Source organism: Dromaius novaehollandiae, unplaced genomic scaffold (assembly GCF_036370855.1).
Source record: "Dromaius novaehollandiae isolate bDroNov1 unplaced genomic scaffold, bDroNov1.hap1 HAP1_SCAFFOLD_40, whole genome shotgun sequence".
NCBI lineage: Eukaryota > Metazoa > Chordata > Aves > Casuariiformes > Dromaiidae > Dromaius > Dromaius novaehollandiae.
This window is the reverse complement of record NW_026991474.1, coordinates 391432-463520: the sequence shown is the minus strand read 5'-3', so window position 1 is coordinate 463520 and position 72089 is coordinate 391432. Positions and strand designations below refer to the sequence as shown.

Below are 72089 nucleotides of genomic sequence, written 5' to 3'. Positions count from 1 at the left end.
CGGGGCGAGGGACCAGGTGGTGGTGGCGCTCCAAGTACTCACCGCTCTGTGGTGGACTGGAGCTGCCCCAGTCGCAGGTGGCAAAGCTCCTCCTGTCCCATGTTTGAGCAGGCACTTACTTTAGTGGGGGTGAAAGCGCTCCTGCGGCTCTGCCTCTGCCTAGTCTGGGCTCAACTTGCCGAGGAGGCAAACCACAAGCAGCAGGGCGGAGGTGAGGGCAAGCGTGTGAGCCTCGGCCATGCCAGGGCGGCGGGCAGCGCACTGCCGGGGGCCTCGGAGGAGAGGGGCCGTGAGGGCAGGGCTGGGGGGCTGCGGGGGCAGGGCTGGAGGCGTGGAGCTCCGCGCGCCAGGACAACAGGGACATCGGTGCCGCGCAGAAAGGCTTCCCCGGGGGACTCGGTACCTAGCAGAAAGGCTTCCCCCCGGGGACTCGGTGCCGCGCAGAAAGGCTTCCCCCGGGGTCTCGGTACCTAGCAGAAAGGCTTCCCCCCGGGGCACTCGGTGCAAGCAGAAAGGCTTCCCCCCGGGGGACTCGGTGCCGCGCAGAAAGGCTTCCCCCTGGGACTGGGTACCAAGCAGAAAGGCTTCCCCCGGGGCACTCGGGAGCTCACACAAAGGCTTCCCCCGGGGCACTCGGGAGCTCACACAAAGGCTTCCCAGGAAGGCTTCCCCTGGGCACCTCGGAATGCCACAGCAGAATTCCCCCCGGGGACCTGGCAGCGCTCAGACTCCTGAATGCTCAGAAAGCATTCACCCCAGGACAGCCTGTGCTTCGGAAAAGTGTGACCTCCCGTAAAAGACCCCGTCCTTCTGCGCATGCTGCCTCTGGCCAGGCCGCTTCCACCTGCTTGCTGTCCTGTGCCTGCGTGTGCTCGGACAAGGCCCGGCAGGTCTGGCCCTGCTGGTACCAGCTGCTGGAGAATGCACTGCCCGCCAGTCTGAACAGCCTCTAGCACTGATGGCTGTGTTGCAGTCCAGCACATTCAAGGCGCATGTCACTGCGGTTAGGCTTTGCCAACCCATGAAGGCTAGCCCACCCGCAAAGCTCCACTGAAGCTGAGGGATTTGTTCTGGCTTCAGGTTTGATAGCAGAGGAACAGTGTTGGGAAGCTACACGTTCAGTGTCACGACCTACAGCGGGAATGACCAGGGAGCACAGTGTCTGTATTAGCCCCGCTGCTCCGACCCCTCTCAAGGATATGCTACTTTTGAAGCCTGGGCACAGCACTGCCCGTTACAAGGAGCCCCTACATTCCCACAGAAGATGCGATTGCAGCTGGGACTATCCTGACTTATTGAAGTGGAGGCTCGTGGGTGTCTCAAGAGAGACATCAGCTGATACCAGGGGAAGATATCCACTATGTATCCAGCTGATGGGAATGGCTCTCCAGAAATACCCAGCTCTCTCCCCTGACTACAGGCTTTGACAGAGAAAGCGACCTTTTAGAGGCTGGCCCTTTCTCTGGCCAGATGCCTACAAGGAGCTGAAATGAAGGCCCCAATTAAACACGAGTGGTGCAAGATGCGTCTTTCATCCCTGCACATAGTCCTCAGAGCTCACCCACCTCCTGCTGCAGTGCCATCCCGATCTTTCCCTCCTCCAAGCAGAGCACCCCCTGGGACTGATGGCAAAAGGCAATCTCACCACAGTTGTCCTGTTCCCCCTTTGGGGATTTACAGACCACCCAAAGAGGCAGGTTATCCTCCTAATGTCTTTGTGTGCACCTGTGCCTCCCTCTCAACAGCTGCCAGCATTTTCTATGCACTGCTGTTTTCATGTCTTTACGGCCCAATTCACAGCACTCCATGTGCTGTCCGAAAAGCAGATTCGCTGCCCGATGTGCAATAAGCCAAGAATTACACACATTTACGTACAATTATAATATTGCTTGCACACCATTTTACTACTATGCATGCTGAGGGGAGGGGTCGTCACCCGAGCGCGGGTCTTTTTGGCCTATGGGTATGATTTTTTTGTGTTATAATGAGGACAGTTCAGTTAGGCATACATGGACCTTGAATTCTTTTGCCAAATTGGCAATACACACCTAGAAAGAAAACATTTTGATTTAATGTTTCGTTAGGACTTTAGCAGTTCTAGGATGTCCTTGATTAAAGAATGCTTCTTCTCAGAAAATAGAGTTAGAGGTTACCGTGAACTTCCTACCGCAGGCTTTGGGATATCCAGTGCACCGTGACAGTGGGAGGCCGGGTCCATCGTGGGGAAAGGCGGTGCCCCAGCGGGGTGAGAGGGTCAGAGCGGGGAAGCACCGAAACAGCGCGGTACTGCTGGAGCTCTGGTTTGGTGGCCGCTTCTGCCCCAGGACTCACACAAACAGTGTCCATCAGGCAGCTGCACTCAAGGTGCCCACTGTCCATGTTGCCACTTTCTCCTCTGGTGAGCAAACAAGCCTGCCACACCGCTTAGCAGGCTAGTGCCAGCGCTTGGCTGAGCACACTGCCTATGCACGCTGCAGAGTGCCGAGTGCTCTAGAGCTGCCGAGGACGCTTGCTGTGGCCTGCTGCCAGATTGGAGATAGGGAGGCGCACGTTCTCAGCTCTGAGGTGTAATTCCCATGTTCAAACCATTCCCCAAGTTCCCCGGGTATCTCAAGGGAGTCTCATCCAAGACGCCGTTCCCAGATTTCAGCACCTCCGTTCACAGGTACGTGATTATGCCAAGATGACTGTCTACAAAGTCCTTGCAATCATACGGAAGCAGTTAGAAGAAGAAAATAATCAAAAGGCAGATGCTTTGTGGGGCAGGCCAGAGGAAGACGACACAGGATCGTAGATTCCATCTTAGGTCGGTGCTGTCAGCGTCTGACTGCCTTGCCTTCAGACCCACATTTTGCAAGGTGTGTGGCAGAAAAGTGGACACCGTCTGGAAAGGAGGCCTCTCCTGCTCGGGGCACACTCAGGCCACAGGGAAGGAAAATACCTGTGAGAAAGTTAGAAAAGATTCAGCCAAGAACCATCTTGCCACCTATCAACATCCCTGGAATGGCCATGTATTCTGAGGAAGAAACAGAAAGCGAAGAGGAAATGCTTTGTGATCTCCCCTCTGTCCTCCAAGACTGTGTGCCAGGGGCCCAGACCACACAATGGGGGATTCACAAGTCCACGTACTGGACCGCTGCATCCACAGCAAGTTCTCCAAAGCCAGTGCTGCATTCCCTACCTAAACTGAGGCCCGGGAGCACCAGCGAGACCCTGCCCATCATAGGCCAGGAGTTTCCAAGAAAGCCCTTCCCTCCTCCGTGTGCAAAGCCCCCTTCCCAGAGGGCAAGGCTGCGGAGACCAGTGCGCGAGGCGCCTGTGCCAAGCGAGCCAGAGCAAGCCCAGTGGGAAGAGGGAGCACTAGCCAGCAAGCTGGTGGAAGGAGGGTGCTGGGGAGCACGGCCCCTCCTTTATACCGCAAGTCCCAGAGGAAAACGTTGTTTGTGTAAATACACATTAAAGGGCCAGATAAGTATCATCTAATTGCCATCAGTCCTCCCCCTCTACAAAAGATACCGTTCACACATTGCCACAGCTCGAGGAGGCTCGGCTCCGCCGTGTCTGCCCCTGGAGGAGTTCACTCCGCCGTCAGTCATTTACAGCACTTGTTACATCCTATCTCCATGCAAATGGCGTTTATAGCGCTGAGCGGCCTCAAACGGCGCTGGGGAATGCATCCCGGGGGGGCGCACAGGGACCGCCTTCCCCCCGGCGCTGGCGGGACCGGGGTCGCCGGCGGCTCCCAGTCCCCGTTCCCCGAGACACTTCTCGATTCCCCCTTCAAGCACAAGTTCCACTTTCTGAAGGGATCTTCCCAAACCTGCTGCTTTCTGGGCTGAGCACCGTGCTGCCGAGACAGCCGGAGGCACGCAGGCAGACCGACCCACTCAGCACCTTCTCCCGGGTCTGCTGCGCCAGGTTATTAGCACCAAACACAGGGAGAAGAGTTTGGAGGAGAAGGCTGTGAAACAAAAAAAGGTAAAGGTCAAGTCTTGAGTCGTACCAATCAGCTGGCTCTCGGTTGCTTACATAAAGTGTATTTTCTGAACTAAAGAATCAGGAAAATACAATGACGCCCCTAAAATTAACCTTCTGCTGAGGCTGCAAGATTTGTGTCATATCTTCCCTCCCAGATCTTTCCAACTGCACAGGTTACACAGGTTTCCCTGATATCCTGCTCTCCCTGCCTTTCCTCTTACTTTCTTTAAAATGTTTTTCAGGAACTTCCCCATCCATGTTTGGGGTTTGTGTGCACTACCAACACTTGGCTGCTGCAGTAATGCCTTTGCAGTATACTGAGAAAAGGTTTCTAGTGGCCCTGCTGTTTTACTGACCGTTGTGCTTTTCACCAAACAGTAACCATCAATTCTTTTCCACTTTCCCCCTCCCTTCCTGCACAAGGACAGACTGGGACCTTCTGCCAGCACCTGTGATAACTCCTATCACAGCCCTGCCTGGCATTACTCTGCCTCCAGAAATCACAACTGCATGTCTGATCTGTCTGTCCTTGGTCCTGCTTTCCTCTTTAGACTCATCCTCTGCCATCTGCACACAAACCCGATGCTCCATTGCTTATTTATCCTGTTATTCTGCCTCTCCTGCTGGATTTCTCAGCATTCACTTTGTCTGTGATCACAGTCAGTTTAACCATGGCTGTATTTCTTGGTCTGTCAGAGATAGAAGGCTTGAGGACCGAACCCCTCCTACTTATTTGTTTAGTTTATGTCTAAACCCTTTCAATTTATTTTGTTTTAAGCTTAGATGAATCTTTTCTGTTATAGCCATACAGTAAAAGGTTTTTCTCAAACCCTTTTCATCTGTCCTAAAACCTACATTTCAACCTACCTCCTGTCCAATCAAAACATAGTTGCTATATCCAGCCATCAGGAATTCCTACCATTTTCTGCTCACTAGCAGATTGTTGCCTTGTATGAAGTTCAGTTTGACTTCTGAGCCTAGTCTAAGCTCAGGCTCTCCCTGCTTGTCCATTCTCGTGGCACAGTCTGAGTGCTCTGTCCTACCAGTGATGCCACTGTTCGAGCGTTTGTCTATTTGATCAACAAGAATATAGACCTGGCTGTTGCCTTTATTTAAAAGTGGCTAATAAGCAATCCAGAATCTGTGGATACTACCACAACCAGGCATGACCATAGTCCTCCTGGAGCCCTTTGTTTCTGGCCTACATAGGGATCGAGACACAGGCCGAACACTTAATTTGAACATACATTTCTCATAAAAATCACCACTAACACACACAACAACAACCATACCCTTGAGCCTGCTAAATGAGCTTCCTGGAGGAAGTTAAGGGAACTGGTGTTAAAATATCTAAACAGAGATGCAAGTATTAATGTACATCTGTTGCATACCTAAACAAGCCCACAAATGCCTCTTGCATTAGTTTTTTTCAGCTGTGTGAAAGACTCTGATCTATAGCTGATGACTTAAAACTCATTCATTTATCCATCCCAAGCATTTTCTGATTAACATTGCAAAATTGAGAAAGTTCACTTGTCCAAGCTATACAAGATTAGTTTTAAATTTCCTGCATTTCATACCCTTCCTCCCTCCTCTCCCCTCCCGCCCCCACCCAAGAAGTCTTCAAGCACAGGTTCTTAACTACCCTTTTCAGTAGGTAAATGTGAAGATTCCCGCTCCCAAAGCCTGAGGAAATATTTTAAAACATCAGCATTTCTAAGCATTTAAGTATCAGCCAGTTCTAGTGCCAACATATCGCATAGACCTGACCAAAGAGGTAGGAGATATACAGAGAGGAGTCTCAGAGGAATCTGCTCTGTTAACCGAGTTAACGGAGCTGAATGATGAGTCCCTTGAGTTAGCTGTATTTAACATGTGGCCTGGAAACAGCATCTCCGTTGAGGGATGGGAATACTAGTGCCATTTTGCTTGCCCAGAAAATCCAGCCAAGCCTCTTTTGCAAAAGTAAGAGCAAAAATAAGCAAGGTGCCTTTCTCAAGGACTAAATTCTCATGACCATTAAAAAAAGGCAGCGTTATTTTTCTGCAGGATTCGTTCTCAGTTTAAATCTGTGATTAATGCAACTGCATTCTGCATCTATGGATAGGGCCAAATAGGAAATAATTTGGTCCCTTGTGCCCAGGCAGAGGATTATTTCCATTCCTAGTCTCTGTACAATATAATGTGTATGTATATATATTAAAATATATATTCACACATAACATTATATATTATATGTAAAACATTATATATAATGCATAATGCAATATATAACATATTATGTAAATAATCTATACACACATATACACACAATATATACATGTAGTCTGTCTGCAAGACTCTCTTTTATGTCAGAGTACAAAGGCACTGGCAAGCTGTTGAGCAGGACACAGAATACATGACATATGATGGTGATCTAAAAATTAGAAAGTCTCAGGTTTTAGCATCCACTGATACATCTGTCACATAATTTCTTTACAGATTTTAAGCCATTTTCACCATCTGAGCTGCAAATTACATCTTTATACACTGCTGGCTTATTAATTGCATTTTATTGAGGCAAATGTCACAGCCAAAATATGGTGTCAAATGTTGAGCTCTCAGAGACTCAAACCAATCCCATTCCAACAAGGTTAAACCAAATGTCATTTCCATTCTACATAAAATGTGAGCTTAAATATTCCATTTAGATGGCAGATGACTTCTAGATGTAATGACTGCTACAATATTTAATAGCTGCTGGTTTAACTTTATCTACATTTCTTAAAATGCCTTCTTTCTGTTTCTATGTTATTCGTGAGGTGTTTGTTTGAAAACCTACTGCTAAACTGTGAGTCAGAAAATACTATCTTTAAAATCAACTGATATTTCTGATAGGATGAGAACCTGCTCATTCTGAAGTCCTTGGGGATTTTGCCAAAGACTGAAAGAGGAACGGAGAGCTCCTTCTAGCTCTGTTGCTACAAAGAAGTAGAGATGAAGAGCTCAGACATACCGACATGGCTGCCATAGCAGAAGTCTTAAGATCTATTTGCTGAAGATGACGACAATATTTCATGCAGATGTTTGTTCAATAGACAGTTGCTCTCTCTGGGGAGACAGAACCTTCTCCATGAAAATAAAGACCACCAGCTTCCTGATGATAAAGGAGATCGAGGCTCATAATGCCAAACGCCAGTCCAGGTCAGGCTGTTCTGTGGGAGGTAGAAGGGAACATTTTAGCATTCTGGAGAATTAAACTGAACTGAGATTTGTTACTTGACACAGACTCCCTATGTTTCTTGTGAGCAGGAGCTGCATTCGAAGAGGCCGAGAAGAAAGATCGGCTTTATAGATGTCTTTGGCTGGGACAGGTAGGATGGGATCAAGACAACAGTGCTTATGCAAGGCAGCTCTGCTGAAATGTATGCACACAAGGCTGGGCTCAGGCTGAGGAGGTTCTGCAGAACTGGCTATTCCTGCTTGGACCCCTATTAAGCAGTTGATAACAGACATATTTCAGGATAACAGCCCCAGCCTTTGAGAACTAATTACTGCGCCACATCTTGCAGAGCAAAGGCCAGTCCTGCTCCAACGGGCCGGGTCACAGCCCTGCAGAGGGGCAGGACTGTGCTATTCCCTTTCCCACTGAAACTTTGAAATAACTGAAGAGACAGAGTACCTCCGGGCTGCCAAGCAACCCCCCACTACAGCTACACTGAAGAAAGCTGCCACCCACTTGGCCTTGCTGCAGTGGGGCACACAAGACCAAAGGTGGGCACTGTCCTTTGGTAACAGCAAGTCGTCCCTTCCTGTAAGAGTCCTGTGAGACCAGAGCAGAGCGAGTGTGCGCTCCTGGGAGCAGCTGGGTGGCAATGCAATGAAAGGAGCAAAAAAGTTGGCTTAGGACATGCAGGGGGACGCGTGTTCATCTGCGGAAATGCAGTACTTTTATTATGGGAGGTCCGTGAAGCAAGGGCTGCTGGCATCTGTCATACAATTTTTATGGGCTTTGCCCTGGCACTTTTATCCTATCATTGTAGTTTCTGAGGAATCACTCTGTAGGACTTAAAAGCATTACAAGTGGCCTTTCACCAAGCTCTCTGTTATCAATTATTATAATCTCTCCTCCTTGACAGAATAACAGCTATTTTTCCAGGAGAAATAAAGAGACCATATGTGCAGAAATACCAGGAGGGCCTGGAATAAACACAGTGGCAATGCCTAGATGAAAATTAAATGCTTCATCATGCTCGGAACTGATCTAAATCAACACAGCACTCAAAATGCCAAGAGCTGCCATGGCCCCTTACCATAAGGTTGTTACTAGCAGCTTAGCAGAGCCCGTGAAATGTTTTAAAAAGATATATTCTGCAGAGAGATGCTGCAAATACTAAGGAGAGAAAGACTCATATGGGTTGTGTTTTTAACAGTTCCTTGACAGAATTTAAGCATATCAAAAAAGAAGTCAAAGTAGATATGTCAGGACCACATTCAAACATGTATTACTGCTGTTACAGAAGCAAGGTTCACCAGCACATGATTCGTTTTTAAATTATTATTAGACCAACTAATATAACTGGAAAAACAGCCAAGTTTCAGGCATTCAGATCCTTCTTCATCACTCATTGCTGTCATCTTCTAATGGAGAGGCATCTCTACGGACAGTGCTTAAGAATTTAGAGATAGTTTAATTCTGTCTAGACTAGCAATCAGAGTTTTTAAACTGCTGGTTTAAACAGTTAGGATGATAAAGGACATTTAGAAATGGCTTTATTTTCCTAAAGTAGACAGGGATTAATTGTGAGGCACACAAATATGCTTTAGAATCCATGTTGTGTTAAGAAGGAGAACTATCTACGGATAGGAGATGCACCTAGAGAGAGTGATTTGCATAACACATACACACACAAATTGCACTGGTTTTAGCAATAGTTCAGATCACTTGGACTACAAATCTGATCAAAACTACGAGTCATACCCAGATATCCTGAAATCTTTTCAAAAGCTAACAAAGAGACTTTCTTCAGGAATCTCAGATCAAGGCCTTTTTCTTTGTTAGTCTTTGCTGAAGAATAAACGTTCCCATGATGGTTACTTCTGAAATCACATTTAACAACCTAAATAACATAAATCTGATAATGGCTTAAATAAGAAGTGTTCCATTATTTTTACTATTTGTTTCCCACAAATGCCTTTTTAGAGAACTATAGCTGTACACCACTAAAGCATATATCACCCCTGAAAGTAACTTTTCACCTTCAGCTATTAAAAAAAATGAATCATTTTTCTTGGTTTTAGAGCCAGCATTTGAACATCGTGAGGTCAGCCGCAGAATGTGCCACCGCAGCGGGTAGCCCTGGGTCATCTATCACACTCTGCTCCCATCCTGGTCTGTGCCAGACAGCGCTGCTTTGAAATGCATTGGTCCCAGCAGTGGAAACAGTTTATCGACTCTTCCTGCTCTTAACTCATCTAATATAAATCATGTGTTTGTAGTCCCCCAAAACCTGTCCATTCCAATTAAAAGGAAATCAATGATACTTTTCTTTTTCTGACTTCAAGGCTCTTCTCCATTTCATGTCTCTAGTGATTTCTTGCCCTCTTCTGTCTTCCTCACTATATGTTGTTTCTTCCTATTTTCTTTCTTCCACTCATTTCCATCAAATATCCTGCAAATGTTGGTATTAGTTAAGGAACAGAACAAGTTTGAGGGGATGTAGAACTGCAGCAACAGAGCTCAGATGACTCCCCCCATCCACCGACTTCGCGGCACTCAAAACCAGGGAGCAGAGACACAACCTCCTGCCATTCCCACTCAGTTTAACAGTAAGGGAAGAGCTGGGCTGTAGAGTGGGTGAGGGCAGGAATATAGTCATATACAACGCCTAACAGTACACCTGCAGCAGTGTCTGTGTTCCCTGCAAGCCACACAGTGTACTTCCTTACATTGGCAGGTTTTACACAAAAGAACTGGCACATTTGGAAATGAGTGCATTATGAAGTTGTGTGTTGCATTTCTCTAAAACATTACAGGGAGCAGCTGAATACACACATATATTTGTTTAAAACATAGAATACCGAAAAGCCTCTGCTATTTTGCGTTTGCCTGTTTCTAGTGGACAGATTTTAGGCAGACATCTGGAAGGCTGAACATTTCTCATGCTACCTTTGCTCCTAGTGCAGCATGAGCACCTGAAAGGCTGCAAGGGTCTCTTGTGTCATCTCCTGGTTGCATTAAGGCTTCAGAGCATCCAGGAAATTGCTACACAAAGGAAGTAAAAAAGCTGCAGAAGTTTAGCTGAAGCGATGATGTTCTTGGCAACTTTGAGAGATGCCTTCCACTCTCCTACAACAGCAAAATGTAAGAGGAGGGCTTTCTCCCCCTCCTGTTTCTAGAACTAAAGTGCTTTTCCACTGCATTAATATATGTATGTTATGTAAATCCAGTATTCTTCAATCACATCTTTTACATGTGTTCAAGTAATGCAGACCCTGGCCACATCTACTCCTTTGCTTTGCATCAATGGAAAAATGCAAATAAAATCTTGAAAATGAAAGTGACTGGAATACAATGAAGTTAATAAATCATTGAACAGCATATCCTGGGTGCAGGTGAGTATTTGAATTTGGGTTCCCTCTACTTTAAAAAGAGTGCAGAGGAGACTGAAGATCACTGCCGAGTCCCTCTGCCTCCTCAAGGACAGGACCAATAGCCCTGGGCACTCATGACAGCTTTATCTGGTCTGTTCTCACAAATCTACAGGAAAGGGGGTCCTACAGGTGTGTTACAGGTGAGTAACCTATTCCAGTATTTACAAGAAGCTCTCCAATTCAAAAATTGAAACAGAATCACCCTTACTTCAAAATTCGTACTGTCTCCCTTACCCTTCACAGAGCACGGAGAAAACACTCCTGTGTCTAGCTATAAGAACTCTTTTTCCAGCAACATTTCACACACATGGTACTGCACAATCTAATCTTTTCTAAATAAGTCTAATTCTTTCAGTCTTTATTTGTGTTTTCTAAATATATTTTCATTATTGTCTTCTAGACTTTTTCCACATTGTTTGTGTGTTTCTTAAGTGCAGTGCCTAAACAGCAAAATATTCCTGCTAATGCTTCATTAGTAGCAAATAGAGCAAAATAAATACCTTCTGTCACGTATGGCTCTCATATATTGTATCTCAGGTCTTCCTTTTTCTTTTTGCCCTCTTATCTGAAAACTGTACACATAAACTCATATTCAGTTTGGAATCCATTATAATACCCAGAGTTTTTTCCTCAAGTTCTGCAGTTATTTTTCATTTTATATTCATCCTTCAAAAATGTAGGGCTTCAAGAGGTTGATTAGCTTAAATTCAAACCATTACCATACTTTTTGTGAATTCTTATACTGTATGTTATGTAAGTGTACTTTCCATCCCATCCTCCATGTCAGTAGTAAAAATACCAGATACAGCTGGGTCCTGGCCCTACTCCAGCTATCAAGGGTACCCTTACCCCTACTACATCCCACTCTTTTTCTCTTTATTTACTGTAGAACAGATTTTATGAGGTTTTAATGATCTAATACATCTAAAAACAGCCTTCAGCTTACTAATCTCCTATTCAGACCAGCATGCCTGTTTCTTGGTTAGCTTTCATCATGATAAGCATCATCTATCTTACCTTTTGTTTGGAGTGAGGGTAGGGAGTGAAATGGCAAACACTCCAGGCTTTTTCACCATCTGATATTTATTCACCTTTCCTGGTAAGCAAAGAAAGAACTTTATATGATAGAAAAAGTATTTAAGATCCCATTTTTATGACTTCTTTTTCCCTGCTGGCCATAACATTTTGTCTGTCCATTTTTATTCCTAACATGCTGTGTTATTCTTTTATACTTGTTCTTGCTGATGCACCCTTCTTGTTTCTACTTTTTCAGCATTCTTTTTTAATTTTTCAGGTCATTGACAAGGCTCTACTGCAGCCACACAGCTCTATCAATTTTCTTTCCTTTGCATGAGGATAGACTGTTGTTATACTTAAAACATGGCCTGTTTTAGGAACCGCTCTTTAGAAGCCCTCTGCTTTCCTGAACTTCTGTTTGCCTTAGAATTCCTTCCCTTGTGACCTTGTGTACCCATTTCTTGAGCTTACTGAAGTTTGCTTTTTTGAATCCCGTTGTTATTATTCTGCTGCTCTCATTCCTTTCTTTCCTTAGAATCATGAATTCTGTTGTTTCACAGTAACTTTCATCCTAATTGCTTTCCACCTTCAGATTTTCAACCAGTTTCTCTCTATTAATCACACTAAATCTAAAAAAGCAGCCCTCCTACTTATATCCACCATCTTTTGAAAGGAAAAGTTTTTCTCAACCTATTTCACAAGCTTATTAGACTGCCTATGTCCTATTATGTTTTGGAAGATCTGGAATAATTAAAGTTTTCTCTTCCCTGTACTGAGATGAATCATTTTTGTACAAATGAAGTCTCTGCCCTCTCTTCCTGCTTGTTATATTGGCTATAGACACTACTATGGCACTTTTCCCCTTCTGATTTTCACGGAGAAAGTCCAGTAGGCCTGTCTTTGAATTCTAAAACAAGTATATACATTTATGACAGTATTTGAACATACTGTATCCTTTCATCTCATCTTTCCTTCCTGTGTGGGCTTGCTCTCTCCAATACTTTGCAATTGTGTGCACTACAGTCTAGCTTCTTCCCATTATTTCCCACGGTCCCAGCACTGGTTTAGACATCCAAGGCTACATATAAACTATCCCCATGTTGGGTTCAGACTAAAGCATGTCCTAGCCATCATTAGGAGGATACGTAGCTGTATGGGTAGAGATGCAAAACACTGCAGCATGTCCCTTGGCCTGGACATTCAAAGAATGAGACTGTTGGCAATATTTCTGAATATACCATTCTTGCAATTTTAGTTGCAGCCTAAGATGTCTAGTAAATTGCTAAGTATCTTATCTCAGGTGTTCGATGACATACTGCAGTTCCCCACATCTTCTTTCTTTAGGTTTCAACCTCTTGGTCAAATTATCTTTTATTTAAATAAACTAATTTAGAGGATGGTGCATTTCCTACAGTGATCTTCAACAGATGGAGCCCATTTTTGTCCTGCAATTTACCTTCGGGGAGCAAAGTTACTTTGCTGACATCTTCTGTGGATCTGTACACTCATCTCAGGAGTTGTCTGCTCTTTTTTGGCATTTTATCTTCAAGCTCTTTGCTCTTTCAGTTCCCTGCATTAAGAAATACAGAATTATGAAAACTGAAAAGTCCTTCAAACTTTTGTGATGCAGGAAATTCTAAATAGAGATCAGCAAGGTGGAACTGTTCATTCTCGCATATTTTTCAGAGAGTCAGAGTATGAAATCACAGCAAAACTCAATGGAATCTTCCACCATAAATATAGTCTTCATTGTTACTTAAAAAAAAATTACAAGATCACTTCGGAAAACCCTATTAATAGAAGTTATAGTGGCGGGAGTTAAGATGACTAGCAGAAAATGTTTTAGATTTATATTTACATCTTAATGATAACTAAATGAAGATAAAAAAATTATTTATAGGTCAGAAAATCTGTTAGTAATGCAGAGATGACCCAAAGATGACCACTCAGCTAATTACTGAGTTTGATTTATGGGGCGTAGTCTTTAAAATACTGCTCAAACCAGCATTTCCAAAGCTTAGAGATCCCTTCTAAAGGTCAACATAGATTTTAAAATAACTGTTTGTAAAGCATGCTTTGAGAAAGAAGCTTTGCCAAAAAAGGAGAAAAGCTCTTAAGAAAACACAGTATGTAATTTCAAGGAATTTATGCTTTGGATTGCATTTAAGCAAGTATGAGAAAGGAAAAAAAAAAAAAAACCCTTCACTTCATTTCACTTCATTTTAATATGAGCGATTGAAACAATCACAATCATATCTTTACCACTGAAAAAACGTTGCCAGCTTCCCTCCCTTCAGACTATAGCTTATTTGTTTGTTATTTAGAAATGGCTTTCCTAAAATTTGGATCCTTTGCAAATCACATACAATACTCGGAAGAGTTATAAAAGAGTCCCAGGAATGCTTAAAAAAACCCCAATCTAATACACAAAGAATGCAGAATAGAGAAAAATAAAATGCAAAGTTCAGAACTGGTTGAAAAGTTTCCAGGGAAAGAGATTTGTCAGAACACCATGAATCTGTGTTGATTCATGAAATATTTTCCAGTTTCCTGGGTTGGGCTTCTATGAAATAACTCATAGGATCCAACAGAATTCAGTCATGTTTCCTGGCTTCTAGAGGTGTTGGAGCTGTGCGTCCTGGAAACTCAAATATAAAGCTTTCAAATGCACGTAGTGTAGCTAGGACTTGGTACCCAGGTCTCTACCTAGCAGAAGGCCTAAAAACCCCAGGGATTCTGGGGACAGACACCCGCGAAGGGAAGCAGGAAGAACACCAGCGTCACCGAGCAACTGCAAAGCAAGGAGCACATTTCATTTCAGAAACTCCATGGGTCACTGTTTGAAAAATAATCAACATAAAAACAAGATGAGGGATGAGAGTGGAAAATGGAGAAGAAATAGGAGAGCTAGTGGCAGTTCCAGGTTATAGAACCACCTCATTTTTTCCAAACATTCTCATTTGATATTGGAACGGGAACATGGGGTAGACTGCATGCTCCTTCAATTATGCATTACTGACACCAAGAAACTTTTGTCAACTAAATCACACTGAACTTGTTTCTTTGACAAATTTTGTCCTTCATTTTGTTTTAAAAGGACATTCCCGACAAGGAAAGGAAACTTTATCCCCATCCCTCCTACAAGTTACTCATAAACAAACAATACAGTTAGATGCTAGACATAACTTTATTCAGAAATCTGTGTCATGTAAGAGGTGCATACATCAGTGTTCATGGACAAAAGCAGACCAGTTTTCTTGTAAAAGTGCGATTTTTTCAATAGCTATTTACATTATTTTTTATTGTGGGGTGGTATCTAAATAGAAAATCTTAAATATCTGATTGATGAGAACACCCCAAAGTAGTACCATAATGCAATCATATGCATTTACAGCAATACCAAGTCTGATACACTGAAGCATTACACAGAAGGTAAGAAATGATTTTTAAATGCTTGAATAGCACCAGTTATTGTCATAGAATAAACATAATATTTTCTAGATGTAGTAATTGTTTTAAATCCTGATCAAAAAGTAGTAATTGTTTTAAATCCTGATCAAAACTGTAACAAATATATGAGCTAAATATCATGGGTGCAAAATGTAAATGCTAAGTAAAACCAGAAAAGCAATTTCAACAGTCTGACTGACAACTGTATCCAATGCATTTACTAAAATCATGTAATTAGAAAGTTTTGTGGAGTTCTTTGCATTAGTTAAGATTATGCTACTTTAAATTTTACTGTCTTTCAAAGGCAAGCCGTGGCTTTAAGTGAGTGGTAAACTTTCGTTTGAGAAAGCAAAGCAAATAATTAAAAATAAAAAAAATTAGAATAAATGCATATAGATCAAATATTATGTGAAATTTATGCCTGATGATAGCATTATCATTGACCTTCTTGCATCACTGTATTACACAAAGATAGGAGGTAATCATGAAGTGTTTTTACAGTTAAGAATTTTAGAGAAATATTATTAAAATAACAACACATTCTACTTCCTAGGGGTAAGTCAGGATACTACAATTAATGACAAGATAAACTTACATATATGTATCAAAATAATTCATCTTAAAAGTAGAACAAATGTAAGAAAATCCTGCTGGGGACTGAGTTCTACAATTGTTTAAACTAGTAAGACAGCACAAAAGTTAGTCTGGTGTTAATATATTAGCATGAAAAAGTTACTGAGGTATTTAACGGAAAGAACTGGCACAAATTGTGTTTGACTGAGAAAGAGCAGAAGCAAAAGGCTTGTGTTCATATATATTGCCATTACTGATAAGAGAAAAGGAGAAGCTTTCCTCTTCAACACTGAACAAGCTACAATTTAACGCGCACATGCATTTCTGTCAAACGCAATACTACAGTTTGCAAAACACAAAGATGTGCACATTCCCATTTCTTATTTCATTATCTTTCCCCTCAAAAAAATATTACAGTGCAGTTAGTTCACATTGCTCTTTCCAAAATATCTTTTTTCTTCATTTCTCTAAGAAACTACCTTCAGGATAGAGCTTATTTTAGCTGTTTCTTGCCCTTCCCTATCTCTCTTTGAGTACTACTAGTCTTCACTCTGATAGAAATACTTGTATTTGTAAGCAACTTGCAGGCTTAAAGTCTTGGCCTTGCATAAACCTTGGTAGCTCAACAAACTTTCTAGCAATATCGTCCAATTTCATTGGCATTTAGATGGCCTTGTAAGCATAAGCTCTATAAATATGTTAGCACCAAAGTTTCACAAGATGCAGATCCAAATTTCACACACAGTTATCTTTATTTAGTGCTGTTGGAGCACTACAGTCTAGTAAAGTAATGTCAGGAGCAAAAGCTATAATCAAATGTGTGCACATACGTACACAAATCAGCAAAGTGACTCTTGCACCAAGTACAGACAGAAACAAGCAATTTCACATCTGCCACGAAGGCAGAACCAGAGCAACAAAGTGGTAATATTTAGATTCAGGTCTTACTTTTATTTGGAAACAGGTTAGTTCAATGGCATTAAAAGCAAACCAAAATGTTTCAGCATGGCATTCCTCTCCTTCTTTAGTATGTTTGAAGAAAAAGATGGCCAATTATTTAAATCAAGTATAGTTTTCATGAAACACGCCATAACAGAAAAAACCACCAACAGTTAGAGGATAGCAGAGGACTTGTGCCCCTGAATTATATGCACACTGTGACAGGGTACAAATGCACTATGTTTTTATAAAAATATATTCAACATCTAATGAACTACACTCTGAACTCTCCTAGGCCAACTTTGCAACAGAAACCGTGATTTTAAGTTCTTTCCGCAGTATTTCTTCCACATTTGTTTGTGGACTAATTATTTTTCTGATAAAGAACAGTGACAGAATGAGTTATCCTTTTCATCTATACCCTCTCTTTACTTTTCTCTTTATTTTTATCCTTTTGATAAGTCATCCAGGAAATCCAATCTCATTAGACAGTGTTTTACAATTCCATGTTAAGAAATACATCCATTTCAACTTGAGATAGTATGTTGAAATTCACTTCACTTAACTATTTGCTTGGGAATTGGTCCAGGAGACGTAGTCAACTTAATGCAGTTTTACACTTGGCATAGAACAGATAAAATGCAAATAATTACTGAAATGTTGCCTTCATCCTGCGCAGTGTGTCTTGAATTTTTCGAGAATGCTTTTCTGCTGGTATCTGATGGAAGTTGGCACAGTTGTCAGCTGCCAAGGCAGAAATGTCTGCATCTTTAAAACGAGTTATTCTTTGTCTGAGGTAAGACTGCAGCTTGAAATCTGGTGTAAATGTATAGGGATTCTCTTGAAATGCATGAACTTGGCTCACAACTTTTGCAATATTTCTTGAAAGAAAATATGGGGAAAAAAGATTATTTTGTTTTGCTGCTGATAATAAAACTTTACATTCAAAGGCACAGAGCGTTCACTTCTATATCTGTCCCTTTAGTTAGATGTCAAAATGACTGCAATGATTTAAACCGCTAATGTGAAATGCTGTGTTTCCTCTTATTACCTCATTAGACCATATTCTGTTCTAAAAATTTAGGTGATATACATATAATTAAAATAGTTACCTAAGTTTAGTCCACTTGTGAGCTCCATTTGTCATCGTGAATCCTCCAGTTTCAAGCTGTTGGACACGCATAGCCAAAACATGGGCTGATGGAATTGTTGGATGTGTTTTGAACCTTTCTCCTTCCATCAAACATAAGCTGTCACTTTTTTAAAAACACCTGGTTTAAAAATGTACACAAACAAATCTCAGGTTTAGTGTCACAGCAGGCTTTATAAGAAGGTCTCCATTTTATGTGTTCAGCACTACATATTTATTTGTAATGAATTTTAACTTTTGGCATTGCAGTTGAAGAAAACACTTTAAATTAATCTGGTGGCAGACATTTTAAAATACGGAACTAAAGAAAGTAACTTCAATCAAAAGATACCCCAAAAGAGAATTTTTGATGTTTCTAATTCACAGACAAAATTATATCTTAGAATTTTACTCTAGGTTTCAAAATCAGATAGATCAATGAGGGAATGCCTGTGATAAGAACAAACATTTAAGGTTGTTCAAAACAGATTAGAGCCACAAAACTCCTGCAGAAATCAAAAGAAAAAGTGTATCTCCTAAATTGCTTTGAAATGTCTTTTTTTTTTTTAGCCACATAGGATACATTTTTAAGAAAAATACTGAGATGAAAATTAATGTGAACTCTGGACTAATCAAGAGCTAACAGTCTTAAATCAAATTAAAATCTCCTTAGTAGCACAAAATAATCATTTTGGCTTTTATCCTGCAGAGGCACCCATGTAGGCAGATCTCATATCTTCTCCAACCCCCAAGGAGTATTTTACATTAAAGACTTTATACTATACCTCAACAGCCTTGAGTTCTTCCATTATTTCAGCTACTTTTGCAGGTAAAATTTTCCATGCCTTCCAATAAAACAAAATACAGTTTTGTTATTCACATTACTCTCCGTATCAGAACAAGATTATGTTTAAACAAAATAGTTACAGGAAAGAGTCCCAAAATGTATCACTTACTGGTAACTGTCGAACAATAAGATTTTCCAAGCCTGCTAAGATTTGCATCGCAGTGGCAAAATTTCTTTGTTCATAGCAGGATTTTGCTATAAGAAGAAATTTTGATAACAAGCTCACCTGCAGCTGGAAAAAATATTAAGATACACAATTTTTTTTAGAGCTCATGTGTGTTTGGAAGCTATCAAATTCAGTCAGTTGCTAGTAAAAAGCTTAATCCGGGTACCACTTTATTTTGGAATTAGAAAGTAGTTCTACTGATTTCGTGGGGATAAAGTACCCTTGCAAGTAGCGAGTGGTGCTAAGACTCACACCCAGTGCTTATCACCAGTAATTTCTTGATTCTATTGCTCTTGCAAGGCTGGAAAGAAGCACTAGAAGAAAACAGCAGAGAGAAAGCAAGGGACTAACACGACACTACTCACTGAAAATCATTCATATATAGTGTCTACTGAGTACCTTGAAAGGTTAGCAAAACATGCAGACTTTATATGACCAACCAGTGCTGTACTGCCTGTCAGAAATATAAACTGTGAGCTATATATTGTAATTCTAGCAGATTATTTCTTCTCCCAGGATTTGTTAAAAACTATTTGAATTGTTCATTTCACATATATGTTTCTGAGAAATACTATAAATTGGGAAGCCAAATAAAAACCCAGAAGATAACCCAACAGAAAGAGTGATAAGGGAATTCAGAGGTTTGGTCTCTGATCCCTTGAATCCACAGAAACAACTGTGGATAGATGTAGACTCAGATTTTTCATAGTGATTAGAAAGGAATCATCTGGTAGCAGCCTAGTAGCCATTGAAACACAGATTTACTAAGATATTACTCCAGTAGTCAGTTCAGAAGTCAAAGCATAAATCAAGTTTAAGGAGTGACTTTCCGTTAAACTTTCTGTTAAACAAGAAGGTAGATAAGCGATGCACGCAGTTCTGAAATTTCAGTTAATCACAACAGTCAACAGCTGCTTGGTTTTGACAGAAATAGTAACTGGCCAGACAGAAATCTAATTACTCCTCGAATGTGCTACTACATAAATCTACAAAGTGACTGGAAATAAGAAAATTAGATGAGGAGGAGGAAAAAAGAGATGCACCTTCTTTCAGAATTTGTCATCAAAATTGTTGACTGTAGTAATATATCCCTCTGTCACTATTTTTTCTGTCACTGAGGTTTCCCTGTTAAAGTCTGACTTCTCTTATCCTTAGGCAACTAATTTCTTATATTCTATTAAGTTTTCAAACCTGCTACTACAAAACATCAAGCAGACCCTCCTAGTGACAATAAACCAAACTGCTGACAGTCCACTGACAGGGACAGAAAATAGGTAACAGTTTCATAATTAATAATATAATAAAACTATGACAAACCTTTGAAGTGTGACACGTTACAATTTCAGCAGCAACCCAGGTACTGATACTGTCTGCATTTCTTAATAACTGTAGAAGATACTGGTCTTGTACACACTTTGACAGAAACAAATTACAGACTTTAAGTGAAACTGCCTCAGTCGAAACAGCTCTATGAAAAGGGTGGGGAGAAAAAAAAAGGCAAAAATAAGTAATGCAGATACTGGATTTGTAAGGAAAAATGTCAATTTCTAACCATTTAAAATAACTTTGCAGTGTTTTCAATCTTGATTTTTAAAACTTTTTAAAAAGTACATGGTGAGATATGTTACTTATCTTAAACCTTAAAATTACTTATTAATAAATAAATAAATATCTTAAAATTACAAGATAAGCATATGTAATTACAAGATAAGCATGTGCAGCATACACTTCTGTATAAAAAGACACCTTCACACTTGTTCCTGAAAAAACAAATTTGTTCAAGCGGAAAAACAGCTAACACACAAAATAACAGCGAGAATCCAAATTCAATAAAACCTGAAACCACATAAGAAACCGAGCCTGAAAGGGCATAAGGCTACATCTATGCTATTCAACAATGGGCCAGTGGCTGTTCTCTGGTCCCGACACCCAGCGGCACCACAAGTTCCTTTCCCCATGCCTCCACCCCAAATCAGTGTAAACCAGCTGATCTTGCCTCTGACATTCAACAACTTATACAAGAAGATCTGATTTACATGGACCTTCCCCATTGTTAGCCTGAAAATTCTACTACATTTAGTATAATTAAGAAGTACTAATCAGAAGCTAGCAGAATCCATTGGGTATGTAAGAACTAGACCTCAATCAATTATAATTAAGAGCCCATGTGGCTGGATGAAAATAATAATTACAGTTGAACAAATAATTTAAAATTTGTAATCACTCTATAGGAACTATAAGAAAATTCTTACGTATCTGTGAACATCAGCAGCTGTAACAGCACAAAATGAATAGTCACGGAGATTATACATGGATATAGTTGCCAAGTAGCCTGCTTCAGAAACCATTACAATTTTCTCCCCACAAAATAAATCCTCCACAAGGCCCACAACATAAATTTTCCCTAATACTTTGGCGTGACTTACTTTAGATTTCAAGGAAATCACTTTGCATATGTGAGCTACCACACATATGTACACACATATGTAGCTACACACATATACATATATATAAAATCTCCTGAAGTTCAAAAACGCATGTAAAGATAATATCTACTCTGAGGAAAAACAGAAAGTATTTTAAAAGTTTCTCTCTTCCTGGATGTATTAAAGGTATAACATGAACTATTGTGCATCAACAGAATAGAGCGATGGTTAAAACACGCAATGTACTTACTTTTGGGAAGCCACACATTTGTCTTTAACACCAAGTGCTCTTGAATTTAGAAAGTGTACTGGATGGCATTTATGAAATATTTCCTAAACAAAAAGAACAAGATACATCCTGTTGTTAGAGCTAGCAATCCTTTTAAAATGCTAGAGGATAAAAATGACAGAAATTTCTTTTCTTCACAAAATTTATCACAGACATCAGTGCCTATGAATCGAGTTAGCCATTCTAGATTTCACTGTAGAGACTTGGAGAAAAATGGAGTATTATAATTCCAAGCATTACGAAATAGTGAAAGCCCACTCAACTTGAAATAAGGTTGGAAAATAGTAAAGAAAAGAGGCTGACTATAAAGTAAGATGTGCATTATTGGTACTTCCAAGTGAACCCAGTCCTTTGTACCTGTTGTAGCAATGTCAGCTGACAACAAAGCTGTTGCACACTGTTTTCTGTTAAGAGATACGGTTCCACTTCATCTGCTTTAGCAAAGGAAACCGGGAATTCTTCTGTAAAATTGTGATAGCATGGCTTTGGCAAAACGGATGAAATAGTGTACAGTCGCTGTCTCTGATGATGGGCAATTGGTCCCATGCCTTTGGAAAGCTTCCAGTTGAAGTTCTGTGGAGAAAAAAAGGCGGCCAATGTTATGTCTCCTGTTCTCTAAGGCCAACGTTACGTCTCCTATTGATCTAACCTTCTGGAACACCATGTCAGAGAAAGACCTTTGGAAATGCAAAACTCTTTAGCTAGTCTTCAAGCTTACCCAGAGAGGCATACACTAACTGGTTTCCCCATACTGCTACTTTAGGTTAATATGATATGCACAGTCAATGAGCCTGAGCAGGAAGCTTCAAGATCTAAACCAATCTGTATTTAAAACAAACTTTTATGTATTCAAGCCTGTCAACATAAAATAATTTATGTTCTGGAGTTTTATATTTTACCTCTTACTATCTCTGGCACTCTTTTTGCTTGGAATCAAACAGCCCTGTGAAACAGATACTACATATGAGTGAAAATGTATGAAAGCTCATACAAAGGCTATTGCTGCAATCAGAATTAATGCATACATTATCGTTCTCTTTCCAGAGCACAGAGCACTTTCGCCAAATTCAAAAAAAAATAACATGAGGCCAAGTCAATGCCTTAAGATTATTCTTTACAACAACATTATCAGACTGAAAGGTAACTTGTTCTTTGGATTTTTTATTTTTTACAATTTTTGGTCAGGGCATGGATTTCCTCTGACCTTCACAGCTCTAGCGTGCAGTACTGTATATTCCAAATCATTATTCATTGACTTTGTTCAGCACAGACATCAAACTTTATTTTCAAACTTCTCCCCTGTATGACTTGTAATCAACGTCCTTCCAGAAGGTGAACTGTTGATCTCATTCTAGATCATGCTATTTTCCTGAGCATAATCTTGCAGTATTTCACTGTATGTTCAGTATGCCCTCTCTTCATTAACTCCACTGTTGTGATATCAACTGCTAATCCCTGTGATACTAACTTCTAATCCTGATATTAACTTCTAATCACATACTGCTTGAAGTAACATTGCTCATTTTTCCATTCTTTTCCCTTCTATCTTCTGGTATCATTGTGATGCAACATCAATAAAAGAAGTCTGCTTTTTCCCTATTCTTTTTGCCCTTTATTGATTGAATCTCTGATGTACCCCATAGAATTTTGCAACTTTATCAAGACGGTGATCCCAAATTCAATTTGCACAATATCAATACATTCAACTTTCATATGCCACTCCAGTTACTCTGTGAATAGGACTTTTTTCGGGCAAAGGCTATAGTATGTTCCAGGTTCTGGGGTTACTTTTCACTAGCATACTCTATAAATGAGTAAAGACAGACAAAAGTGCAGAAGAGTTTTTGCTACAAGCTTGAAATTCTAGAAGGAAACCTTGCCCCTCACTGTTTTCTTATACTTCTGGTCTTACAAATGAAGATGTATATGTAATAAAAAGTATCAATAATTGCCAAGGGGGAGAAAAGGTTTCCCAGTAACTATGAATCACCGGCTAGTATCAAGGGTGAAGTGTTTGACTCCTCTCAGAATTTGGTTTATCTGATCTATTATTACTGAAACAGTTGACAGGGCACAGTTAAGGCGTCAGATGAGCTTTCTAGTTGTACAACTGTTTAAACCATAGAAACTTTCAGCAGACAAAGCACAGGTATATACATTTTACAGAATCAGGGTCCAGCTCCTAAACTGAATACTCTGTTTTTGTTTTGTTTTGTTTTTTGTGAGAAAATAATATATGGAAAAGGTGCTGAATATACTACGATCTAAAGAAACCACATACCTTCCTGGAAACATCTTCTGAGAGCTTTTTACACAACGAATGTCATGCTTTTCTGTCCTCCTCACCCTCCTCTTCACATTTGTCCATGCTGGAGCAATGATAAGCACTGCCACTTTTCCTGGCAGAAGAATCCTCAAGCAATGACAACAAGCGCTCACCATAGCCATTTAATGGAGCAACCTGTAAATGGAATATAGATTAATAGAATATTGAACTGAATTTCCCAGAAATTATAAGCAAGATACAAAATACTTATAAGATTTGAATCAGTCCAAAATCAGCTGTACTGAACATAGCTGTCAAAGACAGCAATTTTTTTTTGTACTTTACTTTTATTTGTACTTAAGACAGATTTTATAATAGCAGTGTCTCATACACCATAACTGACTTCAACTGACCTTTTTTTTCTTAAAGCTTCCAGCAAAATTCTGTCTTACCTTGGAAGAAATAAACTCTTTCAGAGTATATAAAAGATCAGTATTTGTTGCAAAGTCTACACTGTAGCAGTCTTCAATCCAAGCCTGCAGGATGTAGAAACTGCGGTTACATATTTTGGTAAATGATGTGGAAGGGTCCAGACTTGCACTGGTGAGAAGAAAAAGGCACTTATTGTACCAAAATTGATACCTTATTACAATTAAAAATAAATGTTGAAAAAACTGCAGATACTATATGGTTTTGGCCATACAATTAAATGCTTACGTTTCACATCTCTACAGTCTGTGACTCTACGGAAACAAAACTGTGGTTGGGTTTATGACCCAATATCGAACAATTGGCTAAAGCAAGATTCACAGAATTTAGAAGAAAACATTAAGAAAGCATATTGCCAAATACAGCACTTGCTCTAATTTCACTCTCACTTGCCAAGCCAGTCTTATAAAAACAACCATCAAAAACTAAAGTTCATTAAGTAGCTCTTTTCAGAAGCAGCTCTTTGCCATTAGAGGAAAAGCCAATTGTGCTTTGATAATATTTTTCACAGGAAGTTACTGTACCTGGATAAAGTGCTGCTGATTCTTTCAAGAAGAGACTGCAAAAACTCTTCTTGTGTGCAGAAATAACGAAAAGTGTAGAGAAACTGCTGTACGTAACCTTCCAAAAATGCATTTCTGTGAAGCACAAGAGCAAACTTCAGACAAGCAAGAACATGATTTCTTCTTGCAGTAGAGTACAGCAACAATAAAAATCCTCAAAACACCAGGAACTGGCAGGGATTTCAAATTCACAAGCTCTACAGGAAATTCTGATTCATTTTTATTTCATTTTTACACATCAATGCTTTGGAGAAAAATGAGAAATACTGAGATTGCCAACAGCAGAAGTATAATTTCTGTTTAATAAAAAAGTTAATAAAGAGATTAGAGTTTTATGAAGAACCTCTCTGACATTTCTATTATCTTCAAAATTTACTTTCTAATATTAGTACTGAAGAACACATTTAATTTTCTTGTTTCTGTCATCTCATTTGATGCTGCTGCAGATTTTTACAGTAAAAGCATAAAAAGTAGATGCTTTGATAAAGAAAATGAGATTTTTCTTGTAGCAGTAATTAGAATAGCAGCTGCTTTAATGATAAAACTATACTTACACATTATATATGAGTGTATTTTATTTATATATATTTATATACATGTACACAAGATACTAAGCTGAGCTAATTGTCATGTCTACTTGACAGCTTACTGCAAACTGCTGAATGGTGAAGCTCTGATTCCAAGGCATTTTGTTTGCTCTGACCCAGGAAGGGCAGCACGCAGGATAAGTAACTCGGTCTAAGGGTCAGGACGAGTCAGGGGTAAAAGCTTATGTTGCTTCCTATCACCTGCCTCTGCCGCTTAAAACGCTCCATTTCATTTTGCGCTTTTTGGAAACTGAATCCTTGTATCTTTGACTGTTCAAACCAGATGAAACTGTGACTTACAAATCACCTGGGAGTGTCTTTTGTATTTAGAGCCCGACAGTGGCGCAAGGCTGATGGAGCCGTCCCATCTCTCAGGCTGTTCCCCTCCCTCCTACGGTCACTCCCAGGGTACCTTGGAACGACACCAACTCGTCCCAACTGAGCGTTAAAGGACATCTTTGTCCCCCTCTACAGCCCTGAGAAAAGCATATGTCTTGATCAGTCTCAAGGACTGAGTCCATAATTTGTAAAGCAGAACCTGTGTTTTCACCTCCAGACCCTATGTAATAGGAATTATCAAATTATATGTTCTGAAGAATTGTTACCTGCTAGCAGTAACGTAAAGTCATGATTCCATGGCAACTATCAGAGCTAAACTTCAAATAAGGAAAGGATTAAAAAGTTTAAAGTTATTAATTTTTGATTTATTATCAACTGCTCCAGTTTAAGATCAAATCCAAACTTGGTGGTTCAGCTTATTTCTTAGACTGCCTTTTGCCATTCCCATGCCCATTTCTGCACAGGAACAGTAAGCTTGATATACAAAGGAGAGTTCATGCGATCTTGAATATTTAAGATCTATTGTAGAAACTGTTTTTTTTAAACTAATAACAACACCCTGCTTCACTCCCAACTAAGGATGTGCAAAATATACTATACCTAGAATATAAATAAGCCATTAAACCAAGTGGTGTTCCAGCCTGCAAATCTCTTATTCCATTTTGATTACTGCATTGGTGTTTCACTGTATTATAGTAAACAAGCAACGATGGCTCTTCAGCAGGTGCCACATCCAACGTGTCAGTTCTGCCGTTGTGAACAACTGTGGGAAGCACACAGGACTCCACACCCCACTGCTCCGCATACATGATCTGCTCAAAGACCCAAAGCAATGCAAAAATAAAACGTACAAAAACAAAGAGGAAAATCCACAGAAAATGCAGTCAATTCAACCTAAAGTCAAACACAGTTATTTAAACAATTGCTTTTTTTTTTAAACAATACTGGACAGCTATTATATTTATTCCAATCATTCTTTTAAATTTTACCTAATTTAGCTCTTGTCGAAACATTCCACATTTCACATGCTGACTTGAAGGGCCAGCTACACTGATGCAGTATTGGAATGACACATGAAACCAAAGCAAAACAACATCTGACTTGCCTGCACATACTTCTTCACCAGTTCAAGAAACTGCACCTTTGATTTCATTTCCTGTAGCTGTCCTTTCAGTTTGGGCAACATCGATTTGATTTCAGAACCTTTGCATGTAAAAATACACACGGCATAAAAACATCAATGATTTGATGTATATGGAAATTTCCTTAAATGATGTGATATCCCATTTCATTACTAGCAGGTTGCTGTAATGTTACCTTTGTTTCTTCTTTCTTTCTGCAATAGCTTCTGATAAAACTTTATGGTCTTTCTATAATTTTTTGTCTCTATCATTAGCAATTGTTCCAGTTCCTATGTAAAGACGAAAAAGATTCTGATCATAATGGTAAATGCTTTTCCCGCAAAGTTTCAGTAAGAAACAGAAGCTACCTAAGAGTTAAATTGCATGAGAAAGAATATCCAAACAGTAACAATATGATGACAGCGAGGAAGAACAGCCTTTCACAGCTATGCTGTGCAGGATGGCTACAGCAAGCATCCTCTGCCCCCCAAAACATTACTGGAGTTACAGTTTTACAACTTCTGAACTGGAGCTGGTTTGTGTGTGATGAGAGTACATTCGAGTTTGTCTAAATCCATTTCTGTAAATATGTCCTGACATGTAATTGCACTTATCTGGTTGTTTTCAAGAGCATTTTCCTAAAATGACACTCCAAAGTCCTCCAAAACTAAAAGCAATAGGCTCTGAAATCAGAGCCCACCCCAGAAATGCTCTGTTAAGCAGCTGACCTAGATCTGCTGCAAGCACTGAATGTCTGACTTAAAGCAGTGGTTTCCAAACCAGTCTGTAGGCTCTGGTTTTCAGTCAATGTGCAGGTTCACTGGTCAGGCTTCAGCATGGCTAAACAACTAAACATGGTTTCAGGCATGTGATAGGTCTTTTTGTCTCATGATTATATGTGAGAATGAATTTTTGGGAACTACTGCTGCTGGACTCCAGTAGTGAGACTACATTTTTCTTACTGATTCCAAGGATTGCTGTCATCTTTCATGCCAGAATTAACTTATGATCATATGAGAAAGACTATGAAATACATTTTGGGGTGCTAACAATTTTTGTAAATGCATTAGTATTTTCATGTATTTATCTAAATTACATTTTCATGACTCTCCCCCCCCCAAAAAAAAGCTCTGTATGCACTTATTCTCTTGATATTGAGTATAACTTCAGAACAGAAGAAAATATAGCAAAGTCAGAAGCAGTTAGTCATTATTAAGAACACATGCTTTCTAGATGAAAACTTTGAAGTGTTACAAAAGTTCCCACTAGACTGCTCATTTTGCTGTTCAGGAAGTGATACATGCCAGGTTTACATTATACTACACAACCAGGTCAAAAGTCAGGCAGGAGACCTGCTGTATAAAGGATATATCAATTTTGAAGTTCAGTTTATATGTTTTATATTTATGCATTTTATACAATAGAAAAACTAAATTTCTCTTGAGCTATGTAACTTTTAAACAGTGGATAGAGACAGACGTATATCCTGCTTAGCACAATAATATCATTTTTAATGTAAACATTTATATTTGTTTGTGTATCCAAGTTTTCATTGTTTTTCCAGTCAATGAAAGTGGGCCGTCCATACTAGGGTCAGCTTCTGATCTGGGATAATAGTTTCTGATAAGTAGCTGCCCTTGTAAAACATAAAGGGACACTGCATTTGAGTTTGTTTTCCCAGCAAAATAGAAAGTAGAAACTGATAAAGCTGAATGTCAAATGCCAATTGGTAGAGGATTTTTGAATCGCATGCAATAATATTTGGATAAAAACTGGGATTCTGTTAAATTCCAAGTATTTTAAAATTAACTGTTCAGAAACTAAGTGAGTAAAACAAACAGATTAGATACCCCCCCCCCCCCCCCCCCCCCCCAGTTTTCATAGCTAAATGCGGATGAGACATTCAGGGGTACGTGGAAGTCTAACAAATCCCAAATCTATTGGGACTTTTAGAAGGGTCTGCTCCTAGGCATTCAAATAAAATGAGGTTCACAGGAACCAAAAACAGTCAATTCAATAATTACATCCAGTAGTGCTTTTATGTATTAAAAGAAGTTTTAAATAGTATTTAAAAACCAGAATGCACTATGAAAATCGACCCTATATAATTTTTTCCCATCACATACACACTTAGCAATTGAGTTCCAAATAGGAGAGTGAAATGCACACTTTCCATATGTATTCTCGTTGCAGAATGCCTTTCCCTTAAGCAGCGTATAACAGGTAAACAAGCTGCTGAATAAGTAAGTATGAAAAGACAAAACACACTTGATTGTACCTCTTTTAAAGTAAGTTGTATGTAAAGATGAAAAAATTAGCAGTGCAATTAAGAGATCATGGAAAAAAGAAATGACAGCAGAAAAAAAAGGCTACCCCATGATTAGAACATGATATACTGAAATAAAACCTGCAAAGAGCTACCAGAGGGAAAAAAAACTAAACTAAAAAACACATCTATCTAGAGATTCATTAGGAAACAAGGGTATTGGAACATAATGCGTACTGTGGTTTTTCAAAGTGGTGGCTTTTGTATTTGGGCCCTAAGCTAACTACCAGCAACCTAGTTATGTGAAACAGCATTTTAAATGGAATAAATTCACTCAATGCAGCAGATAGAACTCCCATAAGCAGAATAATCAAAAAACACATGGCTCAGAGCTAAAATATCAAACAACAGATTGGTAAATAGGTTAACTTTTGATGGCATGGACTTACTAGAAATTAATTTGAGTTTGAGCAAAAACCTGTCACTGAGGGGTGCGTTTTTGACAGAAGCTCAAAAGGTTTAACAACTCAGTTCACATTAGCAGCAAGAATCACACAACTTAAACCCTGTGGATTTTTAAAACTTATTATATAGTCATCACATACAGACTAGTGAAAGCTCAGAAAAGTTATTATCTAGATTATAAATTGGAAACAGCTTGCTTTCGCTTAAGATTCATTTTTATTTCATCAGTGGAAGTGAAAACAAATTGATTAAGAGAATATAATCACAGGAAGGGAATCAGAAAAAATGGCCATTTTCTGATGTTTGGCATCTAATGGATACGTTAAGAAGCGTCTTGTCCCCTAAATAACTCTGGGCGAGTAGTAGAAGATAGATGCCTTCCCAGTCTATTCTACATCATCATCTTCCATAGACCATTCAGGTCTAGCATAAATCGAATTCTTGATGAAGCAGTATGTGCAATGTTATGGGATTAGATCCTGCTTCCTCTGAAGTATATTTTGCTCCTCAAGACACTTTTCTACAGCATGTCCCTTCGCCCGGGGAACAAAGGAATGGCAGAATCACTTGTTTACTTGGGAAAAGTGATGATTCCAAGTTGCCCTTAAAGCACCGGTGTTTACATGCTGAAGGGCAGCTCCCTGCACGGATCCAGAATACTGGGGAAGAGGGATGGGACAGGGAAGAGCGTGAGCAGAACGTGCTGCGTGTTCACTACGAACCTCCTGGTCACAGGCTGGGGGCAGAGAAGTTGGGTGGAGACTCTGCAAAGGGACTTACAAGCCCTGGAGGGAAGAGCTGAAAGCCAGCGCAGGCAAAGAGGAAGAGGACAGAGGCTAAGGGCGAAGGCTTGGTGCCGCAAGAGAAGTGAAAGCGGGCTGATCAGAGCACAGAAAAACCCTTATTGTGAGGGCAGCCCTGTACGTGCCCCTGGAGAGAGGGCAGCCCTGGCGGCTGCCTTCCCCTCCTGCTTTGCTGCAAGGGCTGGAAGGCTTTGTGTCTGCAGGATGCGTGCCATAAGCGGGAGCTGAACCTGCTATTACTTAGCACAACACACAGAATATATGTTTCTGTGCAAATTAATTTTCCTTTTGCAGTGCATTAATAATACAGCGTACAAGTGAATTTAGTCTTCTCTTAATCTCTGAAGAAGATAGTGGAATATAAACTGAATTTAATGACATAATTGAAGATGATAGTTTATAATGGTATTCTTTTTAACTTGTACACAGAGTGACCTGATGCATTAGGAAGGCTCTTTATGTAAGATATGAGGCTTCTATTTCTACAAATAATTATTTTATTCCTGTTTGTCCATCTGGCCTCATGTGCAGTCCAGATCACATACACTAGTTCTGCATTACTGAAACAGAATAAGATCAGGGTCTAATTCTTGTCCATCTACTGAGATTTCATACTAATTATAACCATCTGATTTTACTAGTCATATATGTGTAATACATATATATATATACATACATGTATATTTATATACCTATATATTTAACAAACAAGAAACAAAGATTAGTTCATCTACCCTCAGTAGTGAGAAGAGTACGCACTTTTTTCAGGTACTGCAATGTATTTTCTGTTGCTATGAACTGATTACTGAATGATCTGCATTTAGTATCAACAGTAATCTCCCTCAGTGGAATGCATGGGGCACAAAGACTATAATTTTCTACAGACATATCTCATGACTGTTCCCCCTGCCCCCAACCCCTTGCATGGTTGTTGGGTTAGCCAAGTTCTTGCACATTAGTGCAAATAGTAGCAATATATAATAGCATACATTAATTTTGCAAGCAGATTCCAGAGCCAACACTCTAAACACCTTAAATCTTGCTTCATTTTTGTTGTACATCTGCTAGTTCAATAGGGAAAAACAATTGCCAAGTACTCAGAAGAAAAGATCATTTATCCTTTTGAATCAAGCTAAGTTAGTGAGAGGTCTGTAAAATCTCAGAGTAAGACGACTACTTGTTAGAAAAATCTAATTAGATGCTTATAAAAGCTCCTTACTCTTGAAAATCAGTTCTGCAGACAAGAGTCAGTCCTTTGAATAAGGGAGATTATATGCAAGTCCATTTTTCTCTAGCTGGCATACTTACACAGTGTTAAACAACCCTATAGGATTAAAAATGTGAATACTTGAGTAGATGTAAATTTTTAGAGCAACAGTCCTGAAAGCTTTTTTTCATTTTATTTTTACACAAACCAAGAGTAGGTCACGTTTCTCACGCTGTTTTGTCCTATGTGCCAACACCTGGACATTAAGGAGCAAAAGAGAGGCTGAACGTCCTTAATGAATCAGGCTTTAACTTGCTTGACAGAAAAATACAGTGATGGTTTTTATTGCAAATTGTAGTGAGGTCACATCGTTTCACAGATGATGGATGTGAATAGATCCACTGAGATTTAAACAGACTATCTAGAGATGAAGAAGTCCAGATCTTATTTTCAACTGTCCAGGTCCACTATGTTATGCTCATTTAAATATAAAGCAACAAATTCAACCAATTTCATAGTAAGTAAATCTGCAAAAGCAGTACAACTTTTGCTTCATCTTTATTAAATATTTATCCAGCTGAAAAATTACTGATAACACCAACCAAATAATTAACCACTCTCAGGGACACAAAAAGATTTCAGGTATCCCTACACTAATAGGTATTCCAATACTAACCCACTTACTTCAATTTCATTGTCTCCTTCCATGAACCAGCTCCAACTACATAGGTTTCTACAGTTTCATATATATCCTTACCGCTGCTTTGGACTTAACATATTTATGAACTGAAGCTTGTTACAGACAGATGCACAAATGTAAAAATTAAGTAAATGTGATCAATGTGATCTTTAAGGGCATGGAAGATCTTGCTAATCTAAAATAAACTCCTCCCACCCCAACCCCCAAACTGTTTAAAAGGCACAAGGCCACCCTCTTGATGATGATTAGTGGTCTCCAAGATCTGAGAGCTAATGGCCATTCTGCTGACAAGGGTGAGAAGCTTCAGGGAATTCACTGTGACCAAGGGAAAGGGCTCAGTGCATGCGGAGGGCAGAACCTTTTGAGAGCCTGGGCTATACACCAGTCATAGCCAGCCTCAGCTCTTTTTCATAATACTACCACCACAGCTTTGGTGCATACCGCAGGTGGTGCTTTTCCACTCAGCTTCGGGAAGAAAAGACAGGTTGTAGTTCAATGATATCAATTTTATATCAGTGCTCTTCGTTCCAGAATACTATCCCTACCCTGCTTTATCCCTAAGACACAACACATTTCAGTAGGAAAGCATTTTAGAGTCAGTATTTAACAGAAGAAAGAGGGGTTCAACTGACTATAACACAACAGATATTATCATACTTTTAACTAGTAAGTAAAGAGGTATCTTAATGATTTTAAATCAATGTACTCACCACTTTCTTAGCATCTATATTTTGTGACTCACTTGATTTCTGCTTTCCAAGGTTTTTCACGTAACTATGAACTTCGGAACCAAAACAGTCAGCTCCATAAAATGCACTGCTCCAACCAGGATTACAGCTGTGAAAGTCAGGTAGGTTGGGAGACGCAAGGTAGCTGTTTTCAGCTGTCTTTATCATGCTCTCTTCCCCTGGCTCCATATTTTCTTCTGCAAAGCCTGTACCAACACAACAGTCATTGCTTTGTAAACACTGTCCCTCTTTTTCTATAAGAATAGTATTCTGCAGCCTGAATTCTTTTTCACAGTTATGTGCAGGTGACTCGTCCAAGTCCTTTTCGTCTAGTGATGTATTCATCACAGGCTCAGCCTTCATGTCAAAGGTTGCTTCCACTTCTCCTAAAGAGGGTGAGGGGTGGAGTCAAAGGAATAATGGTCACATGTTTTGATGTATGCTTTGTTAAACTTAAATGCCACACATACAAAATACAATTGTGAGACTGCCTGTGCCCTCTAACAGTGTTATAGGTGTGCTACTCCACTTTAAAATGTCAATTGCTATGACAACAATATCTTTCATGTTCCCTTTATGCTTATTTTGGCTCTGTGCTTTCTTTTTCTCAGCTATACCTTGTAAAATGGTAAAGGTTAAAGAAACTGCAAAACTATTAAGTTTTGGTCAATAAGTTTTTGAAAAATACAAAATATGTTCTGAATACGTACAAAAAGCATTTAAACAAAGTATAGTACAGAAGCTTCAGAACAAAATTAAACATGTCAAACCTGTACACACATCATTAAAAAACTTAGCTCTTCAGATTTTTTCATCCATAAACCTTGAAGCTCTTTACTTCATATATAGAGAGCAAGAGTATTTGTTGCAGCCAAAGGACACACACATGTTACTGTTGAACATTCTACTCCTACAGGACCAGTTCCCTTGAGCTATGATGGGACTTCTCTGAAGTTATAACAGCTACTATCAGTCCTAAGGGATTGCGGTGACAGTCAAAGGTTGGCACGATGCAGACAGGAGCCACCTGCCAGAAGTCTGCCTTTTCACTTGAGCAATCCCCCAGGGCTTAGATATGCCAGCCTTAGAGTTAAATGGACCTGAGTTACTGGTGCAAAGAAGTCACATACCCCATGGGAAGGCCTCGCTCTACACTTGCAATCATTCTAAGCAGAAATAAAAATTGTAACATAGCGTGACAGCAGCCAAGTGCAAGCTCACAAATTTAAGTTTTGCCATAACACCCAATCCAACTTTACTCAAAACAGAGAAGTAACCTAGTTTAAAAACAGATGGACTTATATGTGCTTTATGTACAAATGCATGAAAATGTGCAAGAAAGGAGATTCAGGACTACAGAAACAAGTGAAATTTCTGTAACTTTAGACTACGAAACAGCTTGTACAAGCTCTGTACAATCCCTTTCCCAGAATTTGTAAATAATTTAGTTGACAATCCCTACTTTTATTTTAATATATTTTTTATTTTACTGCCTGGCTTTACTTAAATTCTGGTAAGTGAAAAAAGAAGGACCAGGTATGCTAAATGTTAGTGAGTCACCTCTCAGTCTATCCTCACCTGATTCAGTAATGCCTAAGGAGTCAAGCATTTTCTAAAGCTCTCCTCTCTCGCTAAGCTTGCTACGCTGTATGGAGCTGATTCAGTAAGGCTGACCTCTTCCCCCCTCTCTCCGTTAAAGCATGCCACTAGAACATCTACTGGGTGAACACAAGAAAAAAACACATGTAGCAAGTAGGATTTCATGACTTTTTCAACAGTCGCATGTTGCTTTAGAAGCAGGCATCCCACTCAATGACATTTGGTCAGATATATAAGCTTCAAATAAAAAACAATTCCACAAGGCATCAACAATGTTCAGATACTCTGTCATAAGCTCTGAGGTGAATGTTTTTCTGAAGGCACACTGCAAGTGCCAGTCTCTCCAAACTTGAGTCACTGGTGGATTCTCAGCACACACAAAGATCTAGAAACACAAAGTCCCTTCTCACCCTCCATCTGATTGCTGCTTACCAAAAAGCTGTCAGATTGCTTCAGCTCCTGGAATACACTGCCACATTTTGAATCACCTGCCTCAGTTATGCTGAAAATACAAGAGGATGGGGAAAAATTAATGTTTCATATCCTTAAATATTTACATCAGGATAAAATGAGATCTTACGAATAATGCTAGCATCTACATGAAGGACTTCACTGCATTTATCTAACTCCTGACGTTTGTATGCACAATTTCAGTTGTTAATTTACAGGAAAAATGTTCAAATTCTTATTGACATTAAGGCACACTGAGCAAGGTGCAGAGATTTTCCTTTACAACATTTAGCAAAATTTCAACAAAAATATCAGAACACACATAAACAGAAGGCATAACTCCAGGCATAACTTAGACTGCAAATTATTGCAATGGGTTTTTCATTCAGGATTCAGTCTCTGGATAACAGTCTGACTCGAAGTTGTCCCTAACAAGAATATGATAGTTTTGAGTTAAAGAACATAACAATTAAGAATTGCTGTATTCTGCAGATGAATGGGAAAACAGTATCTCAGTGATATTCTGAGGCAGTTCTTAACTGTGATCTAAAAGCTAGACCTGTATTTTTTTAGTGGTTAATAAATGATGATTTCCTTTTTTCTCCCACTTTCAAAGATTTTACATCCTAAGAAAAGTTCATATAGATGGTGACCTCTTCAGATGTCTCAGTAATTCAGCTGCAATAGCTCAACCTTCTCCTGCCAAAACATTCAACTCTGGGAATTAAGAACCTAACCTCTCACCAGTTTTCAATGGTTCCTTAAAACTCCCAACCCTAACGAGTAATGGGCCAGTATGTGAGGGCCTTATATCTGGAGGTCATACTCCGTTCCCCCTGAAACATGCTGCTCACATGAAACACCTCTAATACTGAAGTTCTCCTGGACTGCATGTACTAAGCTGCTTTGTCAAAACTTCCAGCCTATAGTTCAGGACCACACAGACAAAGAAAACATACATAATTTCTGCATATGCATTCACTACTGCTTACAATAGTTTTTGGTAAGATGTTTTTAAAAGTGTGTTACATTTGGAGGCTGCAATAAAACAAGTACAGTCTTTATTGTTTTTCAAGGTAAATATGTCACTGAAAATGAAACAGTAAAAATGTGAATTTAATTAAGGTGGTGTTTTCTCACTTAACATGCTACCTACAAAAATTGTGAGGAGGAACATTAGGTCAAACTAAGGTAGTAAAGTAAAAGGCACTTCTAGCAAAGCTAAATTAATTTTCTTGTTCTAAGGTGTCATTAGAATGAAAAGGATGCATCAAGGCAACTTTACTTTTAAATTAAGGAGAATTTGAGCCAACGCATAAAAAAACAGGAACCCAAACAGAATAAGCAAGTTGAACAGTAAAAACAATATATTTCAGTTCTGATTAAATGGCCTTTCTCTAACACGAGTATGAAGCTCTCCATCAATAGTTACGAACAGTATTTGATCGGAATTAGATCTCCATTATTCACCTACCCTAGGGCAGAGATACAGACAAGCTTTATACAAAGTATTTCCTGCTAATTCATTAAGTACTATTTGCTATGGGGGAAGCCAAGAAGTATCTGATAGAATGGAAAATTAACAGTTGACAGGAAACAAGTAAAGACACCTGAAGAGAAGCAGCATATCCTTTCCTGCTGCTAGTAATAGGCAAGCTCTTAAAATTTTGGAAATAGAAAAAACATCAAGCCAAACTGTAAGAAGGAAAAAGCTGAAAAAATACCTACCACAAATGTGAAGCTTTTTCTCCATTTACAACCTGGTAGAGATTCTCCAGTAATTTTTCATCCCAGTACAGGTCACAAAATTTCTCACAAATTGCATCAGAGAACATACCAAACTTAATTTCCTTTAAGGTTAAAATAAAGTTACCTTATTAAAAAAAAAAAAAAGAGTGAGTGATAGAAAGAGAAACAGAAAGAACACATTACTAATAACATTCTTTTATATCAATGATATAATATATATAAGAAAACATACATACCCATATTAATAACTTCAACTCCATTCTCAAGATAGCCATCAAATGCAAACTCCTCTTGTATAAGATGAACTACTTTCTGTAATAAAGTGTCACTTGTTCTGTTCTGCTGGGACAAGGCTTCTACATCAAGGAGATAGGAAGTGTTTTGATTCACTGAGGTACACAGTGCATGTCCTTGCTCAGTGAAAACACTGTCTAAACTGGTAGCACACTCAGGATCTTGGCAGTTGGTTTTATTAATTTGGTTACTTTTTTCAGACTTGTTCTGTGTATTAGTGATTTCACAGTTTTGCACTTCACGAAGGGAGGCATCGTCTTCTGTTTGTGTGCTCATTTTATAACTTGCAATAGTACTCGAAAGTAGCACTGGCAAACTATGACAGCAGTCATAAGCAATTCTTGAACGAAGAGGTTTATTTGGTATTTGCTCTGATACAGCTAAATGTACTGGTACAAACGTTAAAACTCTTTTCTCTGTGTCCTGTTTGAGAATGATGTTATTTATATGAAGAGTATTGGAAGATGCAGGAAAAGCCAAGGAGCTTGAAGAAACTTCAGATAAAATGTTCTTTTCTTGTAAAAGATGCGAGGAATCAGACCGTGATGGTAATGTAACCGTAGAAATAACCACGTTGCCAGACTTTTGCTCTTCTGAAGATATTTGGGATGAGTAGGCTGGCATTTGTAAATGACACTCAGGTATTTCAGGTGCAGTTTCAACAACAGCTGGATCCTCGGTACCATGACCATTTGTGTCTCCTTCATATAATACTGATCTGTTGTGGTCCATGTGTTTTTCTTCTCTTATCTCTTTCTTGCATTGCACAGAAGTTGGTTTGTGAACCTCTCTGAAAAGGAGCAAAGTATTTTTGAGGACAAATTCAGTAGATTTAATAACAAACTTTTAACTTATTTTGCAGTAGGATATACTAACTTTATTATATTTGCATTTTGTTGCAAAATAATAGGCTTAAAGTGAGTTGCGGGAGAGGTGAACGCAACAGGTAGTGTAGTCTTCTCACAATTTAGAGAAATCTGGCATGGTACTGGTCCTTTAACTGCTATAAGCTTACTTTCACTGGTAATAGGCACAAATCCTGAAAACAGAAAGAGAATTAGATGAAAGATGAACAATATGTACAATATAAAGGCAATGGAGAAAGAAAAAAACCTGTGTACCTGACTGAGAAAATCTCACCCAGGGAATTGATTTAGAGAATACTGAAACAAAGGAAGTCTCAGAGAATCTGACTGCTTACCTAGACTTGACTCTGAAGGGTCCATTTCATGTCTTTCATTTTTAAGTCCAAAAGGAACATGATCTTGAGAAGAGATTACTTCTTCCTTGGAAGCCTAGCAATAAAAAATGAAGTCCAAACTCAATCTATCAGGGTTTTTTTTCTTTAAACTCTGCTCAGCACATTACTTCAAAAAACTATAAACCTAGAATATTAAGATTTTGAACTTCTGTAACCTGCAAAGTAACAATCTAGTCACACCTAAGTGGAGAATTAAAATGACTGCTACACAAAACTCTAAGGATTGGTAGAACTGTTTGTAAATCTTGATAATTCACTGCATAATTTTCATAACCATAATTTTGAGGCAATTCATAGTGTTGAACAAAGTCAATTCCCCAGACCAACTGAACAGTGTTGTGTGTCCTATACATGGATATGAAACATAAACAGAACACAGCAACTTCATATTAACGCTTTCCATTCTTTGATTAGAGGGATGTAAGTGAAGGAGAGATCATGAAACTAAGTCACCGGCTCACCTTATTTCTGGGCTCTCATCCATGCAGGTTGTGGAGTTCAGGTGTCATAACTGTAGGGAACGGTGATCGGAAGATCTCGCGATGGCACGGAAAGAGGAAGGAAGAGGAAGGATATGACGTAGAGATAGCAGTATGCTTGTAGGTATATAAGCGAATACATACGTACAATAAACGCCATTTGCAGCATGCTCATATTGGTGTCAGTGCTCATTGGCCCGGAGGCAGGGGGAGCCTCCGTGCCGTCTCAGGCAAACGGGAGATTGTCGCATCAGAAGGCGACAAGTGGTGACCCCAACGTGATAGCTGAGACAGCGGACCGCAGGCGGTCGAGAGGATCCGGATCCACTCACTCTTTGTAACATAAAGAAGATACTTAGTAGTGACAGAAAAAGAGCTATAGAGACTTTCTGAAGGCTGAGTTTTAGGTGGTGGTGGTGGTAGTGTTGCGGGGAGTTGTTAAGGATGAATTAATAGATTCTTTTTTTTCCTCCTCCTAGCTGTTATTCTGCCTTTGTAAACCTTAACATTTCTGTAAATAGAATTCTCTCCTGAATAAATGCAGGTGCAGGATTTGTTGATAGAGCACAAATGTAAAGTGTCGTCTGCTTTTGCCATATGATGTAAGAGCATGAGAGCAATATGTTACCAAACTTCACTGGTGATATTTTTAAAGGTATCAGCTACATAGTGGTTGTTGGAGTATAAAAGGAAATTTTCCTAATAAAGAAATATCCATTTCTGAAGTTGGTGGTAGTAGTATGGAGAGGCTGAAATGGGTTATTCTAAGGTGTCCCAACAAAATATGGTCTTGGTTCATCTGGTATGCTGACATTGCTCACTCTGTATAGTGGAAGTGCATTTTAGTGAGTTTCAGGACATACTACTGAAATTATTAAATTTAAATATCCAAATATGTGCCTTATGGATTTTTTCCTCCAATTCTTAGAGGTATAATTAATTCTTTTTTTAATAAAGCCATTTTGTAGAACAGATGCCATGTGTTACAGATCATATAAAATACATGGAATAACTCACTAATATTTTACTGAGTATATTAAATTACTGCAGTATAATGTCCCATTTGTACAAAATTCAAGTAAAACTGTATTAAAATTTAAAGCATTTGGCTTTGTATTTCCTTGTTCTTTTTTGGCTTTATGTTCAGCTTTGTGTTGTTTTGTCTATCAAGAAATGTAAAATGACTTTATTCCCTGAAACAGTTTGATATCAAAGAGAAACAGAGTCTATCTAATATCAAAGTAAAGGAATAAGTTGTACACTTCCCTTTGCAGACTGTTTCATAAAGTTTTGAACAGTGAAAAAGAAAAAAAGTTAAGAAAAAAAGATCTTCCTAAGCTCTTGGTGGAGGGAGGGGGGGGATTTTAGTTTAAATTTATTCTACAATATAATAAAATATGCATCTAGAATCTCGGGCAATTACTAGTCTTCAGTCTTGAGCAGCCTTAGAAGGTATCAGTTTATACCTAGTTAGTTCTACAGCAACTTGCCTTGTACAAACTCCGAGATCACTATCCACTAAACTTCTGTTAACAGGGGCTGTATATTTTTGTGAGTAGTTCTGTTAGTCCAGAGTAGAGTTCATTTTCCTGCAGCTGAAATAGTTATGAATGGGGTAGCAATGAATTAAGTCTAAAGAAATAACCCTCTTCCCATCATCTTGTTAGAGTTTTCTGTTATTCAGGCTTCATGTTTTCATATCCTTGTGCCAATATAGTCCTTTTTCGTCTTGCAACAAAGTCTCGCCAATCTTTCAATAGTGTATATGTGTGCGTGGTTCATTAGGGCTACTGGTACTAAGTTTATTACAGTAGCTTATGTAGTAAAATAGAAGAAAGAGTAAATCTTACTAGTCTTACTGTATTTCGTCTGCTAGATCAAAATATAAATCGTAACAATTTCTGCCAGAGTTCTTCTGAGATTCTCGACAGAACAAAAAAGTCTTCGGTTACCTTTTCTGCTTAATAGTGAAGTTGTAAAATGGTGAAGAGCTTGAGGCTATTTTTTTGAAAAGCAATAATTTCAAGTTTTGATCTTTTTTTTCAGGTCAGATTACATAGTGTTTTTTTTTTCTTTTCTTTTGTTCTAACCTTTCTCTTAATCTTGAAGTCCCAAAGCAGAACTAAAATCCTATTTTGTTCATCCTATTCTGTTTAATTTAAACTACCTTTCCAATGAACTGTTACTTGGTAAGTTTATAATGTGAGCTATGTCCCTTGCGCTCTTGGGGTTTTAGAGAGCGAGAGAGTGCGTGAGAGAGTTGGTAAAAATATTTAATGTCTCTTTTAAACTTTATGCAGGCACACGTCTATTCTTTGGGTGCAACCTTGAAAGCAGCAGTTGAATACGTAGTAGAACCTGAGACAGAATCAGAGTTTGGACAAGATCTGCACGCTCTCCTCGAACAAATGCAAGAAGAGAATCCTGAAGATAGGCCAGATATTGAGGTAAAACAGCCCTCCATAATTTTAAGTGTTTTCTTTTACAGAAATGACAAAGTTTGTGGATGTGTGCTCATTAGTAGAGAAGGATGCTCTATATATGTAACCTGCTCCAATTTTGGACCAGGACTGAAGTTTTCCCTCACTCAGCAGAAACTCCTGTGACTTCCTAATCTAATGGCAATGCAACCTGAAAAGCAGATGTAAATATTTTATGGTAATTCAGTCTTTAAGAAGATTGTGTAAATATTCTTGTGGATCTGATTTGTTTCATTAGCCAATTCTTCCTGTTTAATATTTAGGAGAGGGAGAAAAAGGAGAGGGAGGAAGAGGGGGAGACATTAGAAGTAAGCACAGAAGGCATTATGCCATGAAAAAAAAAACGTCTAGTGGCTCAAATGATGCTTAGATTGCATTCAAGAAGGGGATGGGAGGAGCCATGCTCCAGGATCCCACTACTCCTTGGCATGCTCAAGGCACTATTATTAACTAGTTCTTCTGTAAATGTATAAAACTTGAGTAATGCTTGATTAGATCTCTTAATTATTTTTGTGTTTTACTCCATTTAGCCTCTTATTTTGCCTACCATTTTTAAAAGTATTTGAAGATAGGTAGATTTTGAAAAGCGATATATTGAAGGAACTTGCATTCTGAATGTTGATCACCATAGTCTGTGTTATTCAACATGGGTGTGTGAAAGTACATCACTGTAATATTACAGGCTTTTAGACTATAGCTGGAGAATAACAGTTGTCCAAATGCGACTTTTTTGGCCTCAGTACTACTACTTCTACTTCAGAATAGTGGTATCTTAATCCTTTCTTCCTTTTCTTTTTTTTCCCCCTTCTGAGCTGATAGTATATATTATAAATGGTCTAGCATCTGCAATCAGTGCTTTGCAGAAAGAATCTGTTCATTCTTCTTTTGCAGCACTCATTTGCTATAAAGCAAATGGAAATAATTTTGGTTCCCTAGCTGAAGATCACCTAGACTGGGCACCATTCCCGGCATGGAGCCTGCATGATCAGCTCTTGTATTTCTCATCATGCCCTTTCCAGCATAGTCAGGAAAGGGATTGTGTAGCGCCTCTTACTATCTTCAGTTAGTTTGCAGTTCCTGAAAGTTATTCCTGACTGCTCACATCAGCCCAGAAATGGTGTGGGTCAAAACTGGATGGGGGTAGCATATAAATGTTGCTTTATGATTATCTGTTCTTTTTGCCTGCCTTTTCTTTCAGGTGCTTTCTTGGAGGTGTGTGTGTGTGGGGGGGGGTGCCTATGGAGGAAAAACACACAGAGCTTTGCAAGCGTTTCACTAGAACTTTGCAAGTGTTTTGCAGGCTCCATCACAGCTGGATCCCTTTTTCCTGTCTTTGCTCAGTCTGATATGTGAACCAGCAGAGCCATTTTCTTTCTTCCACTCACAATAGCAGAAGAATGGTTGAGTGGCTTTAATGGGGACATAAGAGCAGCTTCTCAGAGCTGCGTGAGGTCTTGTCAGTGTTTGCCTAGGAACAGTCGCCAAGGAAGCAGTGGGATGCATCTGGAAAGAGAGCCCTCTTCTACTTCCTGCCCATCCTGACAGTTTTTAAATGTATGAGTGTCTGTAGCTAACACTCAGTTGACACCAGTGCTTATCAGATGATGCCCAGGCTACAGATTAGAGATGCTCATATACTGTTTCTTGTGACCTGGTAATTCTGTTTTCCAGAATTTGCTTTTATTGTGATATTGGCAATAAAAATATTCATCATACTGCCTATGTCACTGGATTAAAGTGAATCGCTGTCTGTTTAAAACATAATCCACGCTCTAGCTTTTTACATTTCCAGTACACTATTTATTAAGGATAATATTTAAGATGATTAATTTTCATTGGTTGTTCTTAGTATTTCCTAACTGCAGGCTAGAACTTGAACTGAATTAATTTCATGACAGCCCGTGGTAAAAATAAGAAAAGAATTCAGCTACATAATAGAAATAGTACAGTGAACAGTGCAAGAGACGTTTAATGTAGCATCTTATTTATAAATTCAGCTGTATTGTGTGAGTGAACATGATTCAGTTTAGTCAAAATTCATAACTTTATTCAGCATTAAATAAGTATTTAACACTAATTTTCTCTAGAGCATTTTGTCATTATGTGAAGAAAAACTGAAGATTGCTTCGCCAAGTAATATTTGTCGAAGTCTATCTGCTGTTGGAAGAAGGGTTCTTTCAATTGAATCATTTGGTGCTTCTCAAAGTAAGCTTAAAATGTATTTACTTTAGAATTTTTAGACCTTCTGAAATATCTAATGATTTTTAAAATGCTATGTTTGTGTACTCTCCTGTCAGAGGGTATTTTATGGATATCCAAAAGTCATTAAATATTTGTGGGTTTGGGTTGGGGGGGAGGAGCAGACAACACAAAACTCTCAATGAACATAATATATTTTGAATAAACTTTTAACTTATTTTGGCTCTCTGTATAGTGTGTCCTTTATGATTAAAAGTAGTCCACTCACTCTTTGTAACATAAGGAAGATACTTAGTAGTGACAGAAAAAGAGCTATAGAGACTTGCTAGGAAAGAGGAGAAGGTTTTAATATATTCTTAATATAAGCATCTGTTTTTTGCATCTAGATGGCTGTGATAACATGTGGAAGGGAAGAGTGTGTCAAAGAAGTTTGGGATCTAAATTATACTCAGATGAGAAAAACAACATAGCAGGTGATTCCTCTGCAGTGGAAGATGTGCCAGCTACCTGTCACAAGGACTCTTCAGCAGTTACTATGGTGAGTGGCAGAGAAAGTGGATTAGCGGAAATGCAAATTGATCTGGATAATGACAAAGCTCAACATTCTCAACTTGCAACTCAAGTTAAAAAGAGCAAAGAGGAGGATAAACATGCAGTATATAATGACAGTTTTGCTAGTGTTGCTTTGGATATAAAATCATGCGTTATTGACATGGAGAGAGATGGCATTTTTAAGAAAGGCTGTCTGAGAAAAATTAAAACCTTTCCAAAGCTACCACTTGAAGCTTCAGATACAAACCCCTTTTTTACATCTGTAACCAACAGTGGACTGCTAGCTAGGAAAAATCACTTGCTTACACAAGAACCACTACCTCTAGACAATAATAATGAGGTTGCTTTTTCAAAGGGAAATCTTAATTCATTTGCTATTAGTAATCCACCAAGAGCAGAACCAAAGAATCACCAGGTTAATGATCTTCATTTAGAAGCTCCTTGTGTGTGTACGCAGGTGTCTGGCATGAACCTAGAAGAGCACATGTCACTTATTAATGGTAAAAATACAGGTTTTCTTTCATCTGATCACAAAGAAGACTGTTCTGATGCTACCTCTGAAATGCCAAATATGGCTGGTATGCTAAAAAGCCCTAATCAATCAATTGCTGGAACAAAAATGCTAGACAATTACATGGCACTGGAAGACTGTACTGAAACTTCTCATGGGCCAAATGAAAATTCTTTAATACATTTTAACAAGATGGATGCAGTGTTAACAACAAAACCCAGTGGGAACAGATATGGATCAAACCTAATTAGTTCTCCAGAATTAAACAACGGTGTGATGAGCGCAAACAATAATGAAGATAATCTTTGTGGAGGCAGAGGGTCAGAAATCAAAAGTAATGAGCAGGTAGTAAAAATAAAGTCTTCATTATATAGTTGCTGTAGTCACTTATGTGGAGAGGAAATGACTTGAATACTGTGTGATTGCTTCCCCTGCCCCCAGCAAGTTAGTGTGCTGCAGAACAGAATTCTGCTAGTCTGCACGCTTTCGCGTTCACATTGGAAATGTGGTGACCCTTTTTTCTCTTCAAAGGTAAAATGCTACAGTGAAATTTCTCCTATTGCAAAATCAACATTCATTTTAATTTTTTAACAAAGTGTACGGGAGCTCACTCACTAGTGTGTTAGTGCAGCATAATTAATAGTTAATTACATTTGTAAGAATACATTACCAAAGCATATGTAGATTTTTGAGTCTCTATGTTGCTGTCAGTACATGAAGTTCAGTACTTTGCAGTAGGCCTCCCAGGTGCTTATGAAAATTGTAGAGTTCCTGGGTGTAAACTTGACCTTGTTGAAATCAATGGCAGTATCCCATCTGCTTCAGGAGGGGAAAAGATTCCACTTTTTTTAATCTACATATGCATTTAGGATTTTGAGAATTGTACATATGCTGTATTTATCCTGTGTTCTTAAATTACTGCTTCTGTGTGTGCTATGTATATTTCATGATCAAATTCAAATATGTGCACAATATGATGGATATGTCTCAAGCATTTCATCTCTATAAATAGCCAAATAAGAAGAGGGAAAGTTGACTACCTTTTTTTTTGTCTACTAGAATTCAGTGATAGGTAGTGTAGTGTGGTCTCTTCTCTGCTCAGATTACAGATTCTCAGGGTGGACAAATTTGGTCTCTCACTAGATGGTTTTCTCTTGTGCCACACTTGAAGAGATGTAAACAATCCATGTAATAGGAGAACTGCTGGCTGAAAATGCAGGACGGTTGATGCTTCTCTAGCTGTGCTGTGCCTTGGAAAGAATGAGCAGCACAAGCATCCAGTGCGCACTTCATTTCCAGAAATGATGGTGAAGACTTTTCCTCAGCTGTCTCTACTGACAGCTCTGCCTGTTCTCCTTGCCTAACAGCTTGTCTTTCAGTCATCCAATGCAGTGGCCTCTAGGGTTATTTTCAGTCTGTATCCTTCCCTGTTTTCACCCTGCTCTGACACCTCCACTGGAGCAGTAATCAATGACAGTCAACTGAGTAAGGAGCCTGTGATTCATTATAGCTGAGAAATGGATGCCACATTAAAGAGACTGTTCTTACTGCCTTTTTCTCTTTCCCTCTCTTCTCCTCTAAATATCATGTGTGCTTATAAAATTCATAATGCAGGAGGATAGTAAATATGGATACATACCTCATGGCATGGTTTTGTTCTCTCAGGGAGTTACTCATTGAATGCATATTTATTTCTTTATTTAGTTTTTAAATCCTGTAGGTTTCTTCTTCAGACTCTAGGAAAAGATCCTTTTATTGTAAGCATTTTTTTCCTTTTTCCTCTCTCTCCTGCTCTGGACTATGCAACCCTACATACTTCAGAAGGGAGTGAAAGGGGATCATGAGCTCCAAAATCATTCCAAAGTTGTCTACTTCTGCTACGTCATTTGTTCCTCTGGACTTCCATGAACCTGCTTTATTTTGTAGATGTGCTTGTATTTCTAACAAGGATCGTGGCATTTTCAGCCATTGATTTCTTGTGAGGAAGCTTGTTATGTCTTAGTATTCAAGTGACAGAAACAGCTCTATCTGCAGTCTTTCATCTGTGTTATGCCATGAATCTCCTTTCCTGGAAGGATATTTTATATTTTTATGCAGAAGTGTATAAACCTAAAATTAATTGCATTCAAGTTGTCAGGGAGAGGGTGACTGAAATAATTCTAGCTATCGGATGACTATAAAGCCACGCAGCTGCTTTTTTTTCCTCCAAGGAATATAGACACTATACTTCAGCATCACTTGTCTGAACATGGAAGTGGACTTACTTCAGGCTCTGTTAACTGGAGAAGTATGTGGGATAAGTAAGCTGCCACCACTTAAGAACATGAATTGAGTGCATTGAGAAGGAGTACTGCTTTAGGAAAAAGTCTATTGAATTAAGACCTATATTCTGTCCTCACTGGACCACCAGGACCAGGTTTTCAGTCTGTCTGGGTACATGAGGATGCTTTCAAGAAATTAAGCTTTCTCAGAATTACGGCTTCCCAAATTTCTCCCAAGATTTAAAAGCCATAGGGACTGTTCTGGTTGCTTTTCCAGCAAAAGCAGTTGAAATTGGCATACAGAACATATGTTTTCAGATTAGTCTGCCATTCTTCTGAATGTTAAAATGCTTCTTTTCTTCAGACATTTTATCATCAATTTAAAACAAAATGATCTACAGCCTGCACAGAACTTCATTCTTCCAGACAGGTAGGCTCTAATCGAAGTGAGGTTATCCTGCTTCTGCCTAGTCTGTTGGCCGATCACAGTGAATTAAGAAAAGGTAACTGCTGTTCCAGCTATCTGAAAAGCAGAGTAGCAAATGTGGTCTGAAATGAAGACAGCAGGGCAGCTGATGTCCAAGAAACCAGAGGCTTATAAAGCTATGTTTTCAGTAGAAAAAAGGTTTTATAGACTCATGCTCTATTTTCTTTTTTTAGTAATCCCAGCAAATATTCAGGTCCTGCCACATAAAAATATTATGCTCTTTAGAAGCTGTTAAAATCCTATGTCTCAAGTAATCTAGGAGATTTTTTTTTTTTCCCCTAACTTGGGTAGAGAAAGAAAAGCATTTAGGTATATCAGCTTCTGTGAGCAAGACCTTTAGCTTTCTTACCAAACAAAATGACTGTCTGTTCCCTGAAATGCAGAGCTTCTAGCCTGCAAATCTATATTGTTCGTTTGTTTTCCGGAGGAGATGCTAAGGGAGAGTCATTCATTTTCAATAGTTGCTGAATGGTATGGAGGGCTCTCTTGTGAGCCTTCTCCTTAGTGAAAGGGTTGGGGTTTTCTATTGTATTTTTTTTTATTTTTAGAAGCTTTTCAACTCTCTCCTTCTCCTCTGGAAGCCAGATTTTATTCCTCAGGTTTCTGAAACAGCTGTTTCTGCCTCTGTCTTACGTCCTGACAATTGCAAAAATAAACCCATACGGTGCTATCCTTTGGTTCCAAATTTTACACCTGATTTCTGCTTACCCTTTCAAGTTCCCTTTCATTTCTGAATGCCACAGTTTTAACAAATACCTAAAAATGTTTGAATTTAAGAAACTAATAATTGAGTCTGCTCACTTGCTGCAAAGGGACAAAATGAGTGTGGAGCCCTAAGAATGTATTTTCCATCCTCTGGGCTAAATGGATAACACCTCATAAGATTTACAGTGCTGCTCTTGTATCAGTTTTCTGTAATATATAAGCATGATTACTGCAAACAGAGCTTTTAGACTAGTATCTCTAGCATCTCTTTTAAGTATTTCTTGTTATTTAGAGTGCAATACAAGTCCCATCGGCTGAAGATCAACCTTGTCTACTCTGGAGAATAGATGGTTTTTCTTACCTGTCAATAGTACTTCTCCAGTGGACAATATTTTTCTAATATCCCAAAACTGCTTCTTAACGTTGTGTGCTTTACTGCTAGTAGGCATTACTAAAAATACTTGCTTGCTGTGTCTTGCTACTGCAATGTATCTTGTGAGGGTTTTCTTAGCATTTTTATAGTTTTGCATGCCATAAATAAGTATTTTTCACTTCAAGTTTGAGTGGAGATCCTTTATTTCTCTAACCAATTGCATTCTAATCAGGTGTGTCCCATCTCTAATGCTTTTAAATGTTTCTCTGTGATTCAGATGCTGTGGCTTTCACATGGGAAGGGTTAACAGGATCCTGGCATACGCACATTTGTTTCATGTTGATCATTCATACCCAGTCAAGCATAAGAGAGGTGAAAACCCATGTAGCCAAACAATGACACTTGAACACTGGGGAAATACTTGCAGGAAAGAAAAGTTGTCTATTCCCAGAATAGTACTCCTTAAGTAAAGAATAATGAAAGTCTTTGTTTGCTTTGGCTGTTTAAAATATCCCAGCATCATGTTCATGAAATCTTTAACTGTTGGCATTGTTTGGATACTTTGCTAAAATTATGGTTGTACAGTTCTGGTATCAGCCATGAAAAAGAAGACCTGATAAATGCTTTTACTAACACTGAAGGAAAAAATCATTTTCTCAACAAGTGAGGTTTAAATATAATCTTTTTGGCATAAAGCGAAATGTCACCATTATGTAGTTATAGGCATTAATCAGCCATGTGACTTTTCCATATTTTTAGTCAAATTTTCTGTGTGGTGAAAAAAACTTTCTTATTTAAAAATTTCTCTTATGAAAAAGTTCATTTTAGAGCATGAAAAAATTTCCAGGAAGAGGCGCTGGATTAAAATTTTGCTTGTTTTTTAGTGCAGTAATCACCAGTGATAATATAGATTAAATGTTTTATATCTCAGCATTAAAACAAGTAGAGGAAATGAGCAATGTTAATGATTTAGGTGCAGTGGACCTGAGGCCTTATGCATGCTGAATGGTTGTCTTGAGCTCACTCTGCTAAGTGTCAAAATAGATACTTAGGAAGCAGACTTAGAACGTGCTACAGACTGTTTTGCTAAAAATTTTAGTCAGATATTTTCCAGCACTTCAGACTTTTTTTTTTTTTTTTGAGTTGTAGAAAGAGCTAATAGCTGTGAATTAGATCTGGACTTGCATGTGAGACAGATACCTAAATAAGGGAAAATTCCACTTACCTGTTTACCAAAACTGTAGGGAACGGCGATCGGAAGATCTCGCGATGGCACGGAAAGAGGAAGGAAGAGGAAGGATATGACGTAGAGATAGCAGTATGCTTGTAGGTATATAAGCGAATACATGCGTACAATAAACGCCATTTGCAGCATCCTCATATTGGTGTCAGTGCTCACTGGCCCGGAGGCAGGGGGAGCCTCCGTGCCGTCTCAGGCGAACGGGAGATTGTCGCATCAGAAGGCGACAAGTGGTGACCCCGACGTGATAGCTGAGACGGCGGACCGCAGGCGGTCGAGAGGTTCCGGATCATGGACGCGGTAGTTAAGGTTGTACGCGTGGGTGCCCGGGAATGGGGGCTCTCTATGAGAGCGAATGCAGTTGCGAACTGCGTCGGGCGGCTCCTGAAAGATGGAGCGATAGTTAGACCAGGGGACATTTTTTCCCCTTCTAACTGGGAGAAGTGCACTCGAGCACTTGCTCAGAGAGCTATGGCCACTAAGAAGGCCGCAGAGCTTAAGACGTGGGGAGACATAACGATCATTTTAGAAAGGACTAGGGAGGAGCTTGAGACCTGGCAGGCTGCCCGCGTGGCGCTGCACATGTCCGCGGAAATGGCGACACAGACAGCAGCGAACGCAGAGGAGCGAACGGAGGCGATAGAGGGAGAGACGATAGTAGGGGATGAAGTGAAAATGGAGAGTGTGGAAACAGACATAAGGGAGGAGGCGGTTAATCAAGAACCAGAGCGGGGAGAGGGGGAGGCAAAAACTCCAGAGGCTTACCCAATAACGCCCTCTTCTCCGCCACCGCCGCGGTATCCGTGGAAAGAGATGAGGGCGATGGAAGGGGGAGAACTAGGAGAACCAGGAGACCTTTGTGGAGACCGAGATATGAAAAAGCCAGAGGCGGGTAGAGGAAAAGAAAGCAAGGTGAAAGTGGAGGAGGCAGAAGAAAAGGAAAGACCGATTATAGTGGATGATCCCCGAGACTGGCTACCGGGGGCCATGATTCGGGTGCAGTGGGAGGATGAAAGAAGAGAAGAAGCAGGGGAAAGACCAGAAGCAGGGGAAAGACCGAGGGTGCCGCACCCAGGAAAAGATGGCGCTGGCCGAGAGAGGAGTGGGCGTCGACCAGCATTGCGGAAGGAGGAGACTGAAGACTCAGGTGCAGTAACTAGGGCGGAGTTCCCCCGCCGCAGTCAGAGGCGAAGAAGAAAAAAAAAAAAAAAGGAGGAAAGTCACAAGAGATATGGAGCAGATGTTTATGCTGCTTACAGCTCTGGAAGAAGAAACAGCTAAACAAAGAGGGCTATCAGAGGCAGCAGCTAAACAAAGAGGGCTATCAGAGACAGCAGGTTCCGCCCAAGCGGGAGGGGGAAAAGAAATTCTCCTAACAGACTGGAAACTGATAGCGACAGAATGTGCCCTGAGTGGCCTCAAGTTTCGTGCGCCAATAGGGGCCTTCCCAGTACGAGTTGCCCCGGGGGGGGGGGCAGTGGAATGGATGCCCCTCGACCCAAAGACGGTACAACAGCTATTGAAAGCAGTGCAAGAACAGGGCCTGCGACACCCGGTGACACAGACGTTGCTGGACGCGGCACACGCGGGAGGCCTAATACCGTGGGATTGTCGCGCCCTCGCGCGACTGGTTTTATCGCCCACGATGGTCCTTATGTGGAAAGAAGCGTGGACCTCGCGCCTGCAGCAGGCGTTGATGGCCGCGCAGGCAGACCCGCAGAACCCACTGGGCCAATCCACCCTAGCACGGTTAAGAGGAAATGATGCGGCCATGGCTACACCCCAGCAGCAGGCCGCGGGCCTGACACCTCGGGAGATACTGGTGGCAACAGAAGCATCTCGAAAGGCCTTTGATGATATTGGGCCACTGGTGCAGCAGGCAGAGCCATGGACGACTGTGAAGCAGAGAGTGGGAGAGCCGTTTGACAAGTTTTGTGACAGGCTACAGGCAGCAGTAGAACTTGCATCTTTACCAGACGCTGCAAAAGGAGCGGTGATGTTGGAATGTATCAAACAGCAGGGCAACGAGTTGACAAAAGAAATCCTAAGAACAGCGCCTAAGGGAGCAAGTCTAGGGCAGACGATCAAGTACGTATTAGAACACCGGGACAAGACCACAGCCCTACAGATTGCTGCAGCAGTTATGGCAATGCCGGAGGTTAGAGCTAGAGGAGGTCCAAAAGGAGGCCCATGCTTTGGCTGCGGGCGAATGGGCCATTTGAGAGCACAGTGCACGAATAAGGGAAGTTACGCGCGCCCAACAGGGGGTATGGGGAGCCTTACATGCTGGGCCTGTGGAAAACCAGGACACAGAGCACGAGATTGTCGGCGGTCGGGAAACGAGAAGCGGGGAGGGCAACTAGGGGGCCACCCCTCCCCGGTGAACCGGCCTCAAGTAGCCCCCGTCAACAACAACACACCGCTGATGGACAGCTCCAGCGACCAAACTCCGAAGGGAAACCCCGCGTGGCCCTGGTCTTAGGGTGTGAGAAGAGACCCCGAGTGAAAGCGCATCTGATAGGCCCACCAGGGGCGGGTCCTCCTAGCATCCCCTTAATAATGATGCTAGATACGGGGGCAGATGTTACATGTGTGCCCTCGTGGTTGTGGCCATCGAGTTGGCCAGCAAAAGTGGCAAGCTCGTTAGATGGAGTGGGAGGCAGGGCGGAGGCTATGATTTCTGAAACCGATATCACAATTGTATTGGAGGACCGGGATAGGCCTGCTCAGATCATCCGTGTGCGGCCGTACATAACTGCCATAGGGGAACCATTGTTAGGGCGAGATGCCTTATTGCAAAGCAGCTTTCACCTGACAAATTTAGGGTAAGGGCCACTGCCTACCTCCTCGGGGCTCATTTCGCTGTCCCGCTGACATGGTGCTCCAATGAGCCTGTGTGGGTAGAGCAGTGGCCATTGACAGGGGACAAATTGGCGGCTGCCCGACAAATAGTAAGTAGAGAACTAGAGCAGGGACACTTGGAGGAAAGCCACAGTCCCTGGAACAGTCCTATATTTGTGATACACAAAAAGGATAAGTCTAAATTTCGATTACTGCACGACCTACGAGCGGTAAATCAGCAGATGGAAGCGATGGGTGCCCTCCAGCCAGGGTTGCCACTACCATCAGCAATACCAAAGAATTGGCCAGTGGTGGTGATGGATATCCAAGATTGCTTTTTCTCTATACCATTAGCCCCTCAGGACAAAGCTCGATTTGCCTTCACACTGCCCTCAGAGAATCTGCAGGAGCCAGCAGCGCGATATCAATGGACAGTCCTCCCGCAGGGCATGAAAAATTCACCTACGATTTGTCAGGCGGCAGTAGCTAAGGTATTGCAGCCGGTAAGGGCGCAGCTCCCGCGCGCGCTTATCATCCATTACATGGACGACCTCCTAATAGCTGCAGAGACCCAGCAAGAAACCGATCAGGCAGAACAGGCAGTAATTAACTGCCTAAATGAAGCGGGATTGTACGTCCAGAAAGCGAAGACGCAAAGGGGAGAATCTGTCGACTATCTGGGAACCACCATCCTCCCCAGAGCTGTGGTCCCACAGCCGATAAAGCTCAATAGAGAGATACGGACGTTGCATGATGTACAGCAATTGGTTGGAGCTCTCCAATGGCTGCGAGGGCTGATAGGTATTCCCAAGGAGTGGATGGAGCCACTGTTCGAGTTGCTCAAGGGCCACAAACCATGGGAACCGAGGCAGATGACACCGAACGCGTTAGAAGCCCTCCAAAAAATAGAAGATCTCATGGCAAAGGGCGGAGTAACGAGATACGACCCGGCCAGACCTATCAATCTGTACGTGGCAGTTACAAGAACAGGAGCCATAGGCGTTCTAGGACAAGGGACGCCGGAGCGTCCGGAAGTCGTATGGTGGATAGTGTCGAACCAAATAAGTACGGCATACGTCACAATCGTAACAGCGTTGGCACAGATGATACAGAAGGGACGAACCGCCACCGTTCGGCACTTCGCGAAGGAGCCTGAGTCCATTTACCTGCCGGTAAAAAGGAGTCAATGGGACAGCGTGGTCCAGAAACAAGATAGTATAGCAATAGCTTTAGAAGGATTCCCAGGAACAATCAGATTATCGCCTGTGCTGGAGATGTATACACACCTCTCCGTCCTTCGGCCCCATCTGAAAGCCCGAGTGCTACAGCGACCTACACCAGGGCACGCAGTGTTCACCGACGCGTCATCGGTGACCAGGGCAGCAGTCGTTGTGTGGCAAGATCAAAAGGCCCAATGGCACCGAGTGAAGATCAGCGAGCCGGACAGTAGCGTACAGCATCTAGAGGCCCGAGCTGTGGCGCAGGCATTGCAAATGTGGCCAGAAGAGCATTTGAATGTAGTGACAGACTCCATGTTCGTCTTTAAATTGTTACACAACATGTCATATCCCGGATGGGCCGGATCGCCCATTGCGCTAATGCTAGAAGAAGCCCTACAACAACGGCGGGCCACTGCCTCTGTTATTCATGTTCGGAGTCATGAGGCAATCCAAGGAGTGTACCAAGAAGGCAACAATAAAGCCGATCAAGCGGCCAAAGGTGTGTGGACAGTCGCAGAAGCAAGGCAGGTGCACGACCTTCTCCATGTTGGTGCAAAAGCACTGGCAAAAAGCTGCAACATCCCCCTCACCACGGCTCGTGAAGTGGTTGCGGCTTGCCCGTATTGCCAAAAAACCCCCCTGTGGGGCACCGGCATCAACCCCAGGGGGCTGAAAGGAAACCAAATATGGCAAACGGACTTCACAATGTGCCAGCGACTTCGACCACGGCCCTGGCTGGCTGTTACAGTGGACACACACAGCGGTATCATTGTTGCGACCCAACATAAACGAGTCACAGCGCGGGCGGCACAGTTGCATTGGCACACGGCAATGGCCTGGCTGGGTGCCCCAGAAACTATTAAAACAGACAACGGCACGTGTTTCACAGCGCAAAGCACGAGAGAATGGGCCGTACGGTGGGGAATTAAGCTAGTGCACGGTATTGCCTATAATAGCACAGGTCAAGCCATTGTCGAGCGAGCAAACCGCACTTTAAAGCAAAGGATCGAGATTCTTGGGGAGGGGGAAGGATATACACAAAGAATCCCCGCGCACAAACAATCAGAAATAATTATGCGCGCCTTATTCGGTCTGAATCAGTTCATCGGGGGGAGGAGAACAAGACGCCAGCGGAAAAGCATTGGGCGGTCCGAGCGATGCATGAGGGACCAGACATAAAGGTCCGAATCCCGGAAAAAGGGGAATGGGAAGAGGGGTGGCAGCTGGTAACCCAAGGACGAGGGTATGCAGCGGTCAGGCAGGGAGAAGTAGTAAGATGGGTCCCTGTGAAGTGGGTGCGCCCAGACCTCAGGGCAAGGACAAGACAGGAAGCAGAGAGTCAGGTGAATTAATGAATGTCTGAGTTTTATTGCAGGGGAGGACCACCCTGAAAAGCCGATGATCCCTTCTAGCAGCAAAGACAACAGACAGGAGAAGAAGAACAGATGAGAAAAGGCGCGTGAAACCACAAGAAGAACGCGTAACCAGAAAACCCGAGAAGATGGCAGGGGGAGCAACCCAAGTAGCTCTCCTCGTAGCGATGCTGGGACTGGGACTCCAAGGGGTGAAAGGCGAACCAATGTTAGCGAAATGGGGTAGTAACAATCTATGGCTCACCTGGCAAACCGGACAGGAAATAAGCAATTTTGCCTGACGTTGGTGGGTGCGGGGCAGCCCTTTTAAGACATGCTTAATAGGGGTCCCATTGAATTTGACCGTAGACCTACCAAAGCTGAGAGAGCATTGCACAAACACAAGCAATATTAGTAACTGCTAGAACACGCTGAATGCATCATTGCCCTGGGACCCGCAAGAGCTTGACCTTCTGGGTTCAGTAGTAGTAATTGGCTTGGGCTAGGACCATGGGCCAGGCAATTACTAATAGAAGAGTTGCACCTGCTGCTGATGCTCGTGCTAGGCATATTAGCATGTAGACTAGTGTTTAGATGCTTGGTAAGACAACTGCTAGAAAAGGGGTGGTCCCACCCACACCCACACTATGAATGCTTAACCCGCGACACGGCAATTTAAAGCAAATAGCATAGTCAAAGCATGGGGAGGGGGAGATGTAGGGAACGGCGATCGGAAGATCTCGCGATGGCATGGAAAGAGGAAGGAAGAGGAAGGATATGACGTAGAGATAGCAGTATGCTTGTAGGTATACAAGCGAATACATACGTACAATAAACGCCATTTGCAGCATCCTCATATTGGTGTCAGTGCTCATTGGCCCGGAGGCAGGGGGAGCCTCCGTGCCGTCTCAGGCGAACGGGAGATTGTCGCATCAGAAGGCGACACAAAACATAAGCAAGTGCAGTGGAATCCGAACGTCTGCTAAGTTAAATGCCTGCTTTGAGGCTTAAATAAAAATTTCCTCATGACTCTAGGTTGGGAAATGCATATATATTTTTTTCCTTTGGAAAGTATTTTAACCAGACTCTGTTCATCACAATTCCTGCATCCTTCTTTCTTCTGAGACACAATTTCAGTTCCTGATGCTTTTTCATCCCCTATTTTCTTTCACTTTCCTCTTTCTTGTCATAAACTTTTGCTGCTGCTCTTAGGGTTTTTTTTCCCCTCTACTTTCCTGCTATATTTAAAGCTTTCTGTCATGTCTTTCTTCCTCTAGAGAGCTTGGAGATGCCAGAAGTGATGAGAAATACATTTGAGCGCCCTACTGTGCAACTAAGTTCAGTCTCCAGCGCAGCGGGAGATTGTTCTTCCCCTTGCGAGCCGTCGATCGCCTCCTCCGGACACGGGGGCCCATCTGTGTGCGCAGCAGAGAAAGTCCGTCTTTCTCTGCTGCAGCCCTTAGAGCCTCTAGGGACACAAACTGCAGGAGGAGGGATTTTCTTGGAGAGAAACATGGCAGGGGTGTATGTACCTACTATTTAAAAAAAAAAAAAATAGGTCTTCTTTAAACTCAATCTGTGGAAGTCCTCTTCTGTTGATTTTTCTTTTCACATGTCAGCTCTCCACCGTGAATTTGAAGCTTTGACTGCTGTTTTTGTGGTAAAGCATCTGTGAGCAAAGACATTTCTGAGGCATTTGGGAAGTGTTACACTATGAAGAGGGGAACACAACCCTGATCAGGGACAGTAATCCTTCAACAGTGTGGAGCTCTGTCTGTTTTGAATAGTCTCTAGTTCATCCCTTTGACTATCTGGTCTCTTCCTCCCTGCTGCGCAGCTGGTGTCTTCTTGTCAGGCAGCTAGAGGTTACTTCTCTAGATGCAGCCAAGGAAAACATTTGCAAAAGAATTTTGCACTCCAGGGTGCTGATGATGGCAAAATTTGAGAATGAAATTTAACCCGATTACCTGTATTCATATCTATCTGTACTAAATTTACTACTTTTTGCAAAGTGATACCAAGAAGTATGTGATAATACAAGCATCCAATTCTTTTTTTAATGTGTTGAAGGTGGAGAGGTTACATAACATTTTAAGTAAAGCAGTGTTTGATGGCACATCTTATTAAAAGTTAATAGCTCATCTGGCTCACCTTTAAGGATTATTTAAACAGTATGAGGCCAAAGTATTTACCTTCTCTGACAGCTATATTATGGTAAATATTAAATTATTGGAAAAGGTACAGAAATTAATATGGTTCTCTTTTTCTCCCCCATAGATTGCAGGGGAGTTGTTTGTTTGTTGATCTTGATTAAAGGTAATGCAGTCATCTACGCATTATATGTTGTATTATAAAATCCAAACAGTGCTTCACTGAAGGGTGATCCATAGCCAGGATCATGAAAAACTGACTGCAGCAAACAACAGTTCAGAGATTGACTTTATCAAACATGTAGCATAGTACTACCATGCTGTGTAACCAGACTGTAAGTAAGATCAGACCCCTAGTCTGTTTAGATTTGGGGATTTAAAGGTGTTTATAACAGCAACAAATATTTTTCAAGGTTTGTATTTTTGGTTTTGTTTCCTGTGTTCTAGTTTTTAGGGTTTTTTTTCCCCCCAATTAAGTTAATCTCGAATTGATGTTGGTAGTTCTTTTCTCCAACGTGGCTTAAAGTTGCTATTTAGCAATAGTTAAATATCTTAGAGGCTGCATGCACAACAGAGAATGTACCATGTTGTTTTAAATAGTTTGATGGTCTGCACTAACCCAGAGGGATCTGCCTGCAGTGAATTTGTTTTTTACTGCTCCTTTGGTCGATGGCTGAAGAGGGTAATGTCCAGCTGGTGGGTAATAAAAACCACCGATAGTGATAATCTCTTCTATTAGCACAGCTTGATCTAGAAGATAATGTCTATGTAGTACTATCAATGTCAAGTTCTTATATAAAAACATGCACAAAATATAAAGTATGCATTCTCTGAAGAACAGTAAATAAATGTCCTATTGCATTCGAGCAGTATCTTTGTCATATTAAGGTATAGGCCAGGTATAAAAACTAAATTTATAACCATGTTTTGCAAACTGAACAGCCAGTGATTGAAAACAACATAATGTGCTTCAACTTCAAAATAAACCTGTCATTAATTCTGTTAATACTGTTAACATTCTTTCACAGAAGAACAAGAAATGTTGATGAAATCTTTAAGGTAAGACTTGTAATGCAACTGTTAGGGTAAATCAGGATTTGAATTTTTTGTTGTTTTTTGTTTGGATTTTTACATCTTTAAGCCCAGATGATATCCCTTCGGTTATAGGTCGTCTTTGACGTTATGAAAGGATCTTTTCCTAATGTAACAAGAGAGAACTTCCAAACAGCTTACTTTGCCTGAAGCACTTCTATTCTTTGTGAAATCTAATTTGAATTACACTTTTGTAATGCAATTAAGAGATTTATTCATCTATACAGTTAACTGGGGAATGCTTTTTTCAGTAAGAAGAACTATTAGTTTTCTACCAGCAACCGCCATAAATACCTTTTCTTAATGCTTTTAAGGTATGCACATTGTTTGTTAGCATTTGATTTTTCATTGCACCAGTAAATATTTTTGTTTTGCAATAATTTCTAATAATTCTCTCCATGCTCACTCTTTTTTGCAGTGGATATCTCTAAAACTCCTTTTGTCCTGGTATGGTAAGCCTCTGAAAGACTATGAACTGTGGGCATTATGTCATGAATGTTTATGTACTCTGCAGACTTGCATAGAATATCCAGGTAAAGGCTTAATTATTTTGAAATATTTGTTTATTTATGTCCACTGTTTTAATGTTCTGTTTAGGCCATTGATGTAAAATATCACTCTTCAATTTTTTGTATAGAAAAAATAATAGGCAATATTTCTAATTTCACACTTTAAACTGTGACTTTGATTTGTTACTCCATTTGGAGGTTTCTTCTATGTATAGCATTGTAAAAATCTCTTATTTTCTCCTTATTCTGTGTTGTTATGATATTATGATATTTGGGGGGGGGGGGGGAGGAAGGAGAGTGCAGGGGAAGGAATATATGTTTCATATCTAAGTAGTCTTAAAACTTCCTCTTTGCTCTCTCTTGCCTGGGTTTGTTTGTGACACCCAACATGTTTTTGACAATCCAGGCCTTTGCCAATTTAAAGTGCCCAGGATCTTGCCATGACTTTCCTCTACTCTTTGCCCATTCTTTTGCCTGAGTTTATGGGAGAGTTCTCAGAAGGCAGCTTCTGAGAGAGGAAAGGGGAGTAGACCTTTGACAAAATTGGAATATGTTGTACATCATGTGGGAGAAGACGGTCCTACGTTTCAGTAGGCGTTCTGAATGTTTGGTCTAGCTTATACTAACTAGAAAGCTGTAGCAAATAAGAGCAGAGATGACCTGCCTTTACTTTTTTCTTGCTTTAAGAAGCCAGCTTTTGAGGATTTGGATAGGAATTAGTTTGAAGTCTGGAACTAAATATGAACAAATGGATAGTAGGGTACAGAAAGCTTACTGCATGTCTGCTGTTTTCAGTTTCAACCACTTTGTCTTTTATGGTATAAAAAAGTTACAGGGAAGCTGACTATAAAAAGAGATTTCTGAGCACTTTAAGCAATGTCACCCTCAAAACTGAGTATCTGATACCTGCATTGCAACAGAAGGACTATTTCAACCCCATAATGCATGTTCCTAGTGTTTCTGAGGGCTTCAAATTACTGTACATAATGGCCCAGACTCTAATTCAATATGCTTAGTAAGCCTCTGCTGCCATACTTACATGCACCCAGAATGCATATGCCTTCAAAATACTAAAATCCAACTTATGATCTGAACCTTACCTAGCCTATGAAAGTGAACATAGTGATACTAAGCCACTAAATGGAAGGCACCTGACTTAAAACTCCCTACTTGAAGAATAAAGCTGCTTTGAAGTTGAATACAGTTTTCAGATTTAGAATGTTTCTGCCAGAGGAATTTCTGCCTGTTCGGAGCGAGTGACTGCGCATCCCGGAGTGACTTACAGTTGTGTTGCTATTTCGGGGCAGGGTGAAGAGCAAGGAAGTCGAGCATTCCCTTTTAAAAAATTAGCTTATTAAAGATGATGCTGATATGATATAAACAATATGTTAAAATATCCTTTGTCTCAGTGCTGGTAGACTGGCAGCTGATGAATGATAGCTAAATAGATGAAATGCGGAACAGGCTGGACTAGTTCTTATTTATTTATTCTACTAGACAGCCTTTTCCTCAAAATCCTCCCTTGAGTGCATTTTTTCATTATGCTTATGAGAAATTATCCGGATAAGAAAACATACCCTGAAGTTAGCATTTTCATATATTTTTGAAAATGGTCATGCTACAAAAGACAAGACAAGTAGTTCAGGTCAGGCTTAAATACTGTGGAAGGTAGTAGGCAAGCCTGTATTTACGTTAAGCATATTGAGGCCAAAATTGAGGTCAAGCACATTTTAATGAAGTTAGATGGTTTTAGATATGTTTTGTAGAGATAACTACAAAAGGATGATTTGCTTTTTTATATCTCTTTTTTACTCCTAGACCTCTTCAAACTTGTCTTTTAGTATTTAATTTTAATTTTATTGTCCTAGCACCCCGTTTTTCATAGGAAAGGGGCTTATTTGGTGGTAGCTGCAAAGGCAGGACTACATTGCTGACTGTATGGCTTATTATGCTAAAGTATGTTAAATTAGGCTGTGCTTTGAAGGCTGTAAAAAGACTGGAGCACATCTAGCCGAAGCATTTCTTTCATTTGTTCCTTTCTTGGCCTTCCTCTTCAATGCTCAATATAAAGAGAATAAACTTGCAGCATTCTAAGTCCTTTTATTTATCTTGTTCCCATTTTGTTTTACTTTCTTGTCTTTTTTCTGGAAGGAATTACCTGTCTGTAATTGCAGCTTAGGGTGATTTCTCATCTGCTGTTATATTGGGTGGTTTCTGTTCCAGCACTAGTGTTATTTAAAGCTTCATTTATCATAGCCTAGGATGATAGCTGATGTTGCAAATTATTATTCAAATTATTTCATTTCTTTGACTGGTGTTACACAGTTACAAGGACAGACATTTATTACAGCTTGTCTTTTGTGACTTGTTTTGCAGTGTTCTTATGTTTGGACTCCGTACAGATTGACTGCCATGGAAGTATCCTCTTTGCTGCTCCAAAAGCTGAAGGTAAACTGATACATTGAGCAGTCTGCCTTTATTCCTTTTTTAAGGAGAAAAGAAGAAAGAAAATATCTGTTTCTGTTTTCTTTTCTCTTTCAGAATCTTGTGATGTATTTTATTTAGCTCCTGAAATTGAAGCGGAGGATGTAGTTACCGAGAAGGTAATGTGGTAGGTTATGTGGGTTGCTGTTCATTTTATCAGTGGGCAGTTGTACCCCTCTGTTCCTTGCAGGAGAAAGCAAAAACATTTTAACATTTTGATAATAATGCTATTTCTCATTAATCTGTGCTTTGGAATGTGTTAGTCTCCCATAAAATCAGTTGCTTCTTAAAAACTATTTGCCTTCCCTCTCCCAAATTATTGGAGTAACTGCCAAAATCTGTTCTTTGATAGTTTTCCGTAAGGTTTAATTGCTTTCTGTTTTTTAGCACTTGAAGTCATATTTCATGTTCTTGAAGGCATGCTGAGGTGACTGTTTTGAACTGTTCAGGTTAAAGCCGACAGGCGTTAATCTGCTATGGAATATTGGATACAAATAACACTGTTAACATTATGAGTTTGTCAATGTAACTTTAGTAGTATCCCCTAGAGCATTTTCCTATAGAAATAAGTGCCATGGAGCTCTCAGACCAAACATGATAAAAATATTAACTAATCAGCAAGTGAGTATTTGTCTCCATTGCAATTGCATCTCAATTGCAAACTGTACTGTAGCAATCTTATGAGTTAGGAAAGATTTGAATTTACAGTATCTTTCTATTTTGTAATATGAAAAGAGAGGAGCTAATAGGTATCTCCTGTCCTGTGTGTCCCTTTACAAATATGAAATAGTAGTTGTGAATCAGAAGAAAAACGGCTTTAAAAATCTTCAAAAGCCAGATTTTGTCTTTCTGTAAAATTACTTGTAACTAGAAAATATTTATATAGTTCCTTTCTTTAAAGTCATTCCTTCTTCTTAAATTAAATTGCTTTGATCCAACATGCAGCTTTTTTGAAAGCTTCAAAAGCTATCTTGAAGCTTAAACTAACCCTGAAATATAATATAGCAGCTTCAGCAGACAGTGGAATTAATAATCCTGAAGCTCTCATGATTTATGCTTTATCTCTAGAAAATCCAGATAATTTTTTTATTGTTTTTCTCCAACATTATATGTAGAATTCTGACTAAGTTCACTTCAGTTTTTGGCTTTATCCTGATACTTGTATAACTGTTTGGTTGTTATGAACGTTAACAGTTAGAATTGTGGTATGGATATCAAGGCTTGTGTAGTGCCAGCCACAGTAACTACGCTGCTCATCAGTAAAAGGAGCTTTTGCAGAGCATGTGCTGGGTTGGATGGTAATTTTTCCTTTAAAAGAAAAAAAAAAGTTAAAATTGTAATCTTGTTGACCTCTTGGGACTCTGAACCTAAGAGGAAGATAACCTGGGGGAGCTGCTTTCTCTTCCTTCAGACTTTTTGTACCTGTTAATAGCTTTTGTTCAACAGTTCAGATGGTTCACAGGCTGCTTACTTTACAGTGAACTTGCTTGTTGTCCAGTGTTGTTTACATGGCTCAAAAGAGTGCTAGAAAACTCTGTACTGTACGGCCACATCATTTAGTGCTATGCTTAGGTTGCTCTTCCCTGAGCCTTTTCAATGCCCCCCAGAGGCAATGGGATCAAGCGTGGTGCTTTAGCTATGGCAGAGCTGCATTTCTAAACTCTGCTGAGTGTTAAATAGTCTGAATGAGTCTCTGTCTGAAAATAGTAATTCTTCAAATAAAATCAGACCGCTTGTCAAGATCAAGTACTTTTCCAAGGTCTCTCATCATGGCAACTTCAAGTAGTCTAGCTGCCAGCACTACAATTCCTGAAATAAATATATAGTACCTACTTCTTCTGATAGGCATAATCTTCTCTGTAAAATATGACTTGTGCCGACCAGCTTGTAATTACTTTGTGCCGTTTACTTGCTGGATTGTCATGGCCTTTTTTAAGTAAATTGCTGCTGGTCAGATGTTATGGTAGAACCCTAAAGCTTGCAGTAATCTAAATTTTTACATGAGAAAGGGGTTCATCAAAATGTAACACAAAACACTTTTAATAATTCTCCTAGACAAACAATAAGACAAATTATGTCAGTTGTTCCAACAGTAGAATACTAGCTACTATTATCAGCACTGCACGCATAGCTGCTAGTTTTTGAAATGGGCTGGGATTTTCACCAGCATCTTCAGAAGCTGACGGCAGCCTGCTCTTTGGAAGCTCCCGTGCATTTTCTTTACTTTGGGGGTGGAGGAGGCATTTTTGGATGACTACGGGGGATTGGTTTTGAGGAAATTGTTTTGGTCGCCTTACATCTTTCCTCTGTCCTATGTTATACTAATAGGTCTGCATTTATGGTGTTGCTGCAGTTCTGTGGATGGCAGCAAAATACAGCTTCCCACCTGATCACAAACTAGCGTTGCCAAGAAAGTTAAAAAGCCTTCTTCTGGATATGGCAAAAAAAAATCCTGAAGACCGACCTTCTCTAGCTGATGCAATTAAGGTTACTATATTTAAACAATTTTATGTGAAACTGTTAGTTGTGGTCAGAGCCTTATTTTAGTGATTTGAAAATCAAAATATTAATTTATTTTTGGTAATAGGCTACTATCAAATTAAATGATAACCACTCATTTTTTTTAATGTTACTCCTCTAGGGAAATGAAGGGGTGTGTTTTTAATTTATATTGAAATTATCAATAAAGTAATTGAAATAAGTTCATAAGACTTCCTTAGATTAACTTTGACTGACTATTTATCGTGACTTTGTCCTTCTCCAAGAGTAGCTCACTTAATTGAAAACTTGTTTACTAATTGAAAATTATGGTTTTTATGTTTTTAGACATGCAGTTGTTATTTACTTGATCGAGGTATAAACAGCAAAAAAATTCTGGCATTGTTGAGCAAATCTATCTTTAAGGTAAGAGTGCCCCTCCCTCTTTTTTTTCTTAATTTGCTGCATTTTTTTCCACTTATTTCTGTAAAATATGTTCTAGTAAGATTTTTGATCCTTGCAAGTGTAATTAAGTTTGTTCTAATTTTTTTAAAAAATTTAAGTAATCTTTAAGTACTGCTCCTATGAAAACATTATTAACAGTAAAATATTTATATAATACTAAGAATTATATGTATGTGTGTTTATATATACACATAATATATAATATGCTTAATTATATAGTGACACACACAATAAATATATATTTTTAATTCCTTGCAGTAATGTAAAGGAGACGTGAAAATTATATTCTGATTTTAGAAGTCTGATTTTTTAATGTCTACTCTTAGATATGTATTTTACCATCTATATTTAAGTTTGCTCTGCATATGTAAAAGAGCCTGAAAGTTAGTAAGTCTTGAAATGATGTGGTTGCACTTCGCAAGTATTACTTAGTCAGGAATTAGGGCCAGGATGCAAAAGCTTTTTAATGTAATAATCTAAAGTTAATTAAAAGATAACAATTTTGTCACACTTTTGATGTAGCTGTTACAGTGGGCCAGTGAATTTTTATGAAGAAAAATATTTGTAGTTCCTGAGAGGCAGCAGAATATCTATCTCTCCGTGTTGGAGTGGTCACTCGCTAGGTTATGTGTCGCCTTCTGATGCGACAATCTCCCGTTCGCCTGAGACGGCACGGAGGCTCCCCCTGCCTCCGGGCCAATGAGCACTGACACCAATATGAGGATGCTGCAAATGGCGTTTATTGTACGTATGTATTCGCTTGTATACCTACAAGCATACTGCTATCTCTACGTCATATCCTTCCTCTTCCTTCCTCTTTCCATGCCATCGCGAGATCTTCCGATCGCCGTTCCCTACATCTCCCCCTCCCCATGCTTTGACTATGCTATTTGCTTTAAATTGCCGTGTCGCGGGTTAAGCATTCATAGTGTGGGTGTGGGTGGGACCACCCCTTTTCTAGCAGTTGTCTTACCAAGCATCTAAACACTAGTCTACATGCTAATATGCCTAGCACGAGCATCAGCAGCAGGTGCAACTCTTCTATTAGTAATTGCCTGGCCCATGGTCCTAGCCCAAGCCAATTACTACTACTGAACCCAGAAGGTCAAGCTCTTGCGGGTCCCAGGGCAATGATGCATTCAGCGTGTTCTAGCAGTTACTAATATTGCTTGTGTTTGTGCAATGCTCTCTCAGCTTTGGTAGGTCTACGGTCAAATTCAATGGGACCCCTATTAAGCATGTCTTAAAAGGGCTGCCCTGCACCCACCAACGTCAGGCAAAATTGCTTATTTCCTGTCCGGTTTGCCAGGTGAGCCATAGATTGTTACTACCCCATTTCGCTAACATTGGTTCGCCTTTCACCCCTTGGAGTCCCAGTCCCAGCATCGCTACGAGGAGAGCTACTTGGGTTGCTCCCCCTGCCATCTTCTCGGGTTTTCTGGTTACGCGTTCTTCTTGTGGTTTCACGCGCCTTTTCTCATCTGTTCTTCTTCTCCTGTCTGTTGTCTTTGCTGCTAGAAGGGATCATCGGCTTTTCAGGGTGGTCCTCCCCTGCAATAAAACTCAGACATTCATTAATTCACCTGACTCTCTGCTTCCTGTCTTGTCCTTGCCCTGAGGTCTGGGCGCACCCACTTCACAGGGACCCATCTTACTACTTCTCCCTGCCTGACCGCTGCATACCCTCGTCCTTGGGTTACCAGCTGCCACCCCTCTTCCCATTCCCCTTTTTCCGGGATTCGGACCTTTACGTCTGGTCCCTCATGCATCGCTCGGACCGCCCAATGCTTTTCCGCTGGCGTCTTGTTCTCCTCCCCCCTGATGAACTGATTCAGACCGAATAAGGCGCGCATAATTATTTCTGATTGTTTGTGCGCGGGGATTCTTTGTGTATATCCTTCCCCCTCCCCAAGAATCTCGATCCTTTGCTTTAAAGTGCGGTTTGCTCGCTCGACAATGGCTTGACCTGTGCTATTATAGGCAATACCGTGCACTAGCTTAATTCCCCACCGTACGGCCCATTCTCTCGTGCTTTGCGCTGTGAAACACGTGCCGTTGTCTGTTTTAATAGTTTCTGGGGCACCCAGCCAGGCCATTGCCGTGTGCCAATGCAACTGTGCCGCCCGCGCTGTGACTCGTTTATGTTGGGTCGCAACAATGATACCGCTGTGTGTGTCCACTGTAACAGCCAGCCAGGGCCGTGGTCGAAGTCGCTGGCACATTGTGAAGTCCGTTTGCCATATTTGGTTTCCTTTCAGCCCCCTGGGGTTGATGCCGGTGCCCCACAGGGGGGTTTTTTGGCAATACGGGCAAGCCGCAACCACTTCACGAGCCGTGGTGAGGGGGATGTTGCAGCTTTTTGCCAGTGCTTTTGCACCAACATGGAGAAGGTCGTGCACCTGCCTTGCTTCTGCGACTGTCCACACACCTTTGGCCGCTTGATCGGCTTTATTGTTGCCTTCTTGGTACACTCCTTGGATTGCCTCATGACTCCGAACATGAATAACAGAGGCAGTGGCCCGCCGTTGTTGTAGGGCTTCTTCTAGCATTAGCGCAATGGGCGATCCGGCCCATCCGGGATATGACATGTTGTGTAACAATTTAAAGACGAACATGGAGTCTGTCACTACATTCAAATGCTCTTCTGGCCACATTTGCAATGCCTGCGCCACAGCTCGGGCCTCTAGATGCTGTACGCTACTGTCCGGCTCGCTGATCTTCACTCGGTGCCATTGGGCCTTTTGATCTTGCCACACAACGACTGCTGCCCTGGTCACCGATGACGCGTCAGTGAACACTGCGTGCCCTGGTGTAGGTCGCTGTAGCACTCGGGCTTTCAGATGGGGCCGAAGGACGGAGAGGTGTGTATACATCTCCAGCACAGGCGATAATCTGATTGTTCCTGGGAATCCTTCTAAAGCTATTGCTATACTATCTTGTTTCTGGACCACGCTGTCCCATTGACTCCTTTTTACCGGCAGGTAAATGGACTCAGGCTCCTTCGCGAAGTGCCGAACGGTGGCGGTTCGTCCCTTCTGTATCATCTGTGCCAATGCTGTTACGATTGTGACGTATGCCGTACTTATTTGGTTCGACACTATCCACCATACGACTTCCGGACGCTCCGGCGTCCCTTGTCCTAGAACGCCTATGGCTCCTGTTCTTGTAACTGCCACGTACAGATTGATAGGTCTGGCCGGGTCGTATCTCGTTACTCCGCCCTTTGCCATGAGATCTTCTATTTTTTGGAGGGCTTCTAACGCGTTCGGTGTCATCTGCCTCGGTTCCCATGGTTTGTGGCCCTTGAGCAACTCGAACAGTGGCTCCATCCACTCCTTGGGAATACCTATCAGCCCTCGCAGCCATTGGAGAGCTCCAACCAATTGCTGTATATCATGCAACGTCCGTATCTCTCTATTGAGCTTTATCGGCTGTGGGACCACAGCTCTGGGGAGGATGGTGGTTCCCAGATAGTCGACAGATTCTCCCCTTTGCGTCTTCGCTTTCTGGACGTACAATCCCGCTTCATTTAGGCAGTTAATTACTGCCTGTTCTGCCTGATTGGTTTCTTGCTGGGTCTCTGCAGCTATTAGGAGGTCGTCCATGTAATGGATGATAAGCGCGCGCGGGAGCTGCGCCCTTACCGGCTGCAATACCTTAGCTACTGCCGCCTGACAAATCGTAGGTGAATTTTTCATGCCCTGCGGGAGGACTGTCCATTGATATCGCGCTGCTGGCTCCTGCAGATTCTCTGAGGGCAGTGTGAAGGCAAATCGAGCTTTGTCCTGAGGGGCTAATGGTATAGAGAAAAAGCAATCTTGGATATCCATCACCACCACTGGCCAATTCTTTGGTATTGCTGATGGTAGTGGCAACCCTGGCTGGAGGGCACCCATCGCTTCCATCTGCTGATTTACCGCTCGTAGGTCGTGCAGTAATCGAAATTTAGACTTATCCTTTTTGTGTATCACAAATATAGGACTGTTCCAGGGACTGTGGCTTTCCTCCAAGTGTCCCTGCTCTAGTTCTCTACTTACTATTTGTCGGGCAGCCGCCAATTTGTCCCCTGTCAATGGCCACTGCTCTACCCACACAGGCTCATTGGAGCACCATGTCAGCGGGACAGCGAAATGAGCCCCGAGGAGGTAGGCAGTGGCCCTTACCCTAAATTTGTCAGGTGAAAGCTGCTTTGCAATAAGGCATCTCGCCCTAACAATGGTTCCCCTATGGCAGTTATGTACGGCCGCACACGGATGATCTGAGCAGGCCTATCCCGGTCCTCCAATACAATTGTGATATCGGTTTCAGAAATCATAGCCTCCGCCCTGCCTCCCACTCCATCTAACGAGCTTGCCACTTTTGCTGGCCAACTCGATGGCCACAACCACGAGGGCACACATGTAACATCTGCCCCCGTATCTAGCATCATTATTAAGGGGATGCTAGGAGGACCCGCCCCTGGTGGGCCTATCAGATGCGCTTTCACTCGGGGTCTCTTCTCACACCCTAAGACCAGGGCCACGCGGGGTTTCCCTTCGGAGTTTGGTCGCTGGAGCTGTCCATCAGCGGTGTGTTGTTGTTGACGGGGGCTACTTGAGGCCGGTTCACCGGGGAGGGGTGGCCCCCTAGTTGCCCTCCCCGCTTCTCGTTTCCCGACCGCCGACAATCTCGTGCTCTGTGTCCTGGTTTTCCACAGGCCCAGCATGTAAGGCTCCCCATACCCCCTGTTGGGCGCGCGTAACTTCCCTTATTCGTGCACTGTGCTCTCAAATGGCCCATTCGCCCGCAGCCAAAGCATGGGCCTCCTTTTGGACCTCCTCTAGCTCTAACCTCCGGCATTGCCATAACTGCTGCAGCAATCTGTAGGGCTGTGGTCTTGTCCCGGTGTTCTAATACGTACTTGATCGTCTGCCCTAGACTTGCTCCCTTAGGCGCTGTTCTTAGGATTTCTTTTGTCAACTCGTTGCCCTGCTGTTTGATACATTCCAACATCACCGCTCCTTTTGCAGCGTCTGGTAAAGATGCAAGTTCTACTGCTGCCTGTAGCCTGTCACAAAACTTGTCAAACGGCTCTCCCACTCTCTGCTTCACAGTCGTCCATGGCTCTGCCTGCTGCACCAGTGGCCCAATATCATCAAAGGCCTTTCGAGATGCTTCTGTTGCCACCAGTATCTCCCGAGGTGTCAGGCCCGCGGCCTGCTGCTGGGGTGTAGCCATGGCCGCATCATTTCCTCTTAACCGTGCTAGGGTGGATTGGCCCAGTGGGTTCTGCGGGTCTGCCTGCGCGGCCATCAACGCCTGCTGCAGGCGCGAGGTCCACGCTTCTTTCCACATAAGGACCATCGTGGGCGATAAAACCAGTCGCGCGAGGGCGCGACAATCCCACGGTATTAGGCCTCCCGCGTGTGCCGCGTCCAGCAACGTCTGTGTCACCGGGTGTCGCAGGCCCTGTTCTTGCACTGCTTTCAATAGCTGTTGTACCGTCTTTGGGTCGAGGGGCATCCATTCCACTGCCCCCCCCCCCGGGGCAACTCGTACTGGGAAGGCCCCTATTGGCGCACGAAACTTGAGGCCACTCAGGGCACATTCTGTCGCTATCAGTTTCCAGTCTGTTAGGAGAATTTCTTTTCCCCCTCCCGCTTGGGCGGAACCTGCTGTCTCTGATAGCCCTCTTTGTTTAGCTGCTGCCTCTGATAGCCCTCTTTGTTTAGCTGTTTCTTCTTCCAGAGCTGTAAGCAGCATAAACATCTGCTCCATATCTCTTGTGACTTTCCTCCTTTTTTTTTTTTTTCTTCTTCGCCTCTGACTGCGGCGGGGGAACTCCGCCCTAGTTACTGCACCTGAGTCTTCAGTCTCCTCCTTCCGCAATGCTGGTCGACGCCCACTCCTCTCTCGGCCAGCGCCATCTTTTCCTGGGTGCGGCACCCTCGGTCTTTCCCCTGCTTCTGGTCTTTCCCCTGCTTCTTCTCTTCTTTCATCCTCCCACTGCACCCGAATCATGGCCCCCGGTAGCCAGTCTCGGGGATCATCCACTATAATCGGTCTTTCCTTTTCTTCTGCCTCCTCCACTTTCACCTTGCTTTCTTTTCCTCTACCCGCCTCTGGCTTTTTCATATCTCGGTCTCCACAAAGGTCTCCTGGTTCTCCTAGTTCTCCCCCTTCCATCGCCCTCATCTCTTTCCACGGATACCGCGGCGGTGGCGGAGAAGAGGGCGTTATTGGGTAAGCCTCTGGAGTTTTTGCCTCCCCCTCTCCCCGCTCTGGTTCTTGATTAACCGCCTCCTCCCTTATGTCTGTTTCCACACTCTCCATTTTCACTTCATCCCCTACTATCGTCTCTCCCTCTATCGCCTCCGTTCGCTCCTCTGCGTTCGCTGCTGTCTGTGTCGCCATTTCCGCGGACATGTGCAGCGCCACGCGGGCAGCCTGCCAGGTCTCAAGCTCCTCCCTAGTCCTTTCTAAAATGATCGTTATGTCTCCCCACGTCTTAAGCTCTGCGGCCTTCTTAGTGGCCATAGCTCTCTGAGCAAGTGCTCGAGTGCACTTCTCCCAGTTAGAAGGGGAAAAAATGTCCCCTGGTCTAACTATCGCTCCATCTTTCAGGAGCCGCCCGACGCAGTTCGCAACTGCATTCGCTCTCATAGAGAGCCCCCATTCCCGGGCACCCACGCGTACAACCTTAACTACCGCGTCCATGATCCGGAACCTCTCGACCGCCTGCGGTCCGCCGTCTCAGCTATCACGTCGGGGTCACCACTTGTCGCCTTCTGATGCGACAATCTCCCGTTCGCCTGAGACGGCACGGAGGCTCCCCCTGCCTCCGGGCCAGTGAGCACTGACACCAATATGAGGATGCTGCAAATGGCGTTTATTGTACGCATGTATTCGCTTATATACCTACAAGCATACTGCTATCTCTACGTCATATCCTTCCTCTTCCTTCCTCTTTCCGTGCCATCGCGAGATCTTCCGATCGCCGTTCCCTACAGTTTTGGTAAACAGGTAAGTGGAATTTTCCCTTATTTAGGTATCTGTCTCACATGCAAGTCCAGATCTAATTCACAGCTATTAGCTCTTTCTACAACTCAAAAAAAAAAAAAAAAGTCTGAAGTGCTGGAAAATATCTGACTAAAATTTTTAGCAAAACAGTCTGTAGCACGTTCTAAGTCTGCTTCCTAAGTATCTATTTTGACACTTAGCAGAGCGAGCTCAAGACAACCATTCAGCATGCATAAGGCCTCAGGTCCACTGCACCTAAATCATTAACATTGCTCATTTCCTCTACTTGTTTTAATGCTGAGATATAAAACATTTAATCTATATTATCACTGGTGATTACTGCACTAAAAAACAAGCAAAATTTTAATCCAGCGCCTCTTCCTGGAAATTTTTTCATGCTCTAAAATGAACTTTTTCATAAGAGAAATTTTTAAATAAGAAAGTTTTTTTCACCACACAGAAAATTTGACTAAAAATATGGAAAAGTCACATGGCTGATTAATGCCTATAACTACATAATGGTGACATTTCGCTTTATGCCAAAAAGATTATATTTAAACCTCACTTGTTGAGAAAATGATTTTTTCCTTCAGTGTTAGTAAAAGCATTTATCAGGTCTTCTTTTTCATGGCTGATACCAGAACTGTACAACCATAATTTTAGCAAAGTATCCAAACAATGCCAACAGTTAAAGATTTCATGAACATGATGCTGGGATATTTTAAACAGCCAAAGCAAACAAAGACTTTCATTATTCTTTACTTAAGGAGTACTATTCTGGGAATAGACAACTTTTCTTTCCTGCAAGTATTTCCCCAGTGTTCAAGTGTCATTGTTTGGCTACATGGGTTTTCACCTCTCTTATGCTTGACTGGGTA

The 72089-nt window shown here is 41.1% G+C and overlaps 1 protein-coding gene and 2 long non-coding RNA genes across 3 annotated transcripts; all 3 read right to left on the bottom strand.

The window, feature by feature from the left end:
- Positions 1 to 17124: 17124 nt before the first annotated feature.
- LOC135326759 (uncharacterized) lies at positions 17125 to 21864 on the bottom strand. The gene is made up of 7 exons (XR_010387024.1): positions 21805 to 21864; positions 21409 to 21491; positions 20050 to 20200; positions 18676 to 18798; positions 18505 to 18564; positions 17703 to 17861; positions 17125 to 17471 (listed from the first exon to the last, which is right to left on the bottom strand). It is a non-coding gene; the product is annotated as an uncharacterized LOC135326759 (long non-coding RNA).
- A 1917-nt stretch (positions 21865 to 23781) lies between these two features.
- On the bottom strand, positions 23782 to 26354 carry LOC135326760 (uncharacterized). Its single transcript, XR_010387025.1, has 4 exons — positions 26292 to 26354; positions 24727 to 24840; positions 24166 to 24313; positions 23782 to 23908 (listed from the first exon to the last, which is right to left on the bottom strand). It is a non-coding gene; the product is annotated as an uncharacterized LOC135326760 (long non-coding RNA).
- Positions 26355 to 26357: 3 nt separating this feature from the next.
- On the bottom strand, positions 26358 to 38364 carry LOC135326762 (kinase non-catalytic C-lobe domain-containing protein 1-like). The gene is made up of 10 exons (XM_064504528.1): positions 38275 to 38364; positions 37950 to 38112; positions 37016 to 37863; positions 36759 to 36903; positions 34991 to 35082; positions 32964 to 33367; positions 27009 to 27102; positions 26797 to 26894; positions 26430 to 26503; positions 26358 to 26376 (listed from the first exon to the last, which is right to left on the bottom strand). The coding sequence occupies exons 1-10, from the start codon at positions 38297 to 38299 to the stop codon at positions 26358 to 26360; spliced, it is 1962 nt and encodes a 653-aa protein (XP_064360598.1). The 5' UTR covers positions 38300 to 38364.
- Positions 38365 to 72089: the final 33725 nt, after the last annotated feature.

Excerpts from the sequence above, each read along its gene's own strand:
- LOC135326762 (XM_064504528.1), bottom strand. The coding sequence starts at position 38,299 with ATGGACCCTTCAGAGTCAAGTCTAG. Across the intron at positions 37,864-37,949 it reads CAAAATGCAAATATAATAAA|AGAGGTTCACAAACCAACTT; the intron begins GTTAGTATATCC and ends GCTCCTTTTCAG. Across the intron at positions 26,504-26,796 it reads TGGTGAAGAAGTATGTGCAG|ATCATGTATGCGGAGCAGTG; the intron begins GCAAGTCAGATG and ends GTCTTTGAGCAG.